Source organism: Leuresthes tenuis, unplaced genomic scaffold (genome assembly GCF_036924035.1).
Source record: "Leuresthes tenuis unplaced genomic scaffold, fLeuTen1.0.hap1 SCAF_17, whole genome shotgun sequence".
In the NCBI taxonomy this organism is placed as follows: domain Eukaryota; kingdom Metazoa; phylum Chordata; class Actinopteri; order Atheriniformes; family Atherinopsidae; genus Leuresthes; species Leuresthes tenuis.
The window spans coordinates 30,675,058-30,747,146 of NW_027325371.1; the positions used below are offsets into that span (position 1 = coordinate 30,675,058).

A 72,089-nucleotide genomic window follows, 5' to 3' on the forward strand; every position below is an offset into this window, starting at 1 on the left:
CAACGTCTTCTACAGTCATTTATTTGTCTTAATAAAGAGAGAAAAGGGAGAAGGGCAGTAATGACGGATTTAAAGTAAAATTGGAAATGCTTTTAGGATACAATTTTCTCCAAATATTGTTACTTTCAATGTCTATGTATTAAATAAAAAACAGATTACTGGTAAGCTTAGCACAAAGGGATTTATCCAAAGGAAACAAACTGTTGTCTATCAGCACCTTGTCAATTGACAATTGATCAATTTCTTGTCAATTTCTTGACTGGAAGCAAAAATGTCCCAAAATTTCCATTGTGTCTGGCAACTCCTTAAAAAGCAAGCTATAGACTGGGAAATAGGTTTAGATCTTTAAATGTGAGAGGTGCAAGTGCTTGCAAACAATTAAGATAGTCATCTCCCTATTTTCAGCATTTCAGCTAAGCTAATTGACAGCTCAACGTATCTTAATAATAGTGGCAAATATTACTCAACCCAAACAACTACCTTTTGAACTTTTCCTTAAAAGTCACTGTTGCTTTAAAGGCTTAGTTTCTATATTTTCAGCTCAGATGCAATGTAACATTTAAATGTTGCACACTATTAAAATAACAGGTCATAATTTTGCTTCTTCTTCACATTGGCTTTGAAAAATGTTTTAATCTATTCAAGAATTAGTGAAATAAACAGCTACAGCAGTTGACACATTTTAGACTATTACGGCCGTTCCCTCTTTCTGCAGACAGTGTTTGATAGACTTGTTGAAGCAAGAACACTTCCTGGAAGTTTCATAGACAGCAGAATAACTGCAGTAAACCTGCAACCAGGATTAAGATGCTCACTTGATTAGTGTAAGCCTCTTATATAAAAAAAAAAAAAAAAAAAAAAAAGCATCTGCCGAATCAAAATTAGGGCAATGAAGTCATCTTTATCAAAGAGTCTTAACTAGCAAGTGAATATTCAGAGCCAGAATGTGGGCTGACTACTGCAGCATTCTCCCCTCCCTTTTCTTCTTTTCCAAGAGAAAATCCCCTCACATTGTTCAGACAACCAGCAACACTGCCTGTTAACAAGTTAATTAATTCCCTTCCTTGTCAATAAGTGAAACATGGCCGTATATGGACTAAATCAATTGTGTGTTGAAAAGGCTCATTCTTAAGTAAATGATTTTAGATGTTTTGAATGTCTTAATATCTCAATATGCTGGAGCGCTGAGCCCATCTTTGCCAAGTCTGACATCTACTGGTGGAAAAAATGCACTTGACATAAGGAGTATATCAGCTAACTACAGTAGTAGATTTTAATTTTCAACAAAAATCAGCAAATTCTATATTAAAGAACTAAAATAAATTAGATTAGAATTAAATCATGACAGGGGCATTAAATTGCTTTAAGCAGAAGGGAACAGAGCGATTGTGTTACTTGCAATGTGCACATATGAAGTGTTACTTAAATTTTTCTTCTTCTCGTCACAACTTCTTGAGTGGAAGTAGAAAAAGCCCAGGATGGTGTAGTTTGTTTCTTGTTGCATTAATTACAATAACCCAGCAACCACCCCCCAAAAAACAGCAGGGTTTACAAATAATGCACTCAACACCACTGTAAATTTCCATTAGTTTCAATACAACGAGTTATAAGCTTAACAAATGCATAAAGATAGATACAAATCAAACTGACATTTCTGTTAACAGTTTAATTCAGTATCTGATAAACAGATTAACTGTCAAATTATCAACACAAAGAAGTGAAAATTAAGCAGTTTTTTCCCCCCAAGATAATATACAGGAACTTTTGTATTCACAAATCCAGAGCTGCGTTGAGTCTTTATCCATCCTGGCTGTTGAGACCGATGAGGTCCAGACTTAAAGTGTAGCTTGAATTATCCCTCGCCAAAGGAGACAAAGCACGTCCAAAGCAAAGCCTTTACAAATCGTGACCTGTTCTGACTTCCACTGTTTTAAAGGTCAGTCAAAGCAAACAAGGTTACTTTGAAGGATGGCCTGCACTGATGGAGGTTTATATCTTCCACTGCTCCAGCCAATGTCTAATCATCTTTGCATCCTCCACTTGGAGCAGTGGAGGATGCAGAAGATCTCCCTTCAACTTGCTCAAACGTGTCATAGCATCCAAGCCTTCTACTCCAAGTACAACTTTCCTTGGTCAAAAAATATAAAACAGGTTTGGGCTTGTGGATCAAAATGGGACAACTTTCTGACGCAAACATACTCTAATGCCCTATTCTCCCAGTAGATGGTGACAAGACAGTGCTGCCACCCTGTATTTCTCTGTCTGCAATATCCACACAATAAAAGCTCGATTCCAAACATAAACTCTGGCATCCCCTTTGAAATCAACATGGCTAATAAAGCCGTAAACTTTAGCATTGCATTCTTTTCCTGTATATTCCTCCCCAGCAATCGATCAATCAATTATTTTTATTTATTTATTTTTTTTTAAAAAGGGCAAGGGTTAATTGCCCAGCTTTTTGTCCAGCACCATCAAGTCAGGGTTGAGAGCTGCCCTGGCTGTCTGGGTCTGTTCCGGAGGAGCTGGTGTCTGAGTCCGAGTCGTCATCATTGTGAACATCTTCGGCCAGGCTTTTCTCCCGTATTCGCCTGTGAGTGGCACTAAGGCGAGCCAGCAAGCCCTGGTAGTCAAAACGGCCACGCTTCTCTCCAAAAGGATCCTGCAGGCAACATTGACAATGATAAAGGGAAAATCTGACAAGACAATGCAGCACCTGCATGCAGCTTACAACAGTTTTTCTTCATAGACAGTGTGTGTGCTTGACTGGTCTGCCTGCAGGCCGAATAGGTTTCCTACTGAAAAAGTATGGCACATCAAGAAAAAGAGAATCACAGACTGTTAAACAGCTGAAATTTTGAAATTCCTCTAGCAAACCTGTTACCATTAGTTTCTGTGGCTAGAAAGAGAAATCCAAATCAAGTACAGTAAACGTTCCAGGTTCAACTCCCGCCTGGGGCCTTTCTGTGTGGAGTTTGCATGTTCTCCCCGTGTATGCATGGGTTCTCTCCGGGTACTCCAGCTTCCTCCCACCATCCAAAAACATGCATGTTAGGTTAATTGGTGTCTCTAAATTGTCCGTAGGAGTGAGTGTGACCGTGTGTGTGGTTGTTTGTCTCGTTTGTATCTATGTGGCACTGTGATGGACTGGCGACCTGTCCAGGGTGTATCCCGCCTTTCGCCCAATGACTGCTGGGATAGGCAGTTGAATACGATTCAAACAAATAAAAGCATATCCTTTGATACCCATATGCTCTAGTCAAGAGACTTGTTTCCACAGTATGGAGTGTATTAAGACTAGAACAATAAAATAGAAGAATCCTCTGAGTTACTAATACTTCCATTCAGATCCCTCTAACAACATCAGTTTTTAAATTGGCATTGGAAAAATTGGAAAATTTTGAATTTGGTTTGATTTTATTATGATTGTATTACAATAATTTTGTGCCTCAAGATGTTGTAATTTGGCACAATATAAATAAAACTGAACTGAATTTAAATTATAATTTTAGTTATAACAGAAATGCTTATGTCACAAAGTTTCTAAGAGAGGCAAGCAACAAGATAAAACTATATTCAGTGTATGGCCATGTTAACGAATGGGCCTTTAACCAGCTGAACTCAGTAAAAAAAAAATTGGCAGAGTTTAGAGGAACACCAAACAATCTTAAACCCCCAGGAATTAAACACGATAAAATCTTAGTAAGATTCCCGATAAAAGGACAGAGAAGTCTTGGGTAAATTCTTAGTTAAATTTGGTAGGTTGGTAGACAACAAAACAACAGGGAGGATATATCCATTTGAAATAGTAAGCTCAAAGCTGTTGTACACATCAGCTGTTAGCTGCCGGCAGTTAAAAAAAAGATTCTAGGCCACTGCTGCTATCAGTTGTCCAAGGGGAGCTGAAGAAGTTCGTCACAAGGGCCAAATTAAAAACATGGGCTTAACTCATTGACATAATGGCAAGTTTTCATCACTCAAGAGCAAATCCATGTTACGATACTGAGGTTTACTACTCATCTATGGAAATGAGTAGAAATCAATGTTTGGGATGTATGATGGGAGTCCAGACAATAGTCTGTGGGACGGTCTTCACAAATCATTTAAACAGGAACGCTTGTGCTTACCTGATTATACCAGCACCACAAACAGCAGGAAGATGTCAACAGTTAAGCATCACTTCACTGTGCAGCAAAAGTAACTTAATTGAAGTTGACTACAAGTTTTTGTGTAACAGAACTTTGTAACTTTAATAAACATTTTCAATCGAGTGTTATTCTATCTTTAAACCAGAGATCGGAAGAAGAGAGCTCCATGTCCAATAGTCAGGATGTTGTTTTTTAAAAACACAGAAATCCTAAATATTGAGACAGGTGTTCAACACAAAGTAACTAGCACAAGGATAATTAGCAAATGGAACAGAAAGCTGTTCCCGGAATCAAAAAGTAGTAGTGATATGATGCACATGTTGCTTCTGGATGATTAAGCAGCTATCAAACCATGACACCTTCTCATGTCAGAACTGAATACTGATTGGAATGTTGTTGAAAATAATACTATATTAAATAACTTTAAAAAAAAGGGCTTCATATACCAGGTGACCAATGATCGATATCGGCTGTTCCTGCTGCCAAAATTGTTGGTCAGCTGCTAAAATCCTGATTGGAGCCCCCTTGAAGGCTTCCATCAGTCTGATCCCCCTTCTCCTTTAAGCCAGTGATCTTTTTCAGCCCTGACTTGACACACCCATGTTGTTCTGCTGGAGTTCGTGTTCCAGATTTGTGTGTATACCTCCTTCCTCTTTCTTCTTTTTTTGACAGTTTCTAAAAAATCTCCATTAACTTCCCACCTCCCACACTGAAGTCTTTCTTCCTCAAGTTCAGCAGCTTTTTCAGGTCACTGCTGATCTAGGACTTACTATAGTGAAGCAACTCAGTCTCCATGTGGATAATACTCTTCATACTGAAGTTGATATACCTGGCACACACTTCCTCATGGCACTGATTTTATCTGTGTGGTTCACAGAGCATTTTCAAGTCCATCATCTCAAAGCAGAGTTTCTTGACCTTCCTGATACCATCTCTTCAAACTTTTTTTGCCACCAGTTGTTGCTGAACAATGGGTACGTAGGCGTATGCATGTCTTACATTTGGGACAGTTGACAAACCGCTTGAAAGTTGGGCGTGTAGCACAAAGGATCATACAGCTGAAATCTCCAGAAAACATCATGAAAGTGTTGTGGTGTTGTGTTTGGAACCTATCACAGAATGAGCAAATGTTGTCACTGGAAGCATTGGTAGTGGCACAGGGTGAGATATATACATCCAACATAATATCAGATGAATGCTTCTAAACGATATTTTGAACAGAACCTCACAGCTAACAGTTTAATGACCCTGAAACAGATCATCAACTTCACAATTACAAGTCAAGATCACATCTGCTGTTAACAAGCACTGCAATATCTCCAATTTTGCTTTTGCCATTACCTCTGATCTCACTGTCTGTTTGTATAGTCTGAAAGCTGCTACAAAGGCATCAGTGTCCAGTATGTGCTCCTGCAGCTATGTTTTAGTTAAACACAAAATAATACATTCCGGCTATTCAAGTTGTCCCTGTCAGAGCTCCGAGGTCATCCATTTTATTTGCTTGTGATCTCACATTCCCCATAATGATGGAGACTTTGCTCCTACATCCATAGTGTTTCAAATTCAAATCAGCTCCCCCTTTTGTGAATTACTCTTTCATTGGCATAGTCACTCACCAGAATAGATATTCTATGTTTTTTTCTTAATAAAAAGATTAAACCTAAATTGCAATCTTCTCGAAGACAGAAAAAAATTTGTGAATACAACTGGATAAATACTTAAGTATAAATGAATAAATAAATGCCACTGACACTAATAACCATTTTAGGAAAATAACAATTCTAAAAAAAACAAACTGCTGAATAAATTATCAAAGGCCTCATATAGCCTATGTCAAATGCAATACCATTGCCTTTTCACTTTTGGGAACTTGGAAAGAAAGCAATAACTACAACTTGAAGACCAGTGCCAATGACTGTTGAACACTTCATTCATCAAGGTTGTAGTGAAATGTAAATTATTGCTCCTTGCTAGAACTTTGTTCATGCTCCAGCCTGGCTCAATTTACTGTATTTAACAGTGTTAGCCGCAATTTACCCTATATCAGATATTTTACAGAAAAAAATAGCTAGCGTACTCATTCAGGCACATATTTAGCTAAATGAGTTGAATGATTTCATACACTGACAAACTGGCAAGCATTTAATGTAACTAAAAAATACAATTAAAATCTTTAAAAAAAAAAAAACTATTTTCAAAGAAAATCAAGGGCATTCAGATGTCAGTAACGAGTCCAAACAACAAGCCTGGGTCTATGATGGTATTAGGCTGTATCAGTGCTCTTGGCAAAGACCATTTACATTTCTGTAATGGCAGCATTATACAGAATAGTACATCGAGACTGCATAGATTTTCATAACAATAATAACAAATCACAACTCAAATCTCGCAGGAGCGGGTATGAACTTTGCTGCGGGCAGGAGCAGGCGGCTAATAAAAAAAAACTAAAAACCTGGTGATCGGGATGTAGCCTAGTAGAACACAAATTCAATGCATTTCTATCATTCAAATTCTCAAAGTTTCGCGGGTGCGGGCCGGAGTGGACATACACATTGTGGGAGCGGGTGGTAATGGTCAGAAATTCAGCGGGAGCGGGGTGAAGAAAACAGTCCCCTGCAGGGCTCTACTTGATATCCTCAATGTCATAATGTCTTAGTGTTGTACAAAAGAACAGCAATAGTAAAAAATGGAAAGTATTGCAGACCTGGTAATTCAAAAATGGATGTATACATTTGGGATGCACAAATATAGCTGCCTAAAATCAGTAAGCTAATTTAAAGAACACTGAACTAATTTTGTTGCCTCAAGCTTCCAGTTTGTCACAGTTTCTGGTGGAAATCCACCAACTTTTTTCCCCTGCCCATCGTACCTCCGAGGACCACAACTTTTCTTTTACCCAATTCTCAGTCAGTGAAGTTTCAAAAGCTTTACATAACAACATAGCTTTTAGATTGCTGAACCTAAGATGTATATTTACTTTTCATACAATATAATGTTATTACTGATGTTTGAAAAACATCTTTAGGACTACATCACTTAAGAGTACTGATGCAACTATACAAAATTATTTTTAACATGTTTCATAACTACCTCTTAGCCAAGGTCCCTAAAAAGCTTGAATGATCAGTTGAGGGAGTACTTGTGTTCTTTTAACATTTCATATCACAATCAGCCTCCTTTTAAGAAACAGCATAGCACAGTGACTGCCTCCAAAAAGTTTTAAATTATGTTGTGGAAGCCTTGGATGCAAAAGAGAACTGTTCCGCACTATTTTCATATCTGTCCAAATTATTTGATGCTGTAGATCAGTGGTTCCCAACCTGGAGTCCGCAACCCCTTGTGGGGGGGTATCTGAGAAATGTAAACATGCCGATGATTCATCTGTATAAAAAAAGAAAGTGAGGCAGTATCTCGAGAGTTACCTGAACTTTGGTTTCATTGAAGGACAGGACAGTAGTCGGTCAGAATGTCATTTGTGGCGAGAAGCTAGCTAATGACAGCATGAAGCCAAGTAAGATGAAGTGCCACTGGGAGACGAAACATCAAGTAAAGGCCCCATGATGGTTACCGCTACTACTACTACCGGTAACTACTCTACAACGACGAAAGTGGAGAAGAAAACAATGCCCCCGTCAAGACCAGGAGGAGTAGCACTGTCATCAATTATGTAAGCATTCTCACCTCTGCTTACATAATAGCTAATGAGTCTCCAGAAGTTATAATTTCAATAGGTGTGTTATCACCATGATAGTCTGATATAATTCCACGTTGATTGGGATGTACAAAGGAAATGTGCTTGGATTTCATGTGTACAGAGATTCATACATCCGGATATTTTTGTGTGTGGGAGGGCATTTGGGTTTGAGCGTACGCCATGTTTCAGTAGGAAATCCATGTAAGTCTTTGTAAATGAGGCCCCAGGTCTTTAGGCGGGCTGTCACAAACATCACCCCTGACACTGCATCCCTGGTCAGAGGTTTGCAAGTCTAAGGTGGCCATTAGCTAATGACCAGAATTGCAGTAAGAAAAAGAAAAATAAAAAAATAAATAAAAATGTGAGGAATGTGCTGTTTGTTATTGCTACTGTTCAGTATTAATGTTTGCTCATACTTTGTAAGGTTGTCGAGGCACACAAATGGGGGGGCTCCAAGGAAAAAAGGTTGGGAACCACTGCTGTAGATCATGGCACCTATATCAGAGGCTTTCAGACCAAGCAGTCTGCCTGTTTTTTTTTTTTTAATCCATCTTTCTGGTCAAAGGCGGTGTGTGTAACTCAGCTGTCTAGTTATGTGGATGTCACCAAGGTGTGCCCCAAGTTTAAGTACCTCTCTCTTTATGATGTGTTAAAAATGTGGGCAAGAATGTTACTGATGCTGCATTATTTTGTTATGCTAATGACAGCATTCCTTATTGTCATGCAAATAATCTTGCCCTGCTCTTTGATTGTCTGAAGTCTGTCTTTCATACTTTCTAGTTCGGTTTCTCTTATATTAAATTTGTATAAAATGCCCCCCAGAAAACAAAGGGTATTCTGTTTTTTATTCAGTTTTTAAACACCAATAAAGTGCCAGTTGTCCTTCTTTTAATTAAATTAATTGGAAATTTGTTTCTGCTTTTAGTATCTTGTTTTTTTTTTTCAAGAGCAAGGAGAAAAAAACAAGAAAATACTATGCTGCATACTAATGCTGTCTGTTCTGCACTATTAATGACTATTAATAATTTGTTATATAGTATGTTTATTTAAAACAAGTCGCTAATAAGAATGTTTCCCTAACATTAAAGGGAAAATCAATTAGAAAAACTGTTGGTATTTACTACTAGTCATCAAACACCTTTTTTTTTTACCTCAACAGTCCATACTTCCATGCCCATACTTCTGTTTATTTCTCGATTTCTTACATCTGTGCACTGTTAAACTGTTAAAAAACAAGTTAAGAACCATTAATACAGTCACCTGCATGTTCTGACCCTGAAGATGCAGCCTTTCTCTGCATACTCCCTCGTAGAAATCGTAGTATTCTAGGAAGGATTTCTCCATCACACTCCTAAAAAACATACACGGGCACCACTCCAGTAAGTTAACAAAAACGGTAAAAAGAAAAGCGTGAATGAAAGACTAGACAAGCGATTATATTATTACAATTAATGTAAGTTTAAGTATTTGTTAATCTCACCAGAGAGCTTCAGGACAGGTAACTTTGCCCTCCAGCATGTCACACACAGCCACCCTCATGGTTTCATGGCGGATACACTCATTGTAATTCTTACTGTCCCCTGGGTGACGCTCCTGAGAAACATATCATAGTTAGATGTACAGGTAACAAGAAACAGACAGGGCATGATGGTGGTAGGCTTACATTTAAGGTAATCAAGGAATCTTTTAAAGAAGAAAATTAATTTGTCTCCGGAGACAAATTAGGACAGAACTAACATCCCTTTATTCTCATGTAAACTTGTCATGGTTTCTGCAGTCTAATCTTCATCGACTTTAGCTCTGACTTGTGTGTAAACTGTTAGTCCTTGGACTCCCATATATACTTGAAAATGACACTGACATACTTGAAAATAGGCGAATGTCAAAAAGCCATGTCTGGTGGCCCATCACACAGTGCTGTTGCAGTGCTAGCAAGTGCTGGTGTGGGGTGTTGGAAACCAAAATAACAGGAGCACCCGTTTCTTTACAACTGTAGTTCAGTGCCAGTGTGCCCTACTTACATATAAACATATTTGTGTATTCATCATTCTAGGTGTAGCTAGCAGGTTGTCTGCTACTCTCTGCCTGGTCAATCATTCAGTCCCTGGAAAACCCTAGATTTAAAATTATATTCAAGTCCATTTATATAGTAAATAAATTCTTGCTAACCTTTATCGAACTATTTTCTAAATATGGGAGCCCAAATCAGAGCAGAGCATCACAAATAGAATTTTCTGGGTTATCCATATCCAACAGCTGGCACTGTCTCCTTATTGGCTTCCCTGTGAGCTGTTGTTTATGCATATGCACCAAACACCAGCTCAGATTACCAGGTCTTCTTGAATGTCTGGTGGAGGCCCCAGTCCGCGAGATCTTTAAGTCCCACCTCTGGGAGAATTTTTTTCATCCAACGGGGAGGTTGGGGACAAAAAACCTGAATGGAACTCCATTGTAGATGCAGACCACAGAGAAGGACTTTTGGTTGACCACAAGGATATTCTGACAAACCATTTGGTGACTCAGAAATGGAAAGAAGGGTTTGTGAAGGGACCTGAACTTAGGATATCATAGGGCAGTGGAAGGAGCACATTGAGGATCTCCTCAATCTTTCCAGCATGTCCTCCATTGAGGAGGCAGTCTGAGGACTTTGGGGAAGACTCGCCCATCACCTTGACAAAGGTAGCTGAGGTAGTTATAAAGCTTCCCTGTGGTAAAGTGCCGAGGGTGGACGAGATTTACCCTAAGATGCTGAAGGCTCTGGATATCATGTGGCTGTTGTCTGTTCATGTCGCATGGAGATCCGGAACAATGTCTGTAGAGTGGCAGACTGGAGTGGTGATATCCATTTTTAAGAAAGGGGAACAGGACTCCAACTACAGTAGGATCACACCGCTCAGCCTCCCAGGAAAAGTTTACTCCAGGGTGTTGGGAGAGCACGCTCGACCGATTGTCAAACCTTGGATACAGGAGGAGCAGTGTGGTTTTCGCCCAGGTCCTGGAACAGTGGACCAGGTCTTTATCCCGTGCAAAGTTACTGAGGGGATTGTGGGAGTTTGACTCCAGTCTACATGTGTTTTGTGGAATTGGAGAAGGCTTATGACTGTTACATGAGAAACTATCCTCTTCAAACACTACTGCAATATTAAACTTGCCTCTCTACTGCAGGTCTAACGGGTAATTGAAATGGTTCAAAAAGTTGTAGTGTGAAAGATTAAAGGTTAACTTCATAAATTGATCAAACATGTCACAGAGATTAGATTCTTAAATGACAGGGGGTTGTAAAAATAATTTCCTTTCTAAAGTTGCTGTACATGTAAAAGGCCTGGAGTTGATTCCAGACCTGTTGTTTGGCACTTGCACTTGGAAGCTGTTGCTGTGAACCCACAACATACAGTCAAAAGAGCTCTGAATGGAAGTGAAGCACACCATTCTTAAGATGAAAAAAACCAGAAAATTCATCAGAGAGATAGCAGAAATGCTAAGATGTTAAGAGTGGTCAAATCAAAAGTCTGGAGAAGAAAAAACATTCTCCAAACCTCCACCCAAGTTAAGAAGATTCTCTAGGAAGTTAGGTGTACCAGTATCTAAGACATTCAACTGCAAGCTGTGAGTCCATATTATTCACTAAGAGAGTTCACTTGTGTTATTCTAGTAACATTTTATATATTACCTGGTGCTGCTGCCAACACCGTCTGAAGTTTACCATTCAAATTCTGCTTGTATGAGTCCTTAGCCTCACTTTTATACTTTTTTTTATTTGTCATAAGGCCTGGAGGTTCTGTTATTTTCCTTAAGCAGAAACTTCTGGTCATATGTGACCTCAAGGTTTGTGAATAGTGAGGAGAACTGAGTCCAGACTGGCATTGCTGAAATCACTAGTAATAACTACAAAAGCGTCTGGGTGTTTGGACAGTGGAACAGAGACAATGGCATGTAATATGTAAAGTGCCTCATGTAAACACCAACAAGTATAGCAGAAGAGGACACTCTCTGTAAATAAAACAGATGCATAATTATATTATATAATGCATCTGCATAATTATCCTCTTTCTGAGAGCTAAAAATTGCGTCAGACTGGAATTTCAAAATTGTCTGCGATTTTGCTCAAGTATTTTTATTGTTTTTTCAGTTATAAAAGATATAACTTGACATTTCGATACAATCTCACCCCATTGCACCCCCACAGGTTAATATTACAGCATAGGATAAATAATAATAACAATAATAATAATAATAATTGGGAAAAGAAATAAATTTAAAAAATAATTAAAATGGAGGGGAGAAAAAAGGAGGGGTTACTTCTATACATTTAAGATGTCTGAGGCATCAATCTTTTCAACATGATCTAGAACTGGTTGCCAAATAGTATAGAAGTTGAGGGCACAACCTCTAGTAGCATAACGTATTTTCTCTAAAGTGAGATGCAGGAGGACCCTGATCCATTGATTGAATGTTGGAGGAGATTTACCTTTCCATCTAAGTACTATGAGTCTTCTAGCCAGTAACAAAGCAAAGGTTATCATGTCTTTGCCATGTCGAGTTGGGCAGGAGTTCAGCGGTACAATACCAAATATTGCTATTATGGCAAGAGGTGCTATCGGTACTCCTAGCAGGTCAGAGAAGAATTTGAATATGGATTGCCAAAACTCTGTTAATGTTGGGCAGAACTAGAACATATGTGATTTAAGTGGCTGTTGTAGCTCCACAGTCACAGTTGGGGTCAATATTCGGTGTTATCTTTGCCAGTCTCGCCTTAGACCAGTGACTTTGTAACCTATGTACAATCTTGAATTGTATTACTTTGTGTCTTAAGCAAATTGAAGAGGAGTGTATACTATCTAATGTGGAGTCACATATATCCTCAGTAAGTTCTATGTCTAGCTCTTTTTCCCAATGTTAAAGGTTATGTTAAAGGTTCTAAGTTGTGAGAATTGAGTGACATGTAGATCTTTCCGATGAGCCCTTTGTGGTCGGAGCTAAGCTGCAGAAGAGAATCAAGGAGAGATCTGGGTGGTTTAGATGGAAACTCAACTGATTCTGAGGAAACAAAGGCACGAAGTTGCAGATATTTGAAAAAAATGTGAGTTAGGGTTTTCATACTTTAATCTCAGCTGCTCAAAGGATACAAAATTATCATCAATATAGAAATCTTTTAAAGTAACAAATCCTTTCCTGGTCCAGGTATCGAAAGATCAGTCTATAATGCAAGGTTTGAACATATTGTTTCTTGATATAGGGGCATTAACTAACATGTTATTCAGTGAAAATGCTCGTCTGAACTGTGCCAATATCTTCAAGGAGTACTTAACATCTGAATTCATAGAATATCTGGATATAGGTTCTGGTAATAGGAGCTTGGAACAGAGTGTAAAGGCGTGTAAAGAGGCAGGTCCACATTTTCCAACCACAACCACTTTGGGCCATTATCTTGTGATGGGTTAAGCCAATGTAGCATAGCGCGTATGTTAGCCGACCAGTAGTAATATTGTAAATTGGGTAGGAAAAATCCTCCGTGTTCACGGTACTGCTGTAAGATATTCTTCTATATTCATGGATTTATTTTTTTTTCCAGATGAATGAGGATAACAGTTTATCAATAAAAACTATTTAAAAAAAGAAGGATTTTGTCAAAATTTCAGGAATACCGTGGAACAGATACAAAAATCTAGGAAGCACAATCATTTTGACAGTGTTAATTCTACCTCCTAATGACAATGGTAATGAGTTCCAACGTTCAAGATCAGTTTTCAGAGATTCGATAATTGGAGGGTTAGGGATGTTGGCTGTTTAAAATTATGCATAATCCAAATTCCCAAATATTTGAATTTATCTTTACTTATTTCAAAGGGTAGTTATCCAAGCCCAATCTGTTCGGCAGCATGATTTATAGGCATGAGCTCACTTTTTTGTGTGTTTTATAACCAGATATTTCTCCAAATTAACAGGGTAAGTATCAATAGTAAGCTACTTACTGGTTCAGATATATACAAAAGCATATCGTCTGCGTAAAGGGATACTTTAAGTTCAGTGTTATTCCTCCATATACCTTTAATCGAGATACTATCATGTAAAGCAAAGGCTCAATCGCCAAAGCAAATAAGAAGTCGCAGTTGTAAGAAGGAGGAGTTGTAAGTTATTGTTTGTGCAAATTGCTGCTAAAAGGAGAGAGTAGAGAACATGAATCCAAGACAAATTTAACGCCAAATCCTAATTTTTTTAGATTATAAAAGAGGTAATCCCACTCCACCCGATCAAAGGCTTTCTCAGTATCGAGTGATAGAAACACCTCAGGGGTGTCGGGTAGCGTGGGATTATAAAGGATATTCATTAATTGGCGTATATTATAATATGGTTGGCAATTTTTAATAAATCCAGTCTGATCATCAGAGATCACAGAAGGTAAAACATTTTCTAAGCGGAGGGCCAACAATTTTGGCAAGTAACTTACTGTCAACGTTCAATAAAGAGATAGGTCGAAAAGAACCGCATTCTAGATTGTTTTTACCTTTTTTATGGATTAATGACATCACAGCTTGTCTCATTGTTACAGCTAGTGAGCCGGAGTCAAGTGATTCTTCATAGACCAGAAGGAGGATAGGGCAGTACTTTCGTACCTACATGATCAGTAATCTCCGACTGTTGAGAGAGATTCAATCTTTCGAAAAATCTGCCCAACGACATCAGGACTGAAGTGCCTGGTGCAATGGCCAACTTATTCATTTTAATATTTTAATCTGTAACCATATAAAGACATAGGTATTTTGTATTGTCATTGTTTTATAAAAGGGACAAACATTGAATAGAAAAAAATAAGTCTTGGCCAAAAGTTGTCTTGGAGTAGATTAAAGCACCACACTGAAAGTGGATTGAATGCCACCGCAAGATTTTTTTTCCCCCCACACGGTTACACATTATTTCATCTTTGGCCAAAAAAGAAATAAGAGAAGTTGTTGTTTGATGTTGTGGAAAGGAGCCCGTGGACAAGTTCAGTGTAAAGTAAGCCTATTGGTCACAATATTCTTAAAACCCAATAAAGCTCATTATCATATCATAGGACCCTTGACTGTGGGCATATTTGTATGCTTTCACATGGTCATGGTGCCACATGCGTTACACTACATCTCTCTAAAATCATATAAAACTGAGTTTCTCAAAGCCAGACTAATACACCACATAATGTAGTTGGAGGCTTACATCACTCCTGCATGTACATGCTTAACTAGACTCACATTTTATAACCGCAGGGACATCTATCAAAATCACTATTCTAATAATCTAAACACTACGTATGAGCAGGGTTTTCGATCAATGTTAGTAAGCTTTTAATGGGCTGTTTTTCAGTCACAACATCTTACACATTAAACTGTCAAACAAAAGAAAGAGGAAAAAAAATATGTGAATGAGAGCAGCTTTATTCAGAATTCAGCTGTATCGACTTGCCCTTCACTGTTTGGAGCATGTGAAGAGCACCTAAATTAATTTAAGTCTAGTCACCTTGCTGCAGCAACAACTGCAGTTTGTTGTGGCTTGGTTCTGTGTTGGATCATGTAATGACCCCAAAGCATTATTCTGATATTGCTGTTCCTATGTGTGGGAAAGCAACTGTCCATGTGCAATCATGCAAAGAGAGAATGTTCCATAATGTGATATGGCAAGCCATCTGGTTCCACTGTTCATATGACAACACTGAAACATGAGTTTTTAAATATATTCACCCTGGTCTTTCTTCTGAAGTTTGTTTTTAAAAATGTGTACATGAGCCTAAATGCATGGAAAACACCTTAGCCTTAGGTAGTGACAAACTGATGAAAGGGGTAATATGATCAGTTAGCAGTTTGTCAGACATAAGCATCCGTGTAGCTGAAACAAAGATGGTTGCGGAGCTAAAAATATTACCTGTTCAAAGCCTGGTTCGTTGTGATAAGGGTTCTCTGTCATCAGAGACTGGATGGATATGAGGACAGATGAGATACTCTGGGCTGGACTCCATGCTGGGCCTGTCCATGTCCTACACACATATACACACACATGCACAGGTCACAGAACTAGTAAGCTGTTTCTTATGACAGAACATGTTAAGTTGCAGAAATGCATGTAATGAACAGGCTAATCCCTGCAGAATTCAAAAGCCAAGTCAAACATAAACAAAACAAAAAGGCAAAAACCTTGACCCACCCCAGGATGCTAAGGCACACTTTGCCATTGCGGTAGAAGTTGGGGTTGAAGCGTACGGTGTTGTGTCCAGTAGTTATGAGTTTCACCCGTGGTGGGTGGATAGGGTAGTCTGGAGGACAGCGGAAAAGGAAAAGGAAGAAGCCACCCTCATATGGCGTGTCAAACGGTCCTGTGATCAGGGCATGGATCTAAATTAGGAGAAAGGAGGCAGACAAGCAAGATTAAGAATGTGAAAACAACAACACAACAAACACTGTAGAATTAGTTTGTCGGTGGGTTTGGCTTAGGATGCCATCATTGCAACGGGGTTTAGTAACAATTGAAATGCCTACTATGGTTTGGTTTCTACATGTGAGGCTAAAGTTGGCAACCTTCTGGACAAAAATGAGCCACTTTTCTTTGAAAATAAAAAGGCAGCAGATAAGCGACTCAAGTGCATTTAGTGTTTTTACTCCTACATCCAGCTGACCGAAAAGCAGCCGAAAAGAGTTTCACGAATGAACTAACTTTCTGTGACCGATTGCTTTATGCAAATATAAACAAATCAAGACATCAGTTACAGTGATTTTTACATGATCTTAATATCAGTGCTTGCTGGTAAGGTGTAATTTACCAGCTATACATTACCATTCTAACAAAAATTGTAAATGAGAAAAGCTTCATGTGGGAATTCTGTTGCATTGGAATAAAGTAAATAAGTGCAGAGTAGGAAAATGGTAAACATATTTTATGAGCTACTAAATAGCAAATACAATGATATATATATTCAGGTCTCCATTTTTTTTTTTTTACACCAATCTGTCTGAAAACATTGACACATTATTTTTGGTCCGTATCACCAAGCTCTAACACACAATCACCATATCTCCACTAGCACTATTGATGATGGTATCTGCTATTAGGAACTATTAGTCACTATTCAGACTTTTCTGCCGGTTCTCTGCGACACTTCGGCCCATGGGGATGTCAAACGTGAGGGGGACCTCGTCCATGTTGCTTACATGATCCGGTGATAGTTGTGTTCAGTTACCTGCTTTTCAATGAACTCACAGAAACTGTCGACCTTGGCTTGGAAGTCTGCTGGCAGTTTCTGACACACCGCGGTTGCATTGCCCGCATCTCATTGGCAAGTACCAGGGCATGGAGACGCAACTGCACCATTGACAAGCCTCTCCCGGCAGTACATTGTTCCAGCACCCACCTGTGGACTCATTCCTCCAGCTCTGATCATCTTGCTTTCAGCCCATGATTAGCTTTCTTTGTTTTCTTCATTGCAGTAAGATTAACCTCTGCTTTTCGCCAGTCCCTCACAAGTTTCTCACTCACTCCCATCTTTCTTTCTGCCTCTTGATTACCATTTTTGGCTGCAGGCAGTAAAATAGTAAAAAACTAATTTTCTTTCTCAATTGTCTTTAAGTTAATGTTTCAGTGGTACAGGAGCAGCATATAGTTGTCACAAGCCTAGAGCATCCTTTTGCTGCTGTAGATAGCAATGTTTACTCCTTGGGTCATGTCAGTTAGTATCAATTAACACTTAAAAACATGTTGAATTATATATATTTTAATAAATAAGTTGCACCTGCCTATAAGTTGCAGGACCAGCCAAACTATGAAAAAAGTGTTACTTATAGTCTGGAAAATACGGTTTGTGTGCAGTGACGGTTGACAACGTTTGAAACGGACATTACATACGTAAAGGGAGCATAAGAGAGCCCTGAGGGTCAGTCTCACCCCAATTCTGTGGCTGTGTTTTTGGCTGGGTTTTCTTGGTGATTAGCAACCAGTTTAAAGATGCATATTATACAAATTAACTCCAACTGCAAAAAACAGGTCAAGGACTGTATGAGCCGCGGCAGACGCTCCACCTTGCAGAGCTGGTTATCATCGATGGGGGAGCAAAACAGCATTCTTATTAAGAGACAGTGGGCAAATTGTGGATTCTGAGTTGATACTGGAGCAGTGTGTACAGCTTTGGGGACTTACATCACAAAGGACATTTTTCCAACCTTGACTGGATGCTAAACCACAGAGCATTTGGATCTAAATTAAACGCTTTTGAATTGCCAGTTGGAGAACACTGCAAACAGAACAAAAGCCTCAAAGAAAAAGCCAGAGACTGTGAATCAGACCACATACATCATGCAAGTGAAAACAAGAGACTTCAGGGGGGTGATGCCTTGAGGGGCCTAAGAGAGACATACCAGGTGTGCGAAGATCCATAGGAGCATGCTGGAATTTTGAGGAGCTAGGCCACGAGGAAACTCTAATCTTAAGCGTGACCAAGGCCAACTCCACCAACAAAGCTAGAGGTCCGATGGATACTTGGGAAGGGCCAAATTCAACTACTGACATTGAAATACAAATATCCAGTTAGACCCCAGACAATTAATTGGGGAGAAATGCTTTTTGTAAAATAAAAATTACAAACTGGTGTTCTCCCCAGGGTGTATATATTGATAAGAAGATTGGGAGCTTCCAATCTTAGTGGAACCAGAAACAACAAGTTTCCCTTCTGAAACACATAAATCATGAGAACTGCTTCAGAGGTCAAATAGAAACAGACCATTTATCCATTTCTGGACCAAATCCTTTGTGGTGCACCAGTGGAAACAAAAACACAGGTAGTGATTATTATAGCAAAGCAATTAGAGCAAACTATGTTTGATTAAAGTTTGACAAAATTAGGTAAAAGTGATGTGCTGGAGGAGATGCTCATGCATGTCCCAAAAAATATAATGGTGAGAAAAGAGGTTAAAAGAATTCCAAATAGAATTCCAAACAGAAGCCAAAGAGGGAGTGAGCAAAATTATTGAGGGCTTAACTCAAGTTGGGTTATTGATTAAAACACAGTGAGTGTGACACTGTGTAAAAATAGAGAAATTTAAGTATAGGTTAGTGCTTGATTTGAGAATATTAAATGTTGTAGCGCAGGTATAGTCTGTAGGGATGCCAAACCCTTGTGCTCTCCTTGGCAAGGTACTGCCAAATGTTAAAGTTTTACAGTAATTATCTGCGTTTTGAATTTCTGGATCATTCATGATCTGTTTATTTAGTTCAATTCAGTGTTTCTCTTACTGAGGACCACCAGTGTTTGCTCGCATTCGTACAGAGGTAAGCAGTTATTTAGTTTTCACAAAATCAAGGGATGGTTGAGGGCAATTATGGAACCTGGAGAGCCAAGCCTAGTATGCTATGAGTTCAATCTGTTCAAGTTGCTTTTTGAACTAATGAGTCAAAACTGGCATTCTCTTACCAGCACCATAGTTGAGGGAAAACCCTTGTTGCATTATACACAACATATACTTAAGGCAAAATTGCTCCAAGTAAGGGAAAGCACAGTGCTTTAAACAACACAATTAAAAGCCTTACATGTACTGTATGGACAGGATCTCGAGGTGTAGTCATGGAGAGGAGGGTGTCTGGTTTGGGAACCTCAGGGTCACATCTCTGCTTTTTGCAGATGATGTGGTTCTGTTGGCTTCTTTAGACCAAGACCTTCACTGTGCAATGGAGCAGTTTGCGGTTGAGTGTGAAGCGACTAGGATGAACGTTCCAAATCAGAGGCCATGGTCATTATCCAGAAAAAGGTGGATTGAATCTTTGCCTCAGGCAGAGGAGTTTTAGTATCTTGGAATCTTGTTCACGAGTGATGGCAGATCGGAGCAAGAGATTACGGATTGGGGACAGATTGGGGGCTTCGTCAGCAGTAATGAGGATGCTTCCCTGGTCCATTGTTGTAAAAAGGGAGCTGAGCCAGAAGGCGAAGCTTTCAATTTACTGGCCCATCTTTGTTCCAACCCTCACATACGGTTACAAGATCTGGTTAGTGACAGAAAGAATGAGATTGCAGAAACACGTGGATACAAGCGGCTGAAATGAAAGGTTTCCTTCAGAGGGTGGCTGGGCTAAACCTCAGAGACTGAGTGCAGAGCTCAGCCATCTGGAGAGGACTCAGGACGCTGCTCCTGAGCATCAAAAGGAGTCTGTTGAGGTGGTTCGAGTATCTGCTTAGGATGCCTCCTGGTCACCTCCCTTTGGAGGTTTTCGGGAAGGTCCAACTGGGAGGAGTACCCATGGAAGAGCCAGAACATGCTGGTCTGGTCTGGGAACACTTTGGGATGCCAGAGAAGGGCTGGAGAGTATTACTGGTGAGAGGGATGTCAGAGTTTCTGAATCTAATACCTCCGCAACCTGACCACAGATAAGCAAAAGACAATGGATAGATGTTTCTTCAGACTGCTGTTGAATGACCTCAACCAATAAAATTAGATCAAGGGCTAGCATAGTTTGCACTGAGAAACGGGCATGACTACAGCGCTGTTGGGGATGCTAAAGGAACTTGTTCATTTTTGTGAATGAAACTGAACTTTTATCCTAGACCTTCCAGTAGCCACCAAACTCCATCACAGCACTCCTCCCCACAATAACCACAAGATGGACATTACACAACAAGGATTAAACATTGCACAATGAATTTTAAAAGAGTATCGTTATTGCAATATCCAGCCATCCATTTATTAACTTTCTATACTCACTTAATCCAGTTCACTGGGCAGGTCGCCAATCCATAAAAGGGCCACACAGAGACAACCATGCACACTTACACTTACTCCTAAGGTCAGTTCAGAATGACCAATTAACCAAACATGTATTTGGACAATGAAAGGAAGCTGGAGTTCCCAGAGAGAGAACCCAAACATATATGGGGAGAACATGCCCACAGAAAGGCCCCAGCTGGGATTCAAACCAGGAACCCTCTTGAAGTGAGATTACAGAGCTAACCACCACACAAAATAATTGCTAAGGGTTGCCAAATGGTTTTGGGGAAAAGAAACAAAAATCAAAACATGTATCTTGAAAAAATAAAGCATAATAATAACATTACACTATGTGCATTTTGTTGGGCGTCTTTGTGAGTTTAAGTGTGCATGAAGGGGTTTTTTATTGGTCACACACACACACACACACACACACACACACACAAGAGAGAAAAACAATAAAAGGAATCACTTTGATATTTGATCACAACATTCCAAAGTTTGCCAGCTATCACAAGGATCAACTATGGAGTAATGGCTTCTTAGGGGAAAAAAAAAAAAAATCTGTGTCAAGACTTAAGCCAACAAGAAGAGTCACAAGGTGGGTTACCTGAAGGTCTGACAGTACCACCATCAACTGAAAACCGCAAAGCGTCAGAGTCCCGGGTGCTTTTTTTTTTTTTTTTTTAAAGTGGAGTATCCACAGTGTGTTATTTGTCCTGAGGTGCTTGCACATGAAAACTTAAAACCAGTTAAACTTAGGAGACATTTAAACACGAAAGACACTTCTCACAGTAGCAAACCATTTGAGTTTTTTGACGTTAGGAGGAACTACAGAGCCAAAATTCAACTGTGAATGACTATGCCACAATCCCTGACAGAACCATATGAAGTGGCATATCTGGTGGCTCCGCCAAAAAAGCCTCACACTATTTCTGAGAGCCTCATACATCTAGAAACAGTTGCAATGACAAGCTATGCATGGTGAGAAAATGGTAAGCATGCTTGAGACTATTTCGTTGTCAAATGACACAATTGGGCATCGCATGCATGACATGGCATCAAGAAACAGCTCATGGACAGACAAAATTGGACAATTTTCACTGCAAATGGATGAATCAATAGATCTGTCAGGTGATGCGCAACTGCTTATATTTGTGAGATACAGCTACGACGGAAAAGTGCATGAGGACATGTTTTGCATGTCACTGGAGGGAACTTGCACAGGTCATGACATAGTTAAGAAGCTGAACACTAAAATGCAAGGAGGAGTAAGTTAGGAAAACTGTGCCTCTGTGTGTACAAACTGAGCAGGTGCTATGCAAGGGACAAGAAAGGGACTAAAAGCCTGTGTTTAGGAAGTGTCTCTTTTTACAATGCATCATCCACATAAAGGCACTGGCAAGCAAGACCTTCAACACTGTGTAGTGTTCTCCAAACAGTGGTTAATATGGTACACTTCATAAAATCCTGGCCAATGCAACCAGACAGTTTGCCACACTCTGCCAAGAAATGGTATCAAACAATGAATCACTCTACTGTTTCACATGGAGGTTAGATGCTTTCTCGAGGTGAAGTACTGACCAGACTGTTTGAACAGCATGAGGAGGTCTGCATTTTCCTCACAGATTGTGGCTGTTCACTGGTTGACCATCTGTCTTAACATAAGTGGCTTGCTGCCTTGTATATTTGGCAGGCGTTTTTGTCGAGCTAAATCTGTCCCAAGGACAGGACCAAGGCCCAAACAAAAACTTTATTACTCTTTCTGACAAGGTAGCAGCATTTATGTTCCCCAAACTGGAAAACTTTGTGGATAGTTGCAACATAAGAATCCAGACAGTTATCACTACTCACCTCAGAAACTTTATTGACAGTTTGAAAAGATCCTTCCCAAAAGACAGATACAACTGGATATGCCAGCCTTTCAAAGCTTCCAATCAGCAACATCTGTTGTTGCAGCTGGAAGATTACCTGTTGGACCTCTATTCTGATCGCACACTATAGGCAGCTTTCACAACATGCACGCTGGAAAAATTCTGGTTGTCAGTGGCGAAATACAGTGGACTATCCAAAGATGCAACGGAAGTACTCATTCCTTTTAGTTCCACATATTTATATGAAATTATACTTTCATCTTTCAACATTTCAACACCTTCAACATTTGTCCAGAACAAACACAGATCACAGCTCACCAGAGTTGAGGATGATCTTAGTGTGGCAGTTTCCAACATTAAACCAAGAATACAGCTTCTTTGTTCAAATATGCAGGCCAAACCATCTCACTGGAATGCGTTAGGGTAAGTGAAAAATGTACGTACCAAATTATAAAGAAGAAAAATAAACAAACTGATTGATAAAAGGAAACAAGTCAGTAAGTAGAAGACTTAAAACTGAGCAAACAGGCAAAGCCTAGGGAGACCAGATTCCAATTCACCAGATGAGGGACAAAGACTGTTTGTGTGAGACAGTGTGGGATAGCAATGCATCGAGGTAGTCTAAAATAACTTTAAAGAAATACAGATCTCTATTCTGCCCCTTAGCTTGTAACATTACTCTCCTTTGCCATCTGGTTGATTCAGTAGCACATAACAGACTGCAAATAAAAACTTAACATATATATGTTATTTAAATGCACTTTCCCAAGTTGTCGCATGCAAGAAAACATAGTCAGCATGGAGCTTTCATGCTATTTCACAGTGCCTCTCAAGTTAACACACCTGACTGTGTACAATTAAATAGAATAGATAGTCAGGACTACAATTGTTCTTTCAGTTATAGTGCTTTCTGGGAGTCTGCGGCGTCTGTGTCATTTCACGTCGGATTCACCTCCGTGTGAAAGGGAAAAGCAAACTTTACACAAGACTTTCCCAGACTCTCCTTGCACTGGTTTCACCCAGGGGGAGATGGTTTCCCAGTCTTTGTTGTAGCTGCACTTTCTTCTCTTAGTTGTACGAGTCGTGCTTTCCTTCCTTTCCGACCATGTCTCACGCTGCACACCGGTGCTGTTCTGACCTTATTTGCATTGATTTTTGTTGGTGGGCTCACCCTTAACCTGTATCCGTGTTCCTGTTTGAATGACACGATCAAACAGCCCGCCCCGCCCCCTGATGACAGCCCTCACTGCTTTCTCCACACAGCCATTTGATAAATGCTAGATTATAAAACACGCATTTCAAAACTGGAGTCTGACTGTCAATAACAATGCGGGACAACGTCTCAATTTACGAGACGTGTGAAAAGTAATGAAAATACGTGACTGTCCCACACAAAGCGGGACATCTGGTCACCCTTATCAAACCTGGTTTTCTCATTGATCTGAGAATATATTTCTTCTATAGTTCTTACAGCAGACATGTTAACTGTTGACATCTGACTATGAAGGTGTCGTTATTTTATTAAATCCAAAAAAGACATAAACTAGTTGCCATAATCTACCTGTAGTTATACATGAAAATAAATAAGCTCCTGACAGTTGAGAGATCAATATGTTTGCTGCTGCGAGGAGTTTGTGTGTGCATGTGTAGGGGGAGGGTGAGTTTTGCATGCAACACCATCATCATCCTGGGGGTCGTGACTCAATGATTGAGAAAAACTTTGTTAACAGACCTAAAATTAGCACGATATATATAAGTGTTCGTTTATATATCTTAAGTCAGAATCATTAGGGCTGAAACGATTCCTTAAATAACTTGATTACAAAAAAAATACTCAATGCCAATTATTTGCTTTGATGCGTCATTTAATTCGAACACATACGTCATGCTTAGTGGTCATCATGTTTCACATGGACAATTATTACTGTCACAAAACATGTATGTGTGCTGTGTTTGTAGCAGGCCTGATTTGATGGTGCAATAGAGGAGACCTGAGAAAACAATGAGGAGCACAGTAAAAGAGCAAAAATATCTAAAGTTTTGAACTATTATGAACAAAAGAAAAGCAAAAGTACTGTAAAGTGTGTCCATTGTAAAATGAGCTTACAACATCAATGCTACATCATCTGAGCAGAAAGCAGTCCGTTCACATATCGAGTCCACTGAGCGGAACATACGATCATAAAATTAAAAAACACAAAGCCAAAGGTCATTTTATCAGATGATGTATTTGTAATGTCAGAGACTGCTGGTTAGCATCAAGCTGTGTCAGCAGTTAACATCTGTTAGTTAACTGTTGAAACAGCTTGATGTTACAAAGAAAGCAAATTGCTAGTGTTCTTTACTTCCATTACCATATCATAATGATAACCGTTTAAAAAACTTTTTTTTTTTTAAAGTCACCCATCCCTAACCGAACTGCATGGAAAAGTTAGTTAGTTATGTTCATTTTTCTCTTTAAAATAGTTTATCATTGCAAAATAGGGGTGTGATGACACAGTCAGCTCGCGAGAACGAGATGAGACGAGATTTTAAGAAAACTACCATGACAAAATGTATGACTGGACCAACAGACTTTTATTTAACAGAGTTGCACAGGCATTTTGAAATGTTTTATGATAACTCTTTACATGCATGATGTTAGCATGAACTTTTAATAAACTTCTTCTTCCAAAAATTGAACTAAAACTAACATTTATAAAAGTTAAAATAAAATATTTATTTATATCAGCCGCGGCGTACGGCATTATTTTCATACAATGCTTGCATATTGTCCGTGTCTTATCAGTCACTCTTTCTGCTGGGTACCCAAAATGCTGCCAAACAAACGATTTGAAAGTGGCGAGGGCGTCTTCAATGGTAATACTGGTATTTTCATTCTGGCTGCTTGCTGCTTCCCCTCCTTCTCTTCCTCTTCTTCTTTAGGTTCTGGAAGGCTAGACGTAGCAAAGGCGCATTACTGCCCCCACAGGTCACAAATAGAAGTTTGGATAGCTCACAAATCTCGCAAGACTGATTTTAACGCGACGAGAAATATTGTCGACTTTAATCTCGCGAGATCTCGTCACACCTTTATTGTAAAAGTATTTCTTATTGGATTAATCAATGGAATTAATTAATAGAATACTCGATTACCTAAATAATTGTTTGCAATAGCCCTGAAAATCATCACAACAGTCAACAAGATATCAAATTTTTTTTCCAATACTGTGCAACCCTAACATTAAGAACAGTTCCACTCTGGTTCATGTCCAGAGAAATACACACACACACACACACACACACACCAGCACGCACACACGCACGCACGCACACACACACACACACACACACAGAATGTGAAGCTGCTAAAGGACTGCTTAAATGTTACCAAGAATGTACTGATTTGAATTGTTGTTCTTTTCATGTTTTATGGTTGCTTTACTCTACTCATGTTTACCAAAGTCCGGACTTTGTATGCAAACTAACAATTCTCCTCTCTTTAACCCGGCACCTTAAACACACGGTAAATTAGCACACTACAAGAACTGGACAGATATTTGGATTTTTAGGTCCCATCTTTATGCTATACTTTATCTTGTTGTACAACATGTACAGAAAAATGCACACTTACACAGTCAGACCTCTATTGTTGGTTCTCAAAGATTTCTGCAAACAAACACTATTTCACGGTTAAAGGTGAAATTTGCAGCTGTCATTTTAAGTATGTGTGGTTATAAAGGCTGTGGTTGAACAGCTTAGCGCTCAAATTTAGTCTGCTCTGTAGGTGCCATACCTGTTACGTTCTGAGACATAATGAATGATATCATGAATGATTTTATTACATGTTAAGTGCCCATATTAATCATTAATTTAACTATCTGCGGCCATGTCCCCAGCTATGCAGATGGAGCTGAGTTAATATAATGAGATTATATTTTAAATTGCATAAAGTTGAATCAACTTTTCTCACAGTTAGACCAAGTAAATGGGATCCATCAACTTACTTTACAAGTGTAAATCTAGTGCATCTAGAAACAGAAAAAGGTGTGCAGTAGTGTTAGCTTAACAGACATACTGTAAGTAGGCAACCTGCACAGACAGCAGTGTATTCAGTGTATTTGGATCTCGGCAGTTGAAAGTGACACAAATTGATTAAAAAATACAACATTTTCCGTCTTCTGAAAAGCAAAGCATTTGTTACCAGGTTCTCTGGTGGAATGAAGGAACACCAGGAAAAAGATTTCTGACAAATGATCTGATTGTCTTAAACAAATCTGTTCATCAGAAAATGTGTTAAATCTGTATTTGATATACTTAAAATTCCAAATATTGACTGTTCTTCACTTTTTACCTTGGTCATGTCTTGAGGATCAGGAACAACAAACATTCCAGGTGGCGGTTCCTTGTAAATGGACATGATATCCCTACAGACAAAGAGAGGAACAAATATTATTTTCTATAAAGTAATGGAATAGTGATACATGTCTGTAACAGAGCCACAATCTTGCAGTCCACCATCAAGTTAAAAATTATTTCTTTGATAAGAATTACATCAGATGACAAATGTTTGAAATTTGAATCGACGCTGGTTCTTCATACACAAAATACTGTTTTTTCTAATGTTATTTTATCAAATTAAGTTTCACTTGTCTTACAGTCAGCTATGAAAAACATCTGGAACATCGTTAAAGTCTGACAATTTAGTTTTTTTTATGTCATGCATTGATGGAACTGTCAGCAGGACACATTTGACAATCTTTTTCAGGCAATTTAACATGCTGAAGGCATCATGTTTTCCTGCAGGGTTCACAGGGAATCAAGCACAGAGTAGACCTTTTTCACAGCATGTTGCTTGTTTAAACGTCCTCAGTCTGTAAATGATGACAATGACAAAACAAATCCATTACAACTGGTCAAAGGGCATGTAGTGTACCAGAAAACTTTGTAGTCAGGAATCACCTCAAAGAATTTTATAAGCAAAACTGCCAGCGCACGCACACACGATTGTTATTAAATCTCCAGTGTTCTAAAAATTAGGCACAATCTTTCAGATTGGAATGTACTCATTCAGTGCGATCATTAGGCCTTAGCAGCATGTTTCCAAACCGCTTTACTACTCGGGAAAGTGGGAATTACCTCTTTATCCTGAGGATGCACTGTTGGGAAGCCTTCTCGTTGTCCCAGTCCGTACTGAGTGTCGGGTCCCAGGAAGTAGCGTGGATTTGGGACAAGAGGCCCCCTCCTGCCACTCCAGCTACCCCAAGCCCAACACTTGGCAGAGTTGAGGGCGCGTGTGCGACCGGAGACACGGCCACGAAAGGTGGCGCCGCACTTGGAGTGTATGAGTTTCCCAAACAGACAGGAGTAGAAGTAACAGCGGAAATGGGGGCCACTACAGAGGTTAGGCCACTCTGCGTGGCAGCAGCTGGAGGAGGAAAGGCCGAGTTAGGGCTGGTAAGAGCACTGCTTGCTGCCACTGGCGGAGAGTTGGCCAAAGTCGGCAGCGGCGAGGCACCGCCGCCTTGTCCGGTAACGTCTGAGCCAAGGGCACCACCGCTGGACTCCTCACCAAAGCTGTCTGCCATGGTAAGCTAACAAGCTAGAGCAAATCAGTTGGTATTGACTAATTCAAAATGCTAGCTACTAGCTACATTGACAGTAGAGTCCAGAGTTATCTATGTGGGTTTTGTTTCCCAGTGAGTTTAGAGAGCAGAGAAACGCGGTAGAGGCGAGGCGAGAGAGCAAGACAATTCTTCCCACGACATGGTGGCTATTTATCGTCCCCCCCAGGCCTCTTGAAAGTGTCCAGTCTTCAATTAATATTCAAACGCTCACCTCGTTACGACCCTCGAATCTGGAACTTGTATATTCCTGTGGATTGTTATCAAGCGCTGGACAGCAATATGATGTCAGAATTTCCGGCTTTAAACCGAGTACACCAACACAATGCACTCATCATATCGCAACTTCAGGATTTGATCTCTTCTGCCAAGTCCCCTGTATTTAGAAAACGTAGAACATCCGGCGGGAACTTTCAAAGTAAAAAAAGAACAACCCTCCCAGTAGCCCTTCGTGACACGCCCGAACACAAAGTAACGCAAAAGAGAAAGTGCGATGACAGTGCGCCAGGAAACACTCCGAAGAGTCAAGTTATTTGATTAAATCACCTCTGACTCTCCAGAACTCAGTAGCTCTATAACACTCAATGTTCATTTCAATATCTAATATATCTACTGAAATAATTTATATTGCTACAGCAGACATTGTTATAGAAAGAGAACAAAATAAAATGAAAGTAAAAATTAGTTGACAAATCTGTGGAAAGTTGAAGTGTAGTAGGAACAGAGGTGTGGTTGAAATCTTCAGAAATGACCATGAACGGGTTGGTGCTTGGCAAGACTTAGCCGATGATGTCAAATCCAGTGTTGGTAAATAGCAAAGATGAACTCAGCATGGGCAGAATCTCACAGTAAACAGTTCCACATCTGGGGTGCAGTAACATTCCTTCACAGTAACATGTTGAGATCTGTTTTTAACAAGCATCCGAATCCGTCTTCCTTTACTCTTGCCCGCCAGTCTGCAGTCTCTGTCTACCCATATGACATGAAAGCCAAATAGCTTTCCATTCTTTTTTTGTAAACAGTTTTTTCAGCACTGTCTTGGAAAGCTGTTCAACAGGAAATGAGGGCAGAGAGAGAGGGTGAAGACAATGTATCAAAAGGCCCCGAGCTGGGACTTGAACCAGGGATCGCTGCATCAAGGAGCTTCAAGCTCCATTTATGGAACGCCTGCTCAGCCACTTGAGTTAACCGGTGCCCTTAGGCTACAATTTTTAAAATGTAAATCTATTATTAAAATCAAAGTTTAGACTATTTACACATTGAATCACTAAAATACAAGTCAAATGTCCGGACAGGAAGTGGCTGGACATACAATGTTTGGCAAAATGAGTCACCCCTCTAGACATTTTCTTTTTTGTGTGTTACAAATTAATTCAAATAGATTTTTGGGGTGATTTTATGGGGGGAAAAAATCTATCTAAATTATAGGACTAAATTGGTGAAAAAATACGTACTTTCAAGCATTTATATTCATCGCCTTTGTTACAAAGCCCATAAATAAGATCTGGTGCTGTAAATTACCTTCAGAAGACACAAACTTACTTAAATAAGGTCTCACTGTGTGCAGTTTAAGTGTGACCTTCCAGATTATTCCAAGCATATTGCTAAAAGAACACTGGAGCGGTTTAAGAGGAAAAATTTTAAAGTGTTGGCTTGGCCTAATCAAACCTCAAGCCAGTTCAGAATCTAGTGGCCTGACTTAAAGATCAAATTTGAAGGAGCTGGAAGAGTTTTGTGTTGAACAATGGGCAAAAATCCCAGTAGCTTGATGTGCCATGTAAAAGGGTGCTCTACAAAGCACTGACTACAGACCATGCATGCGTGCACCACTTATTTTTCTAAATCCCCCCCGTTATAACCTATATTACAGGTTGCAACAAAATAATACTTTTGCAAGACATTACACCTACCTTTTCATTTTTATTGGTAATTTGGCCAAAGCCTCATAACTACTGTAGATACCAGAGGGAAGAACCTTTACATTACTTCCAAATAAAATCTTCAGTGTCGGAACAAAGAAACAAATAATATAAAGTACATAAAATTACATTTTACAGTTGAGTTAACGCTTCAGTTTTAAAAAAAAAAACTGCAATAGATATTTTTCATTGAGACACTAGGAAGGCAGATGTTACTGAGTTTGACCTCAGCTTACCTAGACCACATGTCAGTGCCCTAGAGGAAGACACCGAACCCCATGGTGGTCCAACACACCCACTGGTGTGATCGAGGGAAAACCCAGCAATACTGTATAGTGTTGAATGAGCGTGTGTATGGTTAAATGTGGCTTGTAGAATAAAAGAGCTTTGAGCCGGCAACTAGACTAAAAAAAGAGCTACATAAATAAAGTCCAGTTACCTCCATGTCACCGCCCCTTATAAATGCTCCTCTAGTTACCTTAATTAAAAGAAGCCAATTCTGTGGTCCGTTGGTGTATTTCTGAAGACGACAAACCTTAATTGAGAAAAGCAAAACAATGCATTGCTTGTACTCAGACACTGCTTACCACATGCAATTGTCCACATTAAGCATCACAAGATAAAACAAACAGGCCATTTTTTGTCATCCCAAGTCTTTATTTTGGACAGATTTCAAACAATGTGAGGTTTTACATAAAACTTGAAAAAAAATTAAATAAAATAAAAGTAGGAACATGAAAATGGAGGGTTGGAAGTTTATTTTGTTAACCTCCGTTGCAAGTATCCTTTAATATTTTTGTGTTAGTTGGAATGGCCTTCCACCTAAGTTCCCGTTTTAGAACCACCACTTCTTTTCAGAGTTAAGAGGGAGGGATATGGGAGCAAGGCAGTCGGGGAAAGAGAAAGGGGATGGTGTGGTTGCATTTCCAAGTTTACATCGCGAACAGAATGAGGAACGCCACCATCAGACAGAAGAGACCCATAGCCTCAGACAGAGCAAATCCCAGAATGGCATAGGAGAAAAGCTGCTGCTTCAGGGAGGGGTTCCTGTGGAGGAAGGCAGACGGGTGGAATGACATGCTGTCATTTAAGGTAATACATTGATAATTACTAAAGACAGTTAATTGTTTAATAACCATTATGTCAGGGATGCACAGCATTGTCCACTATGTTAAAGGGGGACTCCGGTATTTTTAAACCCATTTTAAAAATATTTTTAAACCTTATCTCTGGCATGAAATACGTTTATCTACTCACTGAGAACAGTTTGGTGAAAGTCGGAGTCCTTCGGAAGATATTTAGATAACTCGAGATCCATATAACAGAGTGAATGGGGCTTAGACGATGCAGCCTCTAAATAAGGCATTATCTGTCTTTATTTCACCAATACTTTAAGAAGAATGAACGCGTACAATAGCTCTGTTAGCACATAGGTGCTGTTATGTGGCTACTTATGTTTACGCATTTATGCTTTTATCCAAAGAGACTTACAAATGAAGGACTTATACACTACTTGCAGCTATAGGAGAGATAACAGAGGGAGTTCTACACACACCTCTACTGGGACAACTTCATCGGCACGCATGGCTGCTGGAATATCACTTTCATGCAACCATCCTCAGTCCATGAATACTTTGTTTTAGCTCACTGTAACCTGGTTTCCTTCTCTTTGAGCATTAGTGAACATTTGTTTGGCTTTCCTGGATGGATATGCAATTTCCTTCAGATACTTTCCCTTTCACAACATGTGCATTTGCTTAAAATGTTATACAGAGACAACTGGGAACAACCAAACTCTTCTGCCACACTGAACTGAATTACCTTCTTTTAAGACTTAATCCTCTCCATCCTTTCTACTGACGGCTCTCCTGTTGAGGCCATGTTTCCTGCCAATCAGCCAGGTGCAACAGCCCTGCAATAACTTAACTGCAGAGTGATTTGCATTCTTAGATTTGTGCAGTTATTTGAAATGCAAATTACAATGAGATTCCATCATTTATTTTCACTACTTTATGTAAGGAAAAAAAATGGGTATGTTTTATAATAAACTCATTTTGATCAAAGAGAATATTGTTTTCTGTTATATTGTGAATAAAATACTGGTTTAAGATATTTGGAGAAAAAAGACCCTCTGGTCTTAATTCAACTTTAACACAGCATCCCAGATCTACAGTGGCTTATGAGAAGCCTCAACATGAGCCCTTCAAAGATTATGTGCAAGATCTTTACCAAGTCACAGATGTGGTTGATAAAACATGGTTACCTGGCATAACCAATGATGAGGCTGCCAAACACCGTTCCAATTCCAGCTCCTGAACCAGCAACACCAACTGTAGCAGCACCAGCACCAATAAATTTGGCAGCCGTGTCAATGTCCCGGGTGGTAGCACTGGTCTGGAAGAAGCGGGTTAGGCCTGCAGACTGACCGACTGGCATCAGGGCCTAAAGCAGAGAAGTTAAAGAAACTACAGTGGATGACACTACTGCTCTAGCCATGAGCTAGTAAGTCAGAGTTAATATTTACCACAGTAGCAACAATTATTTTTAGCCATTCAATCAATTCAATTTTGCGCACTCCAAGTTTGATAGCATAATTAGCCAAAACATTCAGTATGAACACCGACTTATTGGACTGTTATTCTTCATTAATATTGAAGAAAAAAAAGTGTTAAAATGATAAACAGTGAAATTATTAGTCAACTACCATAAAGTCATGCCTATCTAGCTTTCAAAGCAAACTATTTTAGCATGCTGTAGCTAACCAAAAGAAAAGTAACAGACGCACTGCAAAAACACTTCTTTGCACAGCTGCTGCCAAAAATATTTATTCTTTGTTTTGGACAGCACAGAAATGGATGAACCCAATAGTAGTGTTTAGGCCCGAGAACCCTGACAAATGCAAATTTGAACCAGAGTTTTCTGCATAATCATGTCGAATGCATGTACAGTTCCATCTTAAATGTCAAATCCTTCAATCCATTTCTGCTCAGGAGTCGGTCTTATGCTCAGTCATATCAGTCTGATAAAACTGAATATAGCTGTATACTTGCTGTGGTAGTTGTCATTCCTGATCAATGTGTTTAGTGAACTTGCATCACATTTACACATCAAGCAGCAGCGACAGCAGCTTTAGGTTTAAGCCTATGTTGAAGTTTCATAAGAGTGCAGTGCAACCAATTCCTGCTAGTTGTTAATCTTAGAATTAATTTCTCTATTAAAACTATTGCTTGTGGATCACTATGTCTATTTTGACAGCAGCTCTCTGACATCTTGAACTTAAGTAGTCAGTATTTTTGGGAGATTCTTCAAAGAAAACACATCTTTCCTCTTCGGGTATTGTAGTTCTAAAACAATGTTTACAGTTGAGGAGTTAGACTAACAAATCTAGTAGATAGTAACGGTAGTGTTGTCTTGCATTGCAAGGTGTGTTTTTGTTGTGTGAATGACAACATGCTGCACTCCAATGCCAAGTAATGGGTGACACCTTGCCTTGCCATGTCTAGGTCCAGACTGCGTGTTTGCGTTTATGCATTTGGCAGACTGTTTTATTCAAAGCAACTTACACTGGTAGGGTAAGGGGGTCTTGCCTAAGGTGAACCCAGGTCACCAACACGAAAGGTTGCAATTTTACCACTGCACTATCCAGGCTGAAACTACTCAGTTGCAGTTTGTGACCATTTTGGGCAGTGAAGCAATATTTTTTCAACTAGATGCACCAGGGTAAGTTGGAATACATTGGGGGTGATATGCAGGATGTAATCTAGTAATAATTCCATGTGCGAACAAAGTAGAGTTGGTTGTCATTTACCTGTCTTTGGTTGATAAGCAGCCTGATCTCATTTCCGTTTCACAGGCTGAGCAAATCTCAAAGGCTTTGAGAGACTCCTCGGCTACTCCAACAGGAAACACTTGTAAGGTATAAATTTTGCTAAGATAGACACTATGCACATCTTGTACCAGCGTCATGGCCAAACTTTAGTTAGAGAACTAGTTTGCCAACTCAACTATCAACTTTAAACATGAAACTCTTGAATGAATCTTCAACAGTACGATTAATTACTTCTGGGACAGAAGATGTATTGAAGGAATGGCACCATGTCTGCCAGCAGCATTTTAAAAGGTAGAAATCAACTCAACAAAATTCAGTGCATGAAACATTGCAGGTGGAAAGGAAGAGCCGTTGTTTATCAGAATCTTGGCTCACAAGGGTCTTTTTTTCCTTTTTTTAAGGGTGTATTTGACTCTCAGAAAGCAAAAAAACACTTTGTGAATTAACTGAAAGTATTCAAAATATAGACATGCTGGTTATCCTGAAGGAGTGGATTCATAAAAATCAATTTGTGATACAGTAACTGGATAGTGTCACGGTAAGACTGCTGCCTTTCATGTGGGTGACTACCTGGGCTATGAGTATAAGTTGCTTTGGATAAAAGCGTCTGCCAAATACATGAACATGTACATGATATCTCCAGTATGACAAAAAAAAAAAAAAAAAAGTTTTTCCTCTTAAAGCACCACATAACGCCAAGATTTCCTTTGAAAGGACAGAAAAATGTTAACTATAAAATGATCAGTTTATTACCATGTCATTTATCAGTGATGCAAGAAAGTTGGATAAGATATGAAAGCCTTGTGGAACAGTCAACTGTGACAATGCTTCTAAAATTTTGAGTTAGGAGCGTCTAGTGGAAAAGGTAGTCTTGAGACCTGTAATATCTTAAAATACAGTCAATGACACCCTTTTAAGTCATACACCAATATGTTCCTTATGCTAGTCATCTTGGTACGGGTAAACTTTGTGAGTTAGAAAGCTGAGGGTGAAAGTACCAACCTGCTGCTCCACTGGGGCTTCAGGTCTGTTGAAGAGGGAGGCCGAGACCGGCCGGACGAGGACTCTGGACCCCCCACGCAGCTAAAGATGAGCAGACATATTTGGAGAGACAACATGTAATGCACTTCCAAAATTTTCCTCTCATCTTCAAAGCAGTAAGAAAAACAAAAAACAAGACATTTAACAATTAAGGTTGTGGTTATGTTAATGGCACATCAAAATTAATCTATTGAGGAAAATTAATGCTGTAGAAATGCAACCACACATGACTGACATTTTGGCATTTTTAGTCATGTATTTAGTTGTAAAAATTGGAATCAAGTAATCTGGGGATTTCTTGTATATTTTCTCAAATCAGTATTCTGAGCTTGGTAAATCAGGGAATGCTGTGATTTGTCAATAAAAAAAAAATATATTTTTCAATACTTTTCTGGGTTTATGTTCCAATGTTAATCAACTGATCTAAATGGTATCAGAATATAGCAGCTTCCCAAGGCCAATATGTTTCAATACAGTGTGCCAGATATAAACTGAACTTTGTACTCCAAAACACCTCCATGAATGACATGTCCAACATGCTGCAAGGTCAACTGGCATAGATGTGGCAGTCAGTGTACAACTGTCAAAGAACATGGAACAAACAGCCATCATTTACTGACAAGCAGCTTTCAAAAACAAAGACACTGAAAAGTACTAACCTATACTTCTTACCCATGTGCATCCACTAAAGACAAGTACAATACAGTTTGCTATTCTATTACTGGTGTATAATTACGGCTCATATATGTTTTTGCCATTTACGTTCAATCACCACACAACAGTTATATATTCACAAACGTATTCTTAAAATATACAACTTGTTGCATACCACAGCAGGAGACGTGACTAACTTTGAGCAGGCATACATGGCTGGAACCTGGAAAGAGGGAAGAGGTTAAGTCTTCTCAAAACCTTGATTCTTTTTGATCAAGCAGATGTTTATCAAAGGCTGCATGTTCAAAGTAAACAGTGCATTTAGTTACATGCTGCAGAGCTAACAGCGCCTGAGGAAACGCTTGTTAAAACAGAAACATACCATCATGCTACATAGCTGGGAATTCAATTCCAGACAACACGGGGGGAGGGGGGGGGGGGGGGGGCACAAACAAAAAAAGCCATGTGTTCAGTTCGGGCTTAAAATCCTTTGCCGAGTGTGATTATACCATACTGGGGATTCTTTTGTTGCACTTAAAACGTTGTCTTGAGTCTGGCTATTTAATGTTAAACTGTGAACTCAAACTCATGAATTAAACTTGGGTTAGATGGAGCCCTGGAGTGTTTAGCCAAGAAGCTTAACCAACTACAATGACTACTGCTACAAGTGATTTGGGACAGTGCTAACCATACATAGAGGCTATAAAATAAATAAATGAGTGGCTTTAAAGTATCCCCTGAAAGACGTCTTCAGTTTAAAAAACGAGAAAGGAGGTTAGCTCACATATCCACGTCACTTATTACAGGGTTTAGTAGTCCGTTTACCAAGGGGGGGGGGGGGGGCTAAATTGCTACGCTAACCAGTCTGCAGGCGTGAAGGTCAAAAATAAGGCACAGGTGAGCACATGTGGCCTAGAAAGCAAACACGGTGCACACCCTGCTTAAAAAACTTTACCGCGTTGTAATAACAAGAGGTTTCGTGACGTCACTGGACTCCGAAAACAGTCTCTTTGCAGCGGCGGAATAATTTGAAGTCACGTAGGCCCAGGCCCTCAAACAATCCAAATTCAAGTTTTGGTCTGAGTCGCTAAAGCGCGTTGTGCTCGCTTCGTGACCCAGTGCTAATAAAATGACAATGACACCGTCTCCGACATTCGCGCTATTTGTTTGCAGCTAGCCGTCACATAAAGTACACTAAACAGGCTGACAGACGAAAGCCAAAACCAAATCATTGAAACTCCGACCTTGCTTTCTCGCAATCTAATGACTACTCACTATACATGCGTGCTATGCAAACATGAACATACCAGACGTAGGCTATATACATTTACATATGTACCAAACTGAGTAGAGAATGTGTGATGGGTAACAGGGGGCAATATTACCAGTTCGTGACAGCTTTCGGAGGGTCCGGAGATGGTTATTCTTGTGCAAAGCGGGAGCCAATAAGTGTTGGATTAAACCGCCAGTCACCTTGCCATTTATAATCTCCGGATATATGTCCTAAACACCCATTGGTTAGAAAAGAACCCTCCTTCATTTACAATTAGTATATGACCACATCACATCCGCCTTTTTAGCCTATCGCGCAGAGTTTTATTGCTACACAATGTTTTTGACTTGCTGAATTATTTATAAAGGTGGGACTAAATGAACGTTCATTAAATTTATTGGACAACGTAAGAGAGAACAACGAATCTACAAAGAGCGTCCTTTCAACGCACATCCAATGTCCTATGCATATACATTATAGATTGACGCCACTTTGACTGCTGCCGCTCACGAGAGGGGCGTGCCTACAGGGCGGCCATCTTGGTACAGTGCCACTCACTCCGACCTTACATTATATCTATGGCGGAATGGTGTTTCTACACAATAAAAGTTATCATAAATCCCTCCGTTGTCAAGCTATGTTCACGAGGTTTGTTTGTCAAACGTGAGACATGACAGACAGACATGGATAGAAACGAAAATAACCCAGAAAACGCTCAGGTGTATTCATGCCTTTATTTAAAAAAAACAGCATAAAATATTCAAATTAGTATTTCCATTTTACCCGAGCAGCATTCAAGTCTGTCTTTCAGCTCTTCGTTAATGAGGTTTTTCTCCCTCAGATGCTCGCGAAGAGCGCTCCCGGAGCGTGCTATTCCTCTTCTCGCGCTCCAGACTCTCCACTCCAGAGCTTCAATAAGTCTGGCTTTTAGAACAGTGGGAGAAGCAGGCAAAGCATAATTGTGGTCCTAGTGGAAGGGGGGGTGGAAATATGTTTAAAACTCATCGCTCACTGATGTAGCTGGCCCACATTCTTAATTTCATCCCTCAGTCCCACTGTTTGCACCCTGGGTATGAGCTAAACTGTCTAAGTCTAAGTGACAGGGACATAACACACTACGGTATGTTTTAATGTTTACTCGTGTATTTCAGTGTCTAAAATGAGTGGAAGAGAGCAAATGCGATACATTTTTTAATATGACCAGGGCCTTGATGCTCTCTTGTGTTTGAAAAATATTATATGCCGATACTCACAACATTAAAATGAGGTTCAGCTAAAGGGAAATTCTGAGGAAAGAAAAACTGCATTTTTAAAATATCCAAGCACCATGTATCATAGCTACATGTGTGACGTTTTTAACAAATCAATACGTTTGGAAATCGGTCCAAAATTCAGCGAATAATTCTACTTTAAGAAGTATCTCTTTCCTTCGACAGTTCATGCACCGCTGCCTCTGCTGCCCTGTACCAAGATGGCGGCGCTTTCGGCACGCGCTTCCACAGTCGATGCGGCGTCTATGTTTATATCTCTATGACAGACAAAATGCACCTATTAGTCAGAGTACAGGAAGTCCGTTCTTTTAAAAAAAAAAAAAAAAACTTTATTGAATAATATGTACAAATAACAAAAATATGGTACAGTACAAGAAGCATCCGTTTCAATCAGAACAAAGCAGACTACTCACAACATACTCTTGGTTCGTCATTTTTTAACCCAGATGGGTCATTAATGACATATCAAGACTTTATCTTAAAATATACTATCATAATCCCTAATAATTAATTTAACATTATTATAAATGCAATCCCTGATGGAGTAATTATGTTCCTGAAAAGTACAGCAGGACGGGATCCAACATTATTACCCATTGATCCAACCAAACTTGAAACTGTTCAAATCTGTTTTTCTTCAACAAGCAATAGTAATCGTCGTGTACCCTCATTATTTCAGGAAGATGTTGTACCAATCCCATATGTGGTGTCCTATTGGAACATAACAATATATTAAAACTATTAGACATTCCACTAATATGAAAGCCATTAAGACTTTTTATTTATTTGCTCTTTTTAATGTATTTGTGTAATTTGATATTCTGAAATACTGCCTCTGAATATTTGTAGCCCCCTGGTGGTTGTCATTACAGTTTTGTATAGCACTGTATTGCATTTAATTTCTTAATAAAGATTTATAATTAAAGAATAAATAAATAAATAAAGCAGACAAGAGCAAAAGAGACAAAAACAAACAAACAAAAGAAAAAACAAGACAAGCAATGATTACAAAGTTAAATAAAATGTACTAGAGGTTTTTATTCAGTCTAAACCTTTCAAAAACATACCAATTCATGAATTTTAAAGAGAAAAAATAATATAATAAAAAAATTCATAATTCTTTATCCCGGAATGGCTTTAAAACATTAAATGTTTTCAAAAATCAATGTATGTTTTTTAACATTAAATGTTGAAAAACATTTTAACATTTAAAATGTTGGATATATACTTTATTGTAGCAAGTATCCTACTTTAAAGAAAGTAGGGTTCATCTTTATATAATGACATTTATGTATGAAAATATTTTTACCAAGAATGATTATCACATTCTCTGTAAAATCAGTATTCTTGTTGTTTGTAAAACACCCACACAGAACATCTTCTTTAGAGAAATCAGGTAGAATATGAAGTCTACAAACTGACCAATAATTTAAGTCATCCTATAGAACCTTTACAAGCTTGCATTAAAAAAAAAACAGCTGTTCAGTGGTTTCAATTTCCTCACCACAAAAAAAAAAACAATGACGTAAAAACTCTCCAGATGGATAAATTCTATTAATAATTTCAAATTGCATGACTTTGATTTTCGGAGCAATGGGAAATTTAAAGAATTGACTTTCAACCCTTGCGATGGTGTGGTGGTTAGCACTGTCACCTCACAGTGAGAGGGTCCCAGGTTCAACTCTGACTGCTGGGATAGGCTCCAGCCCACCTGCTACCCGATTAACGGACTGTCGGTATAGAAAATGGATGGATGGAGAGCTGCTCCTTCCAAAGTGGGATGGATGCCGTCTCTCCTAATTAGACCAGGTTTTCTCCAGAAAGATTGCCAATTATCTATGTAGCCCACGTTTTTTGCTGGACACCATCTAGACAAAGGGTGGTTGAAGGAGGACAAGTGTCTAAATATGTCATCACTGGTCAGATTTGGCAGGGGTCCAGACAAAACTACAACATTGTTTTGGCAAAATTACACACCGCTGCAACATTGTTTTTAGTGACCTCCAATTGGCATAACCGGATGTCATTATCACCGACATTAGTAACTAATTTACCCTATTAACACTTTTTCTTAGCCAGCAGTTTCAAATAGGATTCTATGTCGCCTGCTCTGGCCCCTGGAATGCATTTGACTATGGTCGCTGGTGTCTGTAATGGCATATTTCTGACTATAGAGCTGCCAATTACCAGGGTTTTGTCCTCAGCGGGTGTCTTGTTGAGTGGGGAAAATCTTTCCTTTTCCTTTTTTGACTTTAGGGCTATGCCTCCTCTTCCGGATGCCACCCAGTGAGTCTGGGGTCCCGGCTGTTGCCAGAAAACGCCACCCTGGGAATTTCACCCAGGGAATTTATTTTTAAATGGACTAACCCAACTGGAAGAAGGCACTGAAGTCCGTTATGCAAGTAGGCAGAGACAGCAATTTGATTAATACAAAAATACTTTTTATTTACACAAGTTCCTAGTTAAAAAAAACTAATGTTAAAAATATTACTCACTGAGGGGAGAAATAAAGGGGACCAGTCAGTGCTGAGACCTACTGTGAAAGACTGCATCCAAAGGGGCAGGGGGATCCCATGGACACGACACTTGAGTGAAAATAAAGAGAAATCAATCGAATCAAGTACAAACACAATACAAAAAGGGACACTGTGACCAGGACACCAATCCACCACCGTAGGCTCAGCACCTGAATGGGGGAGACCCGAGAGCAACTAGTTAGGAACGGTAATGAAAACAAACAATAACTAATCAATGAAAAACAATGTTTCAACACGGTCCTCTCTCGCATGCACACAGGCTGCATAAACTAAAAAAGAGACCGTGTTGCCGAGCCACCGCTTCGCTCAACAAGGAAGAGCTATTGCCGTCCGAATAAACGGGTGAGGCGATCAGAGGCCGAGGTGAGGCAGTGAGTGCCCGACACAAGGCTGACTGCTCCCACAAACGTGGTTCCAGACTAAGCTCAGTTTCAGTAAGGCACAGCGCTCAGTCCAAATAATAATGTTTTTAAATAGGACGAAGATGACCAGAGACAAACAGAGGCAAAGCAGCAGTGGTTGTACGGGCAGATTAGTCAGTCACCTACAACAAAAACAAACTAACAATGAGCAACCTACAATTGGCTGGAGGAGGAAGCTAAACCCACTGCGCAACATACCGGTCAGACAGTCCCGGCCAACACGGCGTGGAGTGGAGGGATCGACGCTTCACGGGAGTAACCTGTAAATAAACACAGGTTGCCATGCATGCAATGCCAAACGGGAGGACACGAGGAAAAAGCACACCTACCAGCGGCGGACAGCAAGAGCATATGGAGTGGTAGGCAGCGCGCACCCAGCAGCAACACCCAAGCGACCCTTTATAAAACAATAACCAAAATTAATACTGGATGGATGACATACGGGAGAAATGCAGCTGCTGCCGACAGCCTACCTGTCACTGCATGGAGGACACACACAGGTGTGACATAACCCAGCCCCCAGCAAGCATTAGGGTCAGGTGCTTTACACCCGCCTCAATGTGGCAGTCTCCCACCATGATTGGTTGAGGCAGCAGCACAGCTGACCTCACCATGACAACTATCTACATGTTGCCACAGTAGCAATGCTAAGACACATTGCTTAAAAGTGAAGATAAACACCAAAGATCTGTGTGAGTGGTGTGTGTGTGTGAGTAAACTACACAAAAATTTGTAACTTATAAGAAAAAATTTAGTGATTTTTAATAGTCCAATAGGAGCAAGACATTTCAAGACATCTTACAGAAAATGATCACTGTTGGTTTGAACAGAAAGCGGTGCAGAAAGACTGCCATACTTGTCAGTTGGACACCACGACTGAGGGATTGCCGTGCAGGCGGAAGACACAATGGTCCGCAGTCTCTGAGGATGATGGGAGTTTATCTCGCAGGATGAAGTGGGCAGCTTTACAAAAACAGTCTGATGGTGAGAATGGTTGTTTTACCTTGTGAGGACAGCAAGCCTGTAACGAAGCCCAAAGAGATGTGAGACCAGAGCCGACCGGGGACCTCCAGAGGCTGAAGGAGGCCTGATGGTGGTTGATTGCTGATCTTACTCCTGGCACAAGTGAAAAAGACAGAGGTACATTCCATACTGTGTCAGCGTCCGAAGACGTTACCTAGGAGTACCATTTAAGGAAAGTGATGCGGGGAGCGGGAAGTTCCTGCATGAGAAGTAAATTTGGAGTTATCAGACCACTGGAGAACGGCGGAATGGGCTGCTGAAGGGAGCTGGTCCACCACCAGCATCTTGGTCCAAAACCAACCCTCTGCAAATCTGGTCCTCGATCTACCAAGTGATGCCACCCACCTGGCAGGTTGAGGGGAGCATCTGTGCTGGTCTCTCCAGTTCCTCCTCAGAAGTGTTGGGATAGGGCACCTGGTTTGACATTACGAGAGCCTGGATGGTAGGTAGTGAAGAATGAAAAATGACTAAAAAACAAGGACCAAGGGGTAGATAACAGATAAGATTTTTATACCCAGTCCACACAATGAAAGGCTACTTGGCTCCCTCTAACCAATGCCTCCATTCTTCCTAAAACCTAAGAGTTTCAGATTGCCAACATCATAATTTTGTTACGCTTGAGATAAACTCGGGGTAAACTGCACCCCTATATATTTTTCTCCTGTAGATTCAGACTTCTGGGACAATACTGCTCCCACACATGAGTCTGATGCATCCACATCTAGAATGAACTGCCGATCGAAGTTAGGCTGGATGAGAATAGGTGCCCAGATTAATCTGTCCTTTAACTGTTTAAAGGTTCGGGCAGCTTCAGTCCTGCGCAAAGCCTGAAGTCAGGGCTGACTTGCCTTTTATTAACAGAGGAAAATAAACATTTTAAAATAGTTTCGACATAATAATGCATTGTTGATTGCGAACATTTTACTTTTTATTTTTACAATCTTCCTTCAGGGAATATATGCAAGCTTTAGTTTGTGAAATTAGTTTGTCAGCCTGGGAAAGGGATACAGTAGGTATTATTGGCCATATAAGGTTATTAGAAAACATAATTTGAAACTCACTGTAAATTATGAGGAAAACTGGGTCTAAACTAGTCCAAATTTCTAAGTCTGACAGTGTGTTAATCAGACGTTAATATTTTGAATATATCTTTGAATTATTTCATCCAGCTTGGTCTTAATAAGGGTCTGAGAAAGTACACCTCAAAGGGCCTTGCCTTGGAGCAAGATGAAAATTAAACTTTGATGTAGGACAAAAGTAAAGACATCAGGAGTATGAAAAAATTGTGGGACTCCTGTAGGGTGCCACTAAGTAGAAAAAACATGATTTCCCCCCTTTAACTATAAGCAAGTTCAAATCTGACCAAACAGATGTGCTTCTCAACCCCAAAACCTATAATAGGGCTGAAAGTTTCCTGGCTACAATATTTCACATATTAGAGGAAACACATTTGAACTACAGAACATATGGCGCTGCCCGCCACCGTGTAGAGCAATTTAGTACAAATTGTGTTTTTTATATTGTGCTTCCGGGTTAGGGCCAGGGTTGCAAAATTAGGGTTTGAAAAACATATCTGCGCATTCTTCAACTGAAAAAGTATAACCCTAACATGTACGTTTATGTCGTGAGAAAAGCTATGTTATGGAAACAAAATATACTAATTTAGAGACGATTCCTGCCACGCTGTTTCGCCGACGGAAAGGGGCCTGTTAACAGCCGAAACGAATGGAAGCCATTTTTCACTGCAGGAATTGTGCATGCACACTGGTTGCTCGTGTCATCGGATATTCATAGGATAATGCACGAAAATCAGTACATAACTTTTCGTACGTTTCCATACGAACCCTTTCATGAGAATATGTTGCTTGGTTAAAGGGGAAACAACGATGCTATAGCTGTGGATGAAATGGCGATAGAAGTTAATAAAACCAAGGAATATTTGTAACTGCTTATGATTCGTGGGAGTAGGCCACTCTGCCATGGCCTTTATCTTGTCTGGGTCCATCTTCACCTGCCTGCTCTGGAAGATGTAGCCAAGGAAAGTGACTGAGGATGCGTGTAGTTCGTATTTTTCGGCCTTCATGTAGAGACAATTGTCCAGGAGTCTCTTATAGACATGCTGCTTGTGTTCTATCAGAGATTTAGAAAGTACTCAAACAGAAACAGATTTAGACTGTAGGGACCTTTGTGAGACCAAAAGGCAAGACCAGATACTCAAAGTGCACTAATGATGTGCTGAAGGCTATCTTCCAGTCATCACCCTCCCAAATTCTGACCAGATGATATGCGTTGTGAAGATTCTGGTTGGTAAAGATGGTGAATCCTGGATGGGTTCAGAGGTGAATGAGAAGAGTGGCTAAAGGATATTTATTTTTGACTGATTTGGTTGAGATCCTAATAGTCAATGCAGAGCCGAAGTCATGTAGCTTTCTTTTACACAAAGACAAACCCGACTCCTACATGCTGATAAAGACTCGTGGATGCAGCGTTTCATGGCTTCTCTGTCAGGTATGGCGAAGTCATGGGGCCGATGAGGAGGTAGTGATAGGCCCTGTCCTTACTGAAAACTGTGCTGAGGTTGTGATATTTGGTGGGGACGAAAGACAAATCCACCAAAGGGGTTGTGATCTCAGACGGGGAGTGACTGGATGACGGGAATGAAGGGCTAATCAGAGGCATATCAGGGCCTCAGGACTCAGGCCACAGATGCAGGGTCAGTTCGGATTCAAAGAGATTTATTTTATATAAACACAGCACAGGCAAGGCAGGATTAGGATCTCCTCATAGAGCAAAGGAACAGGCTGTGAAAGTCCTAAGTGCTCTCCTCAGTAACTACGGCGGAGGACGAGCGCAGCTATGAAAGTTACAAACAAAAAAACTCTCCACGCTGGGAGGAAAACAAAGGGCTATGAATGATTTAACAAAAAACAAAGACATGCTCTCCTAATGAGGCGGATTTAACAAAGGACGCACTCACAAAACAGAGGCACTATAAAACTTTAGGAACAAAACAAAGCAATGAAACTTACTGTTTTAATAAATACATAAACTATGAAAACTTACAACAAAGATGGCTCTGAAGGGGGAAAAAAAAAATCGCTCGACTTCAGGCTCGAGGAATCTATGGCTGTGGATTTATGATTGAAGACAAGGCTGGTAATGAGACTTCAATGGAGACAACATACTGGCACAAGACAAGGGAAACGCAGACTATTTGAACACATGAGGGACCAAGGGGAACAGGTGGAAACACTTGGGAATCAGAGAAGACAATCAGACGCTTGACACGGGAGGAAAGGCAAGATGCCTGAAACGAGTTAGTGATTTTTTTCAAAATAAAACAGGAAATGAGACAAGACATGAAACAGACGATAAATCATGACAAGGCAGTTGCAGAGGCAGAATAGACTCCAGCTTTCAATCCGACAGTCTGACCAGAGATTGTGAGGGTTATGGATTGCTTACCAGGGGTAACCAAGAATTAGGGTAACACTGGAACAACTTGATTAAGTCACAGTAATTGCCAGAAACAGAAAGGGTAATGGGTTTTATCTTATGTGTTATGGTGGTTAAGATACCCCATTCCAGAGCTGAGATTGTGATGGGTGAAGGCAGGGGTTCCAGGGGTAGACGAAGCTGAGAAGCCACAGTTTTTAGTTTCGCCGACCAGTAATCCTGCCCCTACTGGTGGGCTCTTTTTTTTAGCCGCACTGGACAGGCAGAGATGTAATGACCCTTGGAACTGCAATAGATGCACCTATTTGCCTTCATGCAACAAATCCTCTCCTCCGGTGTGAGTCTCACTAATCCCAGCTGCATGGGCTCAGGACCTTCCGCAGGAGGAGAAGACTCCAACTGGGTTGGTCCAGAGAAAGGTATGAAGGTGGAAGGCCGCCGAGGGGATGGTTGATGTGAACCATCACTTTCACCTATGCACAAGAAAATTGTAAGATTAAATTGCCTATATAAGAATAATTGTGTCTTGACAGACCTTGGCACCAACCATTAATATATATGCAGACAGTGGAGAAAAAAATAAGCCTCTCAGGTGGCCATGCCTCAGCCTTGGGAGCCCTTCATCCCAGCACCCACCAGGTATGAGGGAAATTTAGGAACATGTGCATAATTCTTGCGGCAGTGTTTGTTGGTGTTTAACCAGCAGAAAGTAACCGTCACCTCCGATCAAGCTAAGGTAGCTTTAAAGTCGTGGCAGATTGGCTTGTACCTGAGTCACGCAAACAATTGCAGAGATTTCTAGGTTTTGATAGCTTTTATAGATAACTTTTTGTAGATTCATTAAATACTAAAGCAAAGTTGGGTTAGGGTTAGTCTAACTTAGCCTCACAGGCTGTTCAGGGCTTTAGATCCACAAGACAAAAGCTTTTACAGATAGGTCCAACACTCAAATATCTCAGAACAAAGGGGGAAAGCTGCACACTCAGTCCAGAGCTGCCCTGGTGAATGAGTCCTCCTCAGAGCCTTTTGCAGAAGCTGGTGTCAGATTACCTATCGTGATTGGTCCAGTGTCCCGAAGCTGGTCTAATAGATTTTCCACAGGACGGACGCAGGCCAAAGGCTCCAAACAGCAAATCCACAATATGTGTTACCACACTCAAATCTGCATGAGAGGCTGCACCACTTCCTCCAAGGCCAAGGGCCATAACACTAATGCTCCTGTGCTTGTCCATCCAGATCCAGAAAGGCAGTTCACAGTGGAGGTCGACGCTTCAGACTCAGGAGTAGGGGCTGTCCTCTCTCAGCCTCTCTCAGTCCAATAAGCTTTACCCCTGTGCTTTTTTTCTCCCAACGACTCTCCCCAGCCAAAAGAAATTCCGACATTGGGAACTGAGAGCTGCTGGCAGTTGTCCTGGCCCTTTAGGAATGGCAGCACTGGCTGGAAAATTCCGCTCAGCCTTTTATAGTTTGGACTGACCACAAGAATCTGTCTGACCTCCGCACGACTAAACTCCCACCAAGCTTGGTGGGCACTGTTGCTGGGGCGGATGAACTTTACTGTCACGTACCGGTCAGGTCCCAAGAACCAGAATCCAGATGCTCTATCACACCAGTTTGCCTCCGCAGAGGAAGAAGAGGTCACAATGGAAACTATCCATACCCCTTCCTGTGTGGTCAGAGCAGTCAGGTGGCAGGTGGAGCAAGAGGTCTTGGAGGCCCTTCAGCAGCATCCAGCGCCAGAAGACTGCCGACGAGGGTCTCAGTGCTCCAGTGGGAGCATTCATCAAAACTCGCCTGCCATCCTGGTTCACATCAAAGCATCTCTTTGATCCGTAAACGCTTCTGGTGGCCCTCCATGTCCTCTGACATCAGAGAATTTGTCGCCGCCTGTTCTGTCTTTGCTTGCAACAAGCCCTCACATCGCCCCCTGCCGGATTCCTGCAGCCCCTGCCCATCCCATGCCACCCTTGGTCAGGCATATCTTTCGACTTTGTCATTGCTCTTCCCTCTTCAGAAGGTAACACAACTATACTTACCATAGTTAATCAATTCTCTAAGGCTGTGCACCTTGTCTCTCTTCCTAAAGTCCCATCTGCTTTAGAAATCGTAGCTTTCTTATTCAGAATGTGTTCCGTCTGCATAGTATCCCTTTTTTTTAAAAGTATTTTTTGGGCTTTTCAATGCCTTTATTGATAGGACAGTGGAGAGAGATAGAATGGGAATGACATGCAGCAAACTCGAACAGGGGCCAACTGCATCGAGGACTAGGCTCTGTATATGGGATGTCTGCTTAACCCACCAAGCCACCGACCACCCCCAATCAGCTTTCCTTTTGTCGCTGACCTATCGAGAGCATCCTGTGCAACTGTCTCTGTGTGTGTTTTTCCAGCTTCACAGCAGCACAGAGGAGAACACTCCAGGGAATCATGAAGACAGTCCAAGAGCTGATCAGCTGTCCTCTATCTCTCTTGAAGAGGTGCACAGAGGTGCTCCTCACACCCTGGTTACAACCTGTTCTACCTACTTCAATCAGGTAGGAGATACAGGGGCATTAAAGCAAAGACTAACACACTTTCCCACAACTATCTGGACATTAAACATCATCTAGCACCTCAAATGCAAAAGAGGGTATTGTGTGCAATATATGACCTTCATATGCAATATGCTGGATGAGAGATTTAACTGATTTTATTCAGCCATTGTAAATACTACCACCAGGTCTCCTGAGTCAAGCTACACCTCCACCTTTACGGTTTCTGGCTAAGACTCGGGCATTGATAGACAGAGGACCAAAGTTATTTATAATAAATAATCTGGGTACTGTGCTAAACTTAGGAATAAAACCAGCCAAGGGCAGTGTCCCTACCAACTCAGTTTTTAACACTTTCAATTAAAACTGTATAGTCTAGTGATATAGTGCTCACTTTTTAGATTAATGATGAGGAGGGGTTTTGATGAGGCCATTTACTAAAGAGCTATTTTTTTTCGGCACTGCACTTAATGTGTGAGAGTTGTGGTTAGCTCTGTTTCTTCACACCAAGAAGGCTCATGGTTTGAATCTTGGCTGAAGTGTTATTATGAGGAGTTTACATGTTATCCCTGTGCATGCGTGGGTTCCCGTGGGTACTCTTGTCACCGTGCTCTGGTTTCAGGTGTGTTTGAACCCTTTTGTGTCTCTTTCCCTTTTCCCTTGTGTGTGTGTGTGTGCGCATCATTTGACTCCCCCTGTTGGGGATCTGTGTGAGTGCTCGTGTGAGTGTAGGCGTGGCTGCTCCCTCCTCCAACAGTGTTCTCCTGGCACGGCCACTCTCCTTCAGTTTATCTGCCCTGGTCTCACCACCACTCCTCGCCACATCTTTGTTATCCTTCTGTGGTACAACCAGTCGCTTTCATCTGAGTATTTCTCTTGCTTCCCTGTAAACTATATCTCACAGAGTAGTTCCTTGTGCCTTGTCCTGAGAAAGAGCTTGTCTGGAGGTTGTTGTCGAGAACGTTTGGAGCCTTGCTGAAATCCTAGAGGAATCAAACCAAACCATACATGTACCTATTCATCTGAAGCTGAATGATGAGGGATACTTATCAGTATGTTCTCAACCTCTGGTCCCAGATCGCCTTTCCTTCAGGGGTCAGTGCCTGCGTGTCCTTAGTGAGAAGATACTAAATACCTGAAGCCTAACCTGTCTGCCCACCCACAGAAACAAAAATACCAAAGAACACTGAACTCATTACCTGGAACTTTCTACTTTTTTGAAGTACTGTATTTTCCGCACCATAAGGCGCACCTAAAAGCCTTAAATTTTCACAAAAACTGGCCGTGAGCCATATAATCCAAAATCTGTCCTGGATACTGCCATTTTGAATTTACTGTGGAGAGCGCCGAGCATTCATCGGGGCATTAATCCCCCTCCGCATCATACACCGCTCACCGCCACGTTCACTTTTGCCGCGCCTCTTCGCTCTCGTACATCTCGCTTTGTGTTGGTGTTAATCCAGGATTAGGCGGATTCCAGCCATTCACTCTGAATGGGGCGAAGATTGTATCGAGTTCGTACTTAGCGACTGAATTGTTTTGAGATGCAATATTGTACCTTTCAGAGTACATGAAATGAAAAAGAACATATCTGTACCGAAAACCTCTGTACCCTTAACCAAATGCTGGCAAATGGAGGTTTCAGACACAAAAAAATACTTATTTTTGACAACTGACGTTAAAATGATCTTCTCTCAAAACCCAATCAAAATAGAATAGCCTAATTCTTGCATCAACCTTGTATTAATGACCAAAATAGCCTAACTTTAATACAATTTGTAATTTAGTAGGCTACTTCTAGCGGTAAAAAAAGGTTTTATTTTAATAAGCTAAAGTAACAATCAGAGAAACTAATTATTAAAAGTTAGAGTAAAAATTTTTTGAAAAAATTAAGAGAAAAAGGAAGCTGTTGTAGATGTGGCATGTTTTTTTCATTTTTTGTGGACTTGATGACGTTCAGTACGTGAGAACGTCAGGCGGCACAGGAAAAAAAACTTGCTTTATTCCTTATTCTGCGCTGTCGGAGGGAGAGCAGAGCGGATGCCATTTAGCGATGTCACTGGCTGACAACTGAGGAGCTCCTCCAGTAGCTTCAGCAAGCTGGGTTGGAGACTATAGAGGAGGATAAGAGGAAATTGTTTGGTGAGTTTTAGTAGCGTTTTCTTAAACTTTACTAGACCCACATTATTAACACGACATGGAGACCTTAAAAATTCAAGTGTATCAAGTTTACTGACATTGGCACCATTTAGCTAACTAATAGCGTTAGCACGCTAGAAACGCACGTCTCTATGTCATTAAACTTGAAACAGTTGAATTTATAAGTTCTCCATGTCGTGTTAAGAATAAGGCTATTAGTGCACAAGCGTGACGTTGTTAGCACACGTTAACTTAGCTTCCACTATCTAGCTCCAGAATTAACGTTAGCACTGCAACCTTGAAAAGCGGCTGGCACAAACTGTCGGTATCTTGTCTAATGTGAGCCGTTGTGCTACACAACCTTGCAGTCAACCACCTCAAATTTAGTTTAACTTAAACATGCTTTGAAGTTGTCAGTGAATATACAACAGTTATGTGGGTTGGACTTAATTCTAATAGGCATTAGACAACGCCACCTGCTAACACCACCATGAGTTTAAAATTGGGCTGTCGCCATTTTGTCACTCAAGTCAGAAGAATTTTAGCCACATCTCAACATTCGATCAAAGGCATGTTTGTGTTTGCAAACATTAAATATAGATGTGTATATTTGTTGCAGACAGAGAGAGGTACGTTGTGATAATCACTTTAAGAATTTTGTCTTTTATTACATAAAGAATTATGTGGACGGAGAAACAGTGGATCGTGGTCTTACAGAAGCAATGATTACCCACCTCTTTGAAAAGTCGTTCAAAAAGCAATTAAAGTTCCGAGATTTTATGAAGCAGAACAAATTTGTAACCCTGGATTTGGAGGTGCTGACACCGTCACCAGATATTGAATCTCAGTTAATTGAACCTCGGTTTATCAACACTCAAGCCTCCTCAATGGCAACACGGTATGTGGTGGAATTTACTACTACTGCTCTTAACTATTCATGATGATTTCTTTGTTTTATTAAATAGCTGGACAGTGTGAACTGTTTTCACTGTGTCATATTTTGAATTAATATAACAGATTCATCACTATTTTACTTTGCAGCACAGGACTTCTAGCTATTGTTTCCATTCCACGGTTTCCAAATGATGTGCAATCGAAATTGGATGCCAAGGAACCACGCCACAAAGTTCCAAAATACAGGCACACAATAGTTCGCAGTTTGTATGATATGATTGCTGGCTATACAATGTAAGGGACAATTTCAGTGACTAGATTACAGTTAAATTATAATTTGCAAATACAAAATTATGCCATACTATAATAATATATGTTGTATCTCACAAATGACCCCCAACCCACAGGTTCCCAAGTAACACAGACTATGTTAACGTTGCCAAAACATTGATTCTGAAGTACCCTTTTTTTTTTTTTCCCCCTTGTCCTGTTCAACATTATGGCAGCAGAATTGTAGTCTGAATACCTTTGATGCCAAACAGATTTGCTTTGCCAAGGGAAGTTTTATAAATGTAAAGCTCCCCTTGATGCCCATTTATTTATTTCTGTTTACAATATATGACATGTAATAGAACTGAACCGGACCGGGGGACAAGGAAAGAAGAAGAGGAAAGAAGAGGAAACAGAACAAAAATAGAAACAAAAACCAGACAACCAGCTGCTACACCTGTAAAAAACAAAACAGACAACAATCCATGGCCTCTGAGGGGAATACAGCCTTAGCGCCACCAGGAGCACCTGAAAGCAGACAAGCAGAGAAAAAACAAACACACAAACAAACAAAAACAAGCACAAGAAGCGGTAATCGCATACAACACAGCTGTGAATATAGATGACCTGAGACAACATGATAATACATCAACTGCTTAGCGAGCATGCTACTGGGCTAATGAATGTGTGTGTGTGTGTGTGAGAACATGCAACACCCATGGCACAGGACCTACATGGTAACCGTGCTTAGTTATGAGTGTATAAGTGTACAGGGCCACAATCCACAGCCCCCCCCCCCCCAGCAATCAGAAGCAGGCAGAGAGGGCCACAAGACCCAGGCCACCAGCAGCCCCCACGGAGCACAGAACCCAGGAAGCCCACCGCAGGGACAACCAGGCATCCACCCAGAAGACTGCAGAGGAAGCCCCCGGACAGAGCCCCCATAAGCATAGGGCAGAGGCCCTCAGAGAGCCCGGGGCAACAGCCCACCGACCCCGCCAGGCCCCAGCCGCCCAGACATGGGCCATGCACTGGACCCGGGCCCCGGGAGCCCGAGCGCCCCCAAACCCCCCGGCAGAGGCCCCACCCAATACCCAGGAGGGCCAAGTGCCCCAGACAGCCACGCAGTGGGTCAGCGCCTGCCCCAGCGCCCCTGGCCAAGTGCCCTGGGAGTCAAGACGTGCCCACAGGTGGGTGAAGTCGCGAGCAGCGGGGAGAGGCAACGCCGCCCCCCCATCGGGAGAAGCACAGGCAGGCCAGGCGACAGCAAGTCCCAGATCCAGGCCCAATCATTACCACACACACTTTCACGTCCCATACATCCACACGTCCTCCCTCCCTCGACTCCGCTGGGGTGTAGTGCAGCGGGCACACCAGGGGGCCAGCAGCCCCCCAGCCACCACAGACCCCGAACCAGCAGAACAATGAATTAATCCTCTTGGCCCCTCCCACCCCGAGCAGCAACCAGGAAGCAGGGGTGTGGGAAGAAGACCCCTCCCCTCACCCTTCTGGCTCTTCAATATTTACTAATAGTGAGCGATTAAAATTGAGGGGCAGCCAAACTTGTAGGACTGGGAGCGCGGCCCTCTGGGCAGCCTACATACCCTAAGAGCCCCGCCCACCAGATGCCACTCAGTGTAACCACTCCCCAAGACCTAATGTGTGTGTGTGAGTGTGTGTTTGATAAGTAGTAATGTCTAAGGTGTAATTAAAACAGGGGCGGGGAACTGCAGAGTGCAACCAAAGGGGACCACCTACGTGGCCCCATCCACTACACCCCACCGAACACATACGCCCCCAAAACCCTTTATGTGTGAGTGTGTGCTGTGTACAGGAGCCAGAAGGGAGAGGGGTATGGGGATATACACCGGGGGAGCTACTCTCCCCAAGAGAGGGCAGCCAGGGACTGGCTGCAATAGGCATCCCCGCTACCTGGGAGCCAACACAGGGCAGGAGGGGCTGATGTCCACCAGGCTCGGGGCCTGCAGCGACCATATTACTGTACCCCCAGAAGGTACCCATCCCGCCCCACCCCACCCCGGAGGACCTCTACAAACAACAAACAAACAACAACAAAAAACAAACAAACAAACCACCCGGTCACACCAGTCGCAGCAGCCCGGGCCTGAGACCAACCATCACCCAGACATTGTTTCCATGCTAATATAGTCTAAAAGAAAATTTCTAAACTGGTTAATACACAGATTGTTCTTCGCTTTCCAGTTCATGAGAATAGTTTTCTTTGCGATACATAACACTGTGAGAACCATGTGTGCTGAGTTAATTTCCATGTTGATGTTGTCTAAGTCACCCAGTATGCACAGTGTGGGGCATGGAGGGATGCTACACTTTAGCCATGTTGATAGGTCCGCACAGACTTCAAGCCAGAACTTCTGGACAGGCGCACAAAACCACAAAGCGTGTGCATAATCATCAGGTGTGTTATCTGTGCAATGTGAGCAGATGTTTGAGAGTGTTAGACCCATCCTGAACATCCTTTGTCCTGTATAGTGTGTTCTATGAAGAATTTTGTATTGTATGAGCTGTAAATTAGAATTCTGAGTCATTCTGAAGGTGTTCAAACATATTTGTGGCCAGAAGCAATGACTAGAACTGATGGATAAATCTGCCTCCCATTTTGAGGATGGAAGAGACATTGTGTCATCTATTTTAGACAATAATTTATATATTTTTGATAGTAGTTTTGGGGTGCAGATGCTTAGAAATTCTGCTACCCTAGTCGGGAGTTGTAAGTCTGGTTGGTGGAGGATATATTTCTTTGTTATTATAGACTTAAGTTGTTGATATTCTAGGAATTTATTGCTGCCTATCTCGTGTTGTGATATGAGCTCATCAAATGAAATAAAATTTCCATTTTGGATTATATGTTCCAGATGTTTGATTCCTTTGATCTTCCACAGAGTAAAGTTTAGCATTTTTTTGTTTTGCAGTATGTCAGGATTGTTCCAGATGGGTGTAAGCTTACATGGGACAATTGAAGACTTTGTTATTTTAAGAAATTCCCACCAGGCTGTCAGAGAGGTGCTGATGTTAATGCTTTTGAAACATTTGTGAATTTTTACGTTTTGACTAATAAGTGGCAGGTCAGAGATTTCCAGATTATCACACAATGCTTGTTCTACATTTATCCATGGTTCATCTATTGGGCTAGGTTTAAACCATTTTGATATATACTGTAACCTATTGGCTAAGGAATAGTGCTGAAAATTAGGTAAATCTAATCCACTACAGTCCTTGGTCTTCTGTAGGGTTTTTAAACTAATACGTGGTGGTTTGTTTTTCCACAAAACTTTGGAGATGCAAGAATCTAGTGACTTAAACCAAGTAGCAGATGGTTTTATGGGGATCATTGAGAACAAATAATTAACTTTTGGTAGTATCATCATTTTAATGGTTGTAAGTGATATAGGTAAGGACTTCCAACGAGAGAGATCGTCCTCTACTGTCTTTAATAATTGCACATAATTTAGCTTTGTTAGCTCTGAGAGCCTGAAGGAAATGTTTATGCCTAAATATCTGATATTTCCTGACTGTAAAGTGATCGGAGGTATATTCTGGACTCTGCAGTTAATGGGCAGAACTGTGGTCTTAGACCAATTGATAGAGTAGTCAGAAAGTGCTGAGAATTTATTTATGAGTGTGATCGTGTGAGTGAGAGACGTTTGAGAGTTCTGAAGGAAAAGTAAAACATCATCAGCATAAAGACTTATTTTATGCTCAATATTTTGGGGTTGGATGCCTTTAATATTTCTATCTTGTCTGATAGCAGCTGCTAAAGGTTCGATGAAAATAGCAAAAAGTGAGGGAGAAAGTGGGCAACCCTGTCTTGTACCTCTCTGCAGACTGAAGTTTGGAGAGGTTTGATCATTTGTCCTGACACACGCATTTGGGGAGCTATATAATATCCTTATCCAGTTGATAAAGTGTGACCCAAACTCAAATTTGTTTAATGCTGCGAATAAAAATTTCCAGTTCACTCGATCAAATGCTTTTTCTGCATCTAGAGAGACTATTGTGGTTTCCAGGTTGTTGATGTTAGAGAAATAAAAGGACACCTTTGCTCAAACTCATTTTGACAGGTGACCTCTGACCTCTTATCGATCAATCAAATTAATATGACAGGTGACCTTTGTTTGACATCCGTTTGCTGACATCTGGGGATATGACTTTTGACCTCTTATTGATCGATCAAGCTATTTTGACGTGTGACCTTCGTTTGACATAGATTAGCCATCTGTTGAAGCGATCTAAGGAAGGAAGGGGGTGTTTATGGCTAGGGTTAAGAATGATTACAGCTAAAGTCAGGAGGTTGTGAGAAATATATTAGTTGAATGTTTAAATAAGAGAAAGGGTTAGGGTTAATAGAAAAGGTTAAGTTGTAGAAGCGGTCAGCATTTTAACAGCTTCAAAGACCGGTCCCTGTAAGGTAAAGATGGGAAAATAATTAGATGTGTGGGGTGGGGTATTGTTCGACCCCAGGTTTGAGGGCCAATGGGTGGACAGGGGAGGGGTTTCGAGTAAAGGATAAAAACCCTGAGACAGTCAGTGTGTAGAGAACGACTTTGGGGTGAAAGATAGCTGATTCAAGATGCCGAGGACAAGAAGCAGAGTGAGTGTAGAGGATAAATCTACGCAGGCCCCGGAGAGGACGTGTGCTCTGCGGTCTCTCATTTGTGAGACTCCGGTAACGATAATTGAAGATGAGCCCTTGGTACCAAATGCTCCCAAGAAAAGGATGGTGTTTCTGTGCAGAACGCAGCAACCGCCGCCCGTGTCTCTACGGGAAGAATGGTCACTGGAGCCTTATGGACTGCGGGGAAGATGGGGCTATGTGTTCATGTATGAAACAGGTGACCTCTGTCTGTATCAGCTTGACGAGGGTGGTGAGAAGCCGGGACCTCTGACCACTGTGGGTATGCTAACTTCCAACGACTGGGGAGTGTTGAAACTAGCGATACCGCGTCATAGAGAAGGAGGCATGGGCTCGGCTGAGGAGGTGTTAACAGTGAAAGAAGAACCCGAAGAAATCCCGGCAACGTCTGCAGCCAAACGGCAGAGACTGGAGAGTCCAAGACTGAGGAATCCTCTGGATGATGCTGAGCTGGCCAAAACAAGGATGGTTTTCACTGCTGTGTGGCAATCGAAAACAGGCGTTACAGGCCGTTGGTTCTTCCGTGCAAGCCACCGGAAATCTAATGAGAATGAAGACGGGGATCTTTTTGTTCTTGAGTGCTATAACTCTGACTGTGGTGTGTTTAGGACGCTGTTAGCAATACCTCATGCAGCCTGGGTGGAGAAGATGAATGATATAGCGGATCGAGTTTCCACGCTGTTCCGCAGTTGCCAGAACTGGGGTGAGATTCTAGCAGTCAAGAAAACCCTGGCTGTGTAGACCTCCCTCCGCTGAGAACCCTCCTCCTCAACCTCAATAACCACACCCCCTTCAGGTTTATAAGGACACACTCCAGCACAGGTCATACACCGATCAACACGAGGAACAGGATGAGAACTAGCGTCCAGAAGACATTGTGCGAGGAGATCGCTGACTGCGATCTGGAGAATGCTTCTCCGTCGCTATTGATGCATACAGGGAGTCCTTCGGCAACATCCACATCACCGCAGTTTGGATCACCAGACAGCGACAGATACTACCTGGAGCCGTATCACCCTCCTTCACCAGCGACTTTGTCTGAGTCTTTCTTCTCCTCCAACTCCTCTTCTCTCGAGATCGAGTTCTCAAATTCGGCGCCTGATGACCGCTGCTTAACGCTCTACCCGATAGGATCCACCGTGGCCGTAACAACGGAGGAAGCTAAATCTAACGAAATGGAGGACTCTCAGCTTCCACCAGGCCAGGGGTCCCCTGCACACACTCAGGATGCCGGAGGAGAGGGTGAGGACGAATTTGATGGATGGGTCCCCTCAGGTTTCATCAAAGTTGTGAAAACTGCAGTGATACACCTCTTGAACGAGACCATCAAAAAATTTATGATTGAATCATGCTACGGGTGTAGTGTCGATCACCCTAGTTTACGCCAACATCAGTGCAAGGATGTCCTCGAGGACGACTTTTTTCATGACCATTACTACACTCTGATGCGGAGACTTTATAATCAACGATTCGTTGCTTCCATTCAACATCTTCTAACTGCGCGTAACATTTGTGAAGATGATGCCAGAGTCAGGGCTGTGGCAGAAGCTTACTTGTACGAACTAACTCTGGTGAAACAAATCAACACTTCTATACACGATATGTACGAGCAGTTGATTGGAGAAGATGTAAAGAAATTGCAGCAGCTTCAAACCATGACAAAGTTCTGGGAGGGTTAAAAGAGGGGTGTTACATTCCTTCTTTCCATCAGCCGGATGTGTTTAGACTAATATTGTATTCGTGTGATGTTTTTATAACCTTTAACTTTTCTTAAATCCTATATTACTAGCATTCCTGCTTTTTGTGATCATTTGTATGTGTGTGTGTGTGTATTATTACACATTAGAGAAAAAATAAAAGGTTGAAATATACTTGCGTTTTGTGTTTTCTGTCATTACAAGCCAGAGTTTGTATAAGGTGAGATGGCTGAAACGAGGTTAATGAAAAAGGTTTTCTACGATCCTATCCACCCTGGTAGTTTTGGGGGAGTAGAGAGGTTGCGTAAAGCTGTACAGGACGAAACGGGTAAGAAAGTCGCGTGCGAAAAAGTGCAAGACTTCTTATCAGAGCAAGATGCATATACTCTACATAAACCTGCAAGAATACATTTTCCGAGAAACAGAGTTTTTGTCACCAGCCCCTTAAAACAATTCCAAGTACAATGACGGGTATAATTATCTATTAACCGTCATTGACGTGTTTTCAAAAAAGGCTTACGTTCGCACTATGAAGAGAAAAACAGCCGCAGAGGTCGTAAAGGCTTTTGAATCTGTTTTTAGAGAAAGCGAGACCCCTACAAAATTTCAAACTGATGCGGGGAAAGAATTTTTTAACAAAAAATTTAAGGCATTATTAGAGAACCACAGAGTTGTGCATTTTGCTACTCCGAGCGAGGTAAAGGCATCTGTGATTGAGAGGTTTAACCACACGTTAAAAACCAGGATGTGGAGATATTTTACTGCTAATAACACACGTCGATACGTCGACGTCCTGCAGGATCTCGTGGAAAGTTACAACCACAGTTACCACACGAGCATCAAAATGAAGCCTGTAGAGGTGACTCTAGAAAACACCTTTAAAGTTTTTCAGAACCTGTACGGCTCTGCACGCGATCGACGCTGCAAGGACTCAAGGATAAAGTTTAAAAAAGGAGATCTTGTAAGAATATCTAAACTGCGAGGCGTGTTTGACAAGAAATATGAACAAAGTTTTACAGATGAAGTGTTTACAGTGACCGAGCAGCTTGCACGATCTCCCCCTGTGTACAAACTCAAAGATTTTGATGGAGAAGCTATTGAAGGTTCATTTTACGCGGAGGAGATTCAAAAAGTTAAACTGAATAAAGACAAGATGTATCAAGTGGAGAAGATATTAAAACGACGCAACATCAGGGGTGTAAAACAGGTTTTTGTCCATTGGAAAAACTGGCCTGAGAAATTCAACAGCTGGGTCAGAGCCAGTGACCTTCACGAGGTATAAAGGGGGCCATCGCTACTCCTAGCCCGCTACATTACACCATGAACCGAACGGTAGAGGATGAGGGGTTTTATATCACCCTGCCCTCCAACGCTAGTCTCAACGTCTTTAAGAATAATACCAGTTCCAGTTTCCGCGTGGATTTAGCCCAGCATATCGATTTGGAAGGTTCGTGGCAGGTTGCCTTGACGGAGATTTCTTATCCGTACACATGGCATAACGCCCCCAAGGACCAGGCTTGTTTTGAATGGAGGAAAGCGGGGCTGGAAAATTTCTACCGCCACAATATAGGATGGGGACATTTCAAGGATTTGAATCAGCTCAAAGCCGAGATTGAGGGTCACCTTAGAAAAATAGGTTCTGATATTTATTTAGTCATGAACACGGTGGAAAATAGACTCGTGTATCAGGCAGGTGGCCAGTACCACCTGCGTTTTTATCCACCACTGAGCTACATGCTAGGTGTGGAGCCTGGCAAATGGATCGTATTTGATAAAAGGAGTGCCCCTTACCCGATGGATTTAAAAGCAGGTTTCTACCAGCTTTACTGTTACAGCGATGTGGTTGCTCCTCAGATAGTCGGCGATGCTTATGCCCCACTCTTGCGAACAGCTAGAGTAGAGGGTAAGTTTGGCGATATAATTACGCATACTTTTAACCCGGTCAACTATCTACCTGTAGCAAAGAGGCATATTGAAAACATCCACATAGAGATTAAAACGGATCAAAACACTCCGGTAAATTTTACTTATGGGAAAACCGTTGTGAGACTACACTTCCGACCCGTGATATCACAACGCGTAATGAAATGATGGTCATTCACTCTAATATCACAGAGAGAGTAAGAGGTAATATATATATATATAAAAACGGGTTGATCACAGACTCATTAGTCACTATCAAACAAACGTTCAGTCAGAGGTCACCTCAGTGTCTGTGTCTGTGTCAGGAGGAGGACAACAAAACAAAGCAACATGGTTCAGATAAACATGAGGGATGATCCTCACCGCTTCGTAAACTATTACCAGAACCAGGTCGGAGGTACCCTGCCTGGTTTTTATGGAGCACCTGTAATGTACGGTCGTGGAATAGGTTCTATATTTTCAAAATTATTTCACTTCGTAGCCCCTCTTGTTAAAAAAGGTTTTGCTATAGCTAAGCCTCATCTGAAAACAGCAGCTACAAACATTGCCTCAGATGTCATAGGCAAAACCATGAGAAGGATCTCTGGTCCTACAGAGACGGGAGGACAAGAAGGATCGGGTATCATGGTTCTGTCACGAAGACCAAGAAAACGGCCGCCGGGTGAACGTGTGAGGAGGTCACAAATAGTGAGGCCGCTCAAAAGAAAGAAGTCAGTTGGAAGGATCAAGCCTAAAGGGAGGAAGTCTGCACGGAGCAGGGATATATTTCACTGAATCATAAATAGAGAGAGAAAGAGAGTGAAACATGGCTCTTTTGCATCACAAATCCCCTGAGTGCACCCTGGCAGAACTGGACTTATTTTCAGTCCCTATGACCCAGCTTTCTATCGAGGATAAGATCTACACGGAAATTATGCCTCTATCCGCTATTACTGAGAATGGTCCGATTGAGTTTTTTAGTTTTTTATACCGGGAGATGGTGAAAAGTATCTGGATCTCAACGATACCTTGTTACATCTACGCGTGAAGATCACCAATGCAGACGGCACAAACTTGGCGAACGACGCACCTGTGGGTCTCATCAATTATCCTCTCAATACACTATTCAGTCAATGCGATGTTACTCTGGGTGATAGATTAATTTCACAGTCTAGTGCCACCCACCCATATAGAGCTATGATCGAGACTCTGCTAAACTTTTCTGAAGACACATTAAAGAGTCAGTTCAGCGCTGGTCTTTATTGTAAAGACACAGCCGGCGCCATAGACTCTATAGTAACCAATAATGGGCCAAACAGAGGGCTAAACCAGAGGGCTCTCTGTACAGCTAATTCCAGAGAAGTACACCTATTGGGCCCCCTCCATGGGGATATCTTTTTCTGCGAAAGGCTCCTGCTGAACTCTGTGGATATGAGAGTTAAACTAACCAGAGCCAGTGAGGCCTTCTATCTCATGGGAACCAGAGACTCGACTTACCGATTAATGATATTAGGAGCCTCTCTTTTTATCAAAAAAGTTTCCGTCTCCCCCGCTGTTCGTTTAGGCCACACATCGGCCTTAATGAGAGGAAACGCTCTCTACCCACTGTCACGAGTGAATGTAAAAACATACTCCATCCCTGAAAATTCGAGGATATGCAATCAGGAGAATCTCTTTTTGGGAGCGATGCCTAAATATATTGTTTTAGGTATGGTGCACCACGAGGCATTCACGGGAAGAAGGGACTTGTCACCCTTCAACTTTAAACATATGGATATAGAGTATCTAGCTCTTTGTCAGGATGGTAAACAAGTTCCCGCCAAGGCGTTCCAGCCTCAGTTCAACCAAGGCATTTCAGTCCGGGAATTTTACAATTTGTTCACAGCGACAGGTCGTCATTTAAAAGATCTCCCGCTGAGTATCACACGTGAAGAATTTAACAACGGTTACTCGCTGTTTATCTTTAATCTCAATCCTGGGGAGGATAGCGACGCCTTGTCACCTGTTTCTAATGGGAATTTAAGACTGGAGGCGAGGTTTAGAGTTCCGCTACCTCACACCACAACCCTCATTGTCTACGCATGTTACGATTCCATTTTGGAGATCAACTCGAGAAGACAGGTGCTGGTGGACTATTATTAAAAGAGTAAGCATGAATAACCACCAACTGGAGAGCCTGTTGCACCATCTACTGGGTGACCTATTTTGTGGCGTGTGGGCTAGTGACCAACTCCCCTTGCTCACACAAACGTTTACAAAGCCGGCTTACTTCATTGTGAACACACATCCTTCTCACATGCCTGGGGAGCACTGGCTAGCTCTGACTCTGGAGGAGAACGGTCAAGCCACCTTTTTCGACTCTTACGGGCTACCGCCAGATTTTTCTCACTACCCCTCAGACATTGTGTCATTTCTGAAAGACCGATCCCTGAAGATAACGTACCATAATCGCCAACTTCAGAACACCTTGTCCACCGTGTGCGGTCAGCAGTGCGTTTATTACCTCTGCCACCGGGCGTGCGGAATGTCTCTGCAACAAGTATTATCCTCCTACAGTGACGATGTTCTTAAAAATGATGTGATGGTATCTAACTTTGTGAAAAAATATCAGAGATGCATCAGAAAGCACAGTGCTACGTCATTTCATCACGGAGCCTGTTCTTTACAGATGTTCAAAGAGTGCTATAAATTGTGAATGCATGAAAGTGATGACTCTGTAGACTCTGAAAATTGGAATCAATAAAAATTTTTTATTGAGAACAAATGACGGTATCAATTTATTCATTTCTTACAGAAATTTATGGTGAAAAGGTAACCCAGCGCGGAGGTTTTATCTTTTTATGCAGACTATGTTCATCTGCAGCCTCGTCTCGCTCAGCATGTCCAGATCTTAAAAAATGTGGGGAGAGGGTTATCTTCTTCTTCGGTTTTACAGATGGTATTTTCTCTATTCCGCTCGACTCTGTTTTGAGACGACGATATTGTTCACGGGCTTGCGGATTATTCACAGAGGATAAAGGTATGTTCAGTTCATTCAGAACATTGAGAAAACTTGTCCAGCCTGCTGGTTGCATGGTTTGGGCTTTTCTTTTAAAAGGGAGCAGAAGGTTTTTAAGTAAATCAACCAAATGTGATCCTCTCACAACCTGCCCCTGATAAACAAATTCTCCTCTGGTGGTCCAGCCATGTATTCACCATTTCTGCGATCGTGCTTTGGAAGGATTTTTAATACCTCACTTGCCGTTGCATCCAATTCTAGCTGATCGGGCTCGTGAACACGATCCGTCTCACGGGAATCTGATTCAGGTATTGGATCATTAAGACTGTTTCGCTGGAGAGTCACAGTCATCCGCGGCTCCTCCATCTGACCTTGCTTGATTAGGGTGAGGTATCTTTGCAGCAGGGCGTCGTATTTCTTAATTTTTTCATAAGAGGTCATTCCTGACTCGTCGAGTATCGCTCTCATTTTATTATCCAAATCATCCTCCGCCGTCTGTCTGATAGAAGTCTCTGGCTGACTCAAGTGTTTGAACTGATGAGGTGAGATGAGAAACATCTTTTGTGCCGTCCTGAGCGACATCTTATCTTCTAACGATTCCGGCCACTAGATCCCCAATTACGGGTGCAAGAGCCGTTAGGATGGGGAGAATAAACCCTCCTCCTTGACTTTTGAGAGCCAGCTGCTTATGTTTTAAACCGGTTCTCTTATCAGCCAGCAGTCTGATAACTTTCTTTTGCTTTTTCAAACTCCGATACTGGGGAGGGGATAGCTTAATGTTACCCTTTAAAATATTCAGAGCAATCTCACACAAAGCTTTAAGAAAGTCGGGTGAACAATGGTAACGGAGCATTCCTTTTTATACGGGCTGACATGATAAATTACTATGCTTTCGGAACATAGACAACTGGCCACTGACTAGGAAGTAAACCCGTTCTCAGTCTGTATTGTTCTGGGCATGAGTGGGTCAGGTCGACGATTAAATACCCGTGCGGCTCTCTGGTGGCGTCCTCAAAGCTCTCCAGAAAAATAGCTTTCTCTGAGGGGAAGATTTGACGGGCTAGTATATTCACCTGCAATCTATCTCTGGGATTCTTAAACAGCACCAGGTAGTTACTGTTCAGGCTGATGGTGCGACTGTATTTCCCTTGATGAAATACATTTTGAGTCAACATCATGACACTCATATTTCTGTGATGTCTGTACTGTGTGAAAATTTTTACCACTTCAGGATGGTCTGAAGCCTGAAATATGACATCGTCCAGAATAACCAAGTGCTTACAATCAGGAGGGAACAGATTTTCATCTTCAAAAGAATGAGGCAATCCTTCCACAAATTTGATGTTTTTATTCAACCGCTGCAGTTCAGCATACAGTGGTTGGAAAGAGGTATAAATCCAAACAATATTATCCGGTACAACATCCATCACATGGTTACACTTTTTTAAAACACTTTTAACAAAAAATGATTTTCCACATCCGCTGGGCCCCACAATCAGACATGAAAAAGGAGTCTTTAGTCTGGGGTCAAAATCAATCTCCTTCATATCAGAAAATTGCGGCATTTTTATTTATTTATTTATTTTTTTCCCCCTCTTAACCACCTTAATACCTTAATAACCGAAAGGCAGAGTTGTACCGTCAGGAAAAAGGCGTCTCTTGTCATACACCACCCGGAACTTTTTCTGGAATGTCACATTTTTTAACAGAAACCCCTTTTTATCTCTTCTGATGGTACGCTGAGGGGTCTCGATCATCGTTTCTCTGGAGTCAGCCAAGTATCCCTCCACTAACTCTTTGACGCTGTCAAAGTTGACCTTCTCGCTGCATTCATGCGTCTGAGTGATGCCTTTAACGCGCATCGATACTTTTTTCTGATTTCTGGTCTGGTAGGCGTAACTCTTGGGTCCTGCTGCAACAAATTCCTGAATTGTGTCACCCCCCAGCTCGTCGGTCAAATCCCCCAGATAGTTTCCCAGTTTCAGAGGAGTCTCACCTTTTTTCACCACATAGATCAGACTGTCTGTGTCTATGTAGAGAATTTTGTCCTGCATTACTTCCAGACAGCTGTACAGTTTTAAACGTGCATATGCGGTGGTAAATGCTGCAATGAATACATTGTTTACCTTGTTGGGTGGAGCGATGCACCGTTTGTTGTAAGTCCACTGCAACATGCACATGTCAGGGTTTAGAAAGTGGAAGTAGGCTATCTTGTATTTACCCGAGAACATGAAATTAAAAAATTCATTCGGGTCTGTGACGATGGTGGTCTGATGGAGGTCGCTCCTCTGCGCAAATTTCCCCCAGAAACTGTTCAGACACAGTTTAGCCACCTGTCTTTTAGCAGGGTTCACCTCTATTTTGCTGGTATCCAACTGAATACCTTGATGGAGTTTGTAATCTCTGACGTACCTCTGCTTACTCTCCTCATCAATTGCGTCTGCGGGATATCCTGAAGCCTCTTGTTTACCCTTAAGAAATGTGTGTATGTAGTCTACAAAGATTGAGCTACTGGTCCTGTCAAAGTGCCACACCTCAGTGATTTTAGCAAGACGATAACCAAGCTTTAACGCCTTGCTAAACTCCACACTCACCCACACACCTGTTAGTGCTCTCTCCTCATCGCTGTGGCTGCATGCACCTGCCTGGTTAGTCATTTCAGCACAGGTGCGACAGAGAGTGAAATTTTCCGTGAGATGACTTGTAAGGTAAAACTGGGAAAAACAGCCCACGCGGAGGATAAACAACAGCTCTTATGAAACCAAAGTAGCTGTCAGGGTCATCAAAATCTTTGCAGATGATTCTGGGATGGCCGAGAGGGTAAGGAAAGCTGCAATTTACATAGGGGTAAAGAGATGTAAAGTCAGCATAGTGCACAGTTTCATCTACCCCCGCACTGTACCTCAACCTGAGTGCGCAGGTCCGACCACCGTACAGTGCCTGTCTTGGAGAGAGAGGTTCAGGGGCGTTAAAGCTCTTGAGAAATTCAATCACCTCCAGATGGGACTTTTTCATCTCAGTCCACTCGTGCTCCCACATGATATGCAGACAAAGACCGTACACTGACTGAAGCTCTCTCTCTCTCTCATGGGTCTCTGCATAGAACTTTTCAAACGGCTCCTTCCTCAGCGGACATGTGTCCTGAGGCTGATAGCAGATGGGGCAGCCGTGAAAGAAACAGCCGTAAAACTCAAAAGCTACCTTCACACCGTCAATTTCCGCATACCCATCTACGTGATAAGGACCGATTCCTTTTTCCCCTGTGTTTAACGCATGGCTAATCTCAATCCCTCTGCTAAACGCTAACCACTCCAGCCACTGGATGGATGCGTTTGAGAAGGTCTTACTCTGCTGACTGTAATCAACGGGTGAAGGTATGGCCAGGGTTTTAGGCTGCAGAAAGTTGGCGGTAAAAACCTTCATACAGGCCGACGCGATCGTGATGCATTTCAGGGGGTCCACGCGCGTCTCGTTAAAGAATTGCTCGCGGAATTTGACACACCCCTTGAACAGTATATCTACATCATTTTTGCAGTAAAGCATGCTCTGTTCACGAAAGTTAAAGGTGCCTTTACAAACTCCATCGTACCATCTGTAGAACTCTCCCTGCTCACTGGGGCTCATGAGTTCTACAGAGTAGTAACTCGGTGAAGGAAAAGGCCCCACATATTTCAAATTCTGCTCTGAAGAGAATCTGTGGGGAAAGAAACCTTTGGTATGATCACTGAAACCTAACGCTTTCGCCATCATACTCAGTTTCATAGCCAGGAAGGACAGACTATCGATGAATCTCAAACCATAATCACAGTCTGTAAAACAGAGAATTTTACTCCCCTGTGTGATGAGAGAGGGCTTCATACCTAGTTGCACCATGACGTTAAGGATTAGATAACTATCATAACCTCGTCCGTTGTGAGCAATAAACGTGTATCCACGGTAGCGTGGTCTCCTGAAACGGAGGAGGAATTTCTTGACACAATCCAACCCGTAGGCAGACCACTCGACACCTTTCAGCGTTTTTGCACAGACCAGAAAGGGGACATACACATCGTTCTGACCGACTAAGGATTCAAAATCATAAAAGATCAGTTTTTCGTCAAGCCGTTCGTCGGCGCTGCTAGGCTGAATGTAACACTGATGTCCACCGAGAGTTGGTGTAGAACCGAGGGTCAGTTTCTCACCACAGATTTTACATTTTAAACCTTCACACACGTGGGGGGTTTTTACCTTAGTCATCGCAACGCGATAAAATCTCTTACACGTCGGACACCTTTTAATCAGATCACAATGACTCACTTGCATTCTGGCTTGGGGTCTCTCACGAGGTTCTTTGTGTCTGTTGAAGCACGACGGGTTACGACAGCTTCTGTTGCAATCGCCACAAAATACAGGACTGAGCTCTTGATTTGTACATGACGAGTCGCAACACACAGGACAGTAACCAGGACAGTAGTGTGAGTGTGGCTCATTGTAACTGGTGTAGCAGTGCTCGCAAATGTACCTCGACCCTAAAAATCCTTTGAGGTTTTTTATTCCATAGTAATGGTTTTGGAGTAATAACAGAAAGAGAGGGCTTGATCGATCTCTGAAATCAGTCTCAAATTTACACAGAGCTCGATCACCCTTGGTTCTGTGAAACACCACAATTTTTCTGTTTAGGATTTTTTCGAATTTTCCAACATCACCGAAAGACACAGGCGTCTGATCAGTCAGCCCTGCCTGACGCTGCCACTCTCTCACCTGGGCCGAAGCCTGACTATCGGTAAATTTAGAACCGGAGACGTGCGCGAGACTGATGGCGAAACAGAGCTGATTGTCACAGTTATCTGTAATGTACAAGTGACGTTTTTTCTTATGGATTAATTCGCATTCTAAGGTTTTTGAAGCCTTCCGTTTGGCGCCCCCTGTAGGGTTTCTTACTACCTGGAGGACTAACTCCATGTTAGTATCAGAGGCAATCTCTGCGTTCGATTGAGTTAACTCGTCTAAAAAGTCCAGAAAGGCTTTCAGGATTACATCAGACTCATTTGTGACAGAAACGGTAATGTGTTGAGAAATACTCTCACCTACTAATTCTAGCTGGACGACATCATTACATCTGGCGTGTGATCGCGCTGTTTCTGCCACTTCAATAAGATTGCTCATAACAACTGAAGTGAACTCAGCGATGTTGGGCATTCTATCAGGGCACGGACGCGGTATTGTGACGGGACGTCTTATTTCAAGACAATTGTAACGTTCACGCTCAATCGGTGGAGGTGTAGATCTCCGACTTGTTTCAGGGACGGCTACGTTCTCCTGATTCAACCCCCTACCATGCTGCAGAGTTTGTTCTGCTGCAGCTGGAGAAGGTAAAGAATTAAGATTTGGTGAGACTGTGTCTGATGCTGAAGTTTGAGAAGCACTAATCGCTGAGGCTGTCTCTAGTGATGTGACACAAGGAGCTGGATTTGATGACTCATTTTGCAAACTCAGGGCGGGTGGCGGAGGCCCGTTTAAATTCACTACTGATGATTCTAATTCAGGGACGGCTACGTTCTCCTGATTCAACCCCCTACCATGCTGCCGAGTTTGTTCTGCTGCAGCTGGAGAAGGTAAAGAATTAAGATTTGGTGAGACTGTGTCTGATGCTGAAGTTTGAGAAGCACTAATCGCTGAGGCTGTCTCTAGTGATGTGACAGAAGGATCTGGATTTGATGACTCATTTTGTAAACTCAGGGCGGGTGGCGGAGGCCCGTTTAAATTCAGGACTGATGATTCTAATTCGTGTAACACATCAATTTCATCATTTTCATCTTCTTCAATATTCATAGGAGATGACTGATAATCGACATTAAGGAGCGCATACTCCAGTGGTGTAAAGTAATCCCACACATGAACCGGTATGGGTATGTTTTCCAAATTTCCCACAGCCTCGGATATTACAGCCGGCACAGCTCTGCCTGCTTGATTATCCATCTTTACACAGAATTGAGAATGGCTAAGAGGGGTTAAGATATCTACTTATATATATATACACACATTTACTTTACTTCGAAATCACGTTCAAGTCACGGTTAATTCTCTGTATAAGAATCTCGCTACTTCTCATGAATGCCCGAGCTCTTGATCTTTCACGTCGGATGGTAGCGTTTCTTTTCCTCCACAGACGAGGGTCGGGTCGGCTTGGAGGATTTATCCGTTCTATTGACAGATCGGCCTCTGTGGATGAAGGAGAAATAACCATAAAAGTATTTTGAATATACCTGGTTCAGTGATTGTGAATTTAAAAAAATAAATAAAATTAAAAATTAAGAATTAAAAATTAAGAATTAAAAATTAAAAATTAAAAAATTAAAAATTAAAATTAAAATAATTTTTTTTTTTAAGAAATTACAAAAAAAAAAAAAAAAATTAATAGTAATTTAAAATAATAATAATAATAATAATAATAATAATAATAATAATAACAATAATAATAATAATAATAATAATAACAATAGGTTGTACCTTTCATTAGCCTTTCGACAAGCGACAGTCTGTTGCGCACTCTATTGCACCGCCGATTCTTCACCACGGACCTCACGGGAACTATAACATCAGATTCTGTCAAATTTAAACACAGTTTAATAGCATAAAATAGATAAATAAATAAAAAAAAAAAACCTTGCTTAAGTATACACTATGTGAAATTTGCATAGATGTTACCATGTAATGCTCCCGTTGAATGCAGCACGGATAAGTGGACAGAGCAGTAATAATATATCAACTGGCTTGTTTTACAGGCACCAGACATGAGTTCTACTGAAAAAAAAGGCTGCGCTCTTTTAACCCCTCTCACCCTTCACTCTCTCCCTATGCGTCACATCCGTGTTGATGACGTATGATGCTTACGCGCTCACGTGAGAAAACAAAAACAATGAGTGATGAGTTTTTTTTTAAAACTTACCCCGCTGATCAGGCTGTTTAGCGAGGGGTCCTTCCTCCCCGCGAGCAACGCTTGGCGCCTCTAATAGCTGCGCCGTTATGCAGCCTAGTAAACCGACGAAGCCCGTGCCCCTTCAGCCGCAGCCGTATCGGTATGGTAGCCGCTCACAGGCGACTCGGGTCGCTGGGTTTCTCGTGGGGTGTAAGATATAGCCGGTGGTGTGTGTAGAACAGATGTTTCCTGCCGTCCGTCCTCTGTAATAACACTCGGACACTCAGTTGAAAACTGATTGTGCTGTACAGGGAGCAGTCTTCGTCGTAGCCGGGATTTATTCAGGGAAAGTCCGTTTCCCCCTCCCGGTGCGTTTAAAGTCAATTCACCTTCGAACACGGCTGGGTTCTTCTTTTTTCGGCCTTGCTCCACACTGTTTAGTAAATCTGTAAACAATTACATCTGTTGTTATTTCATTGAAACATTTCACTTGTTAAAGGTTATTAAAGTTAAAGTAACATTACCATAATCGGCTTGCGTCAATATGAAATCATCCAAATCCTCTGCGTCCAACTCTGGAAATTAACACTCTGTCATGGTGTGGTAATATAATTATACACGCATTCATATGTTTATCATCAGATCTTTTTTACTCACCGTTGAATACTCCTAAGAGTGCCAAAGAACCGCCGGTTGGCTGTGTATGGATGTCAGCTCTTGTTTTCCGTCCTAAAAAAGTTGTTTGTTGTTGGTTTTGGTTTTTTTTTGTTTTTTTTAAAGTTTTAAGGAGACTTTTTGCGTACCTGTGTCCATGGTTCCTATCCTGTCGGTTGAGCCCCTGACGTAAATGCCTGAACCATTTTATATAGTCTTACACCCCCCTCCATAGAAATAAGGGAGTGTTTTAAAAATTTCTTGAAGTGCTAATTTCAACCCATTTGCTCTTCACACTTAGTTTACATCCACCCTACGGTTAGTAACAGATTGATTCTGTTTACTTGTGAAGTAAGACGTTGTCTCTTTCCCACACAGCATGGTGCATTCTAGTGAACATCATATATGTTCATTTGTTTACTTGCGAACTAAGACAAGGACACATACTGTTTACCACACTGTACTTTGCATTCTTATAGACCCCGGGCCATTTGCCCCTACAGCCCAGTGTCACAGCATGATGCATTCTTGCGACCCCCTGCAGTTGACTCTCATAGTATGAGCTGATCAGTCAGAGCGAGAACTAGATGTAAACTTTATGGGCAACCTGTTCTATTAGTGAATTCTCTGTAGATTAGCCCATGATACCATATACAACATGTATGCAAACTAAGAGGGAAACCTTTTTTATGTAATTTAAACCTACCTCTATTTGCTATAAACAACCCATCCTCCGTTCAGTGTCACAGTATGGTGCAGCCAGAGACAACCAGATGTCTGTTAACACCCCCCACCCCCCACCCCACCCCACCCAAATCCATGCAGTGCTAGCAACACCTGGTAAAAGGAGGACTTTCCGGCACCCTGAGCCTTGCTCGTACAAGACTTAAAATGTTATCTCATTCCCACACAGCATAGTGCATCCCAGTGAACATCATATATGTTCATTTGTTTACTTGCGAACTAAGACAAGGACACATACTGTTTACCACACTGTACTTTGCATTCTTATTGACCCCGGGCCATTTGCCCCTACAGCCCAGTGTCACAGCATGATGCATTCTTGCGACCCCCTGCAGTTGACTCTCATAGTATGAGCTGATCAGTCAGAGCGAGAACTAGATGTAAACTTTATGGGCAACCTGTTCTATTAGTGAATTCTCTGTAGATTAGCCCATGATACCATATACAACATGTATGCAAACTAAGAGGGAAACCTTTTTTTTTTTTTTATGTAATTTAAACCTACCTCTATTTGCTATAAACAACCCATCCTCCCTGGGGTCGAACAATACCCCACCCCACACATCTAATTATTTTCCCATCTTTACCTTACAGGGACCGGTCTTTGAAGCTGTTAAAATGCTGACCGCTTCTACAACTTAACCTTTTCTATTAACCCTAACCTTTTCTCTTATTTAAACATTCAACTAATATATTTCTCACAACCTCCTGACTTTAGCTGTAATCATTCTTAACCCTAGCCATAAACACCCCCTTCCTTCCTTAGATCGCTTCAACAGATGGCTAATCTATGTCAAACGAAGGTCACACGTCAAAATAGCTTGATCGATCGATACGAGGTCAAAAGTCATATCCCCAGATGTCAGCAAACGGATGTCAAACAAAGGTCACCTGTCATATTAATTTGATTGATCGATAAGAGGTCAGAGGTCACCTGTCAAAATGAGTTTGAGCAAAGGTGTCCTTTTATTTCTCTGATGTTAGAATAGTCTATTATAGTCGAGATTAATTAGCCTGCGAGTGTTAGTGGATGAGTGTCTACCCTTTATGAAACCTGTCTGGTCAGGATGTATTATAAGTGGAGTTATTTTTTCTATTCTTTTGGCGAGGGCTTTACAAATTATTTTGAGGTCTGCATTTATTAGAGATATTGGGCGGTAGCTGGATGGAAGTATGGGGTCTTTTCCTGGTTTCTGTAGCAAGATAATGTTAGCAGAGTTCATGTGTGGGGATATTC

General features: G+C 41.4%; 2 protein-coding genes across 3 annotated transcripts; both read right to left on the reverse strand.

The window, feature by feature from the left end:
* Window positions 1-883: 883 nt before the first annotated feature.
* ube2z (ubiquitin-conjugating enzyme E2Z) lies at window positions 884-28,418 on the reverse strand. 2 transcript variants are annotated; one of them, XM_072368175.1, is made up of 8 exons: window positions 28,244-28,418; window positions 27,545-28,007; window positions 26,760-26,832; window positions 16,015-16,202; window positions 15,736-15,847; window positions 9,320-9,432; window positions 9,100-9,190; window positions 884-2,659 (listed from the first exon to the last, which is right to left on the reverse strand). In XM_072368175.1, exons 2-8 carry the CDS (start codon window positions 27,991-27,993, stop codon window positions 2,477-2,479), a joined length of 1,209 nt encoding a protein of 402 aa, XP_072224276.1. In that variant the 5' UTR covers window positions 27,994-28,007; window positions 28,244-28,418; the 3' UTR covers window positions 884-2,476. The 2 variants fall into 2 exon arrangements, with proteins under 2 accessions (XP_072224276.1, XP_072224275.1); XM_072368174.1 differs by having other exon boundaries at window positions 27,545-28,418.
* Window positions 28,419-30,584: 2,166 nt separating this feature from the next.
* atp5mc1 (ATP synthase membrane subunit c locus 1) lies at window positions 30,585-36,964 on the reverse strand. Its single transcript, XM_072368923.1, has 5 exons — window positions 36,858-36,964; window positions 35,648-35,695; window positions 34,780-34,860; window positions 32,212-32,390; window positions 30,585-30,995 (listed from the first exon to the last, which is right to left on the reverse strand). Exons 2-5 carry the CDS (start codon window positions 35,684-35,686, stop codon window positions 30,881-30,883), a joined length of 414 nt encoding a protein of 137 aa, XP_072225024.1. The 5' UTR covers window positions 35,687-35,695; window positions 36,858-36,964; the 3' UTR covers window positions 30,585-30,880.
* Between the last annotated feature and the right edge of the window lie 35,125 nt (window positions 36,965-72,089).

Excerpts from the sequence above, each read along its gene's own strand:
- ube2z (XM_072368175.1), bottom strand. The coding sequence starts at position 27,993 with ATGGCAGACAGCTTTGGTGAGGAGTCCAGCGGTGGTGCCCTTGGCTCA. Across the intron at positions 9,433-15,735 it reads ACGAACCAGGCTTTGAACAG|GAGCGTCACCCAGGGGACAG; the intron begins GTAATATTTTTA and ends TATGTTTCTCAG. Across the intron at positions 2,660-9,099 it reads TTCAGGGTCAGAACATGCAG|GATCCTTTTGGAGAGAAGCG; the intron begins GTGACTGTATTA and ends TGTTGCCTGCAG.
- atp5mc1 (XM_072368923.1), bottom strand. The coding sequence starts at position 35,686 with ATGTATGCCTGCTCAAAGTTAGTCACGTCTCCTGCTGTG. Across the intron at positions 34,861-35,647 it reads TAGTCACGTCTCCTGCTGTG|CTGCGTGGGGGGTCCAGAGT; the intron begins GTATGCAACAAG and ends GCTCATCTTTAG. Across the intron at positions 30,996-32,211 it reads CTCATCATTGGTTATGCCAG|GAACCCCTCCCTGAAGCAGC; the intron begins GTAACCATGTTT and ends CTTCCTCCACAG.